At 39.3% G+C, this 72,089-nt stretch overlaps 4 protein-coding genes and 1 pseudogene across 4 annotated transcripts; 1 reads left to right on the top strand and 4 right to left on the bottom strand.

The window, feature by feature from the left end:
• LOC100512520 (olfactory receptor 18-like) lies at positions 3,254-4,183 on the top strand. Its single transcript, XM_013990356.1, has one exon. The coding sequence runs from the start codon at positions 3,254-3,256 to the stop codon at positions 4,181-4,183; it is 930 nt and encodes a 309-aa protein (XP_013845810.1).
• Positions 12,621-13,103, bottom strand: LOC100512704 (annotated as a pseudogene).
• Positions 24,388-25,326, bottom strand: LOC102161660 (olfactory receptor 7D2-like). Its single transcript, XM_005652846.2, has one exon. The coding sequence runs from the start codon at positions 25,324-25,326 to the stop codon at positions 24,388-24,390; it is 939 nt and encodes a 312-aa protein (XP_005652903.2).
• On the bottom strand, positions 41,654-42,621 carry LOC100513070 (olfactory receptor 7D2-like). The gene is given in 2 exon segments (XM_003123293.3): positions 41,654-41,811; positions 41,814-42,621. Coding segments are annotated over 2 exon segments (966 nt in total).
• Positions 50,531-51,468, bottom strand: LOC100516898 (olfactory receptor 7D2). Its single transcript, XM_005652845.3, is given in 2 exon segments — positions 50,531-50,760; positions 50,763-51,468. Coding segments are annotated over 2 exon segments (936 nt in total).

The following is a 72,089-nucleotide window of genomic DNA, read 5'->3' as shown; positions in this document are numbered from 1 at the left end:
GATTTCCCTTGTGGCTCAGGGTTTAAAGGATCTGACATTGTCACTGCAGTGGCTCTGGTGGCTTCTGTGAAGGGTGTTCTATTCCTGGCCCAGGAACTTCCATATGCCACAAGTTCAGAAGAAGAAAAAAAGATTTCTAAAGGAAGTATTATTAAATATGTACATTTAATATGGTAAATATGGTATTTATAAAATATAACATTAATGCGACATTTATATTGTCTGGAAATGGTTCTCTACCTTGGCTCTATGTTAGTGTGCCCAAAGGACTTAATGGATATAGATTCTGTTTGAATTTGTTCTGGGCTGTGCCCAGTCCATAGTTAAAATTTAAAAGTCACAAAGGCAATTATGATGATCAACTAGTGCTGATAGCCACTCTTTTAGTAATTTATATTTAAATTAATTTCTTATAGCAACTGTGTAAGGTCAGCCCAGTTAATGTACCCACTGAATCAATGAGCAAATTACCCAGGAGTTCATAATATTTGTCTGTGGTTCTTTTCTCTTTTGATTTTTCCCAAATTATATCATTTAGACCCATCAGGAGAAAAGAAGACCTGAGTTGCCTTCATCAGGAAGGTGAATGTAGGAGGAATGTGATCCTTCAATAAGGAATTATGACTTTAAAAAGCCCTGAGGAAAAAAAATAAAAAATAAAAAGCCCTGAGTCTGGCATGAGAAGGCCAAGTGAGAGTTTGAGACTTATCTTCGGTCTTACATATCTTGTAAGTTCATGAGGTGGTAGGATTTGTGAGAAACCAACCTTTCACAAATGTTTAAGATTGGAGACATGTTTAAGAAGTTTTACCTAGCAACTACAAACAAAAAGAGCAAAAAGCAAACTCAGCCTCATACCTTTCTCTTAGAATGTGTAGCACTGTTAGGAAAATACTCTGCAAAAAGGAAAAATACATTCAGAGTACTTAATAAAATTTAATTACTATTTAATCATTATGTCATATATTAGTGCTATCTTTAGGATCAGCAATGCTGCAAGAGTTTGTACTTCTGTCAAAAATATATTTATCATTAGTTCTCAATGTGGCTTATTGGATTAAGAACTCAATATAGAGTCTGTGAGGATGCAGGTTTGATCCCTGGCTTCACTCAGTGGGTTAAGAATCCCTTGTTAGCACAAGCTGCAGCGTAGGTCACAGATTTGGCTCAGATCTGGCATTGCTGTGGCTTTGGCATAGGCTGAAGCTGAAGCTTCATTTCAACCCATAGCCCAGGAAATTCTATATGCCACAGGTATGTCCATAAAAAGAAAAAGAAAAACTATATATCAAAATATCAAAACATGAAAGCCGCCAAGGCCAAATACTTATATTCGACTTATTTTTGGAAAAAATTGACCAAAACACCAACATGTTTGAGTGAGCACTTAATGTCCATGGAAGATGGATATCACAAAACCAAGTAAGGATGAAAAATCCTTAAAGATAATTGGCATATACAGTAGACACATGAAAAGATGTTCAACATCACTTATTTTTAGAGAAATGTAAATCTAAACTACAATGAAGTACTACCTCACACAAGCTGAGGGGTCATCAATAACAAGTCTACCAATAACAAATGCTGTAGAGGATGTAGAGAAAAGGGAATCCTCACTGCTGGTGGGAATGTAAATTGGTACAACCAGTATGAAGAAGACTATAAAGTTACATCAGAAAGCTAAAAGCAGAATTATCATATGATCCAGCAATCCTACTCCTGGGCATATATCCAGACAAAACTATAATTCAAAAAGATACATGCACCACTGTGTTCCTTGCAGCACTATTCACAACAGCCAAGACAGGAAAACAACCTGGTTGTCCATCAACAGAGGAATGAGTTAAAAAAGAAATGGTACATATATACAATGGAATACTACTCAGCCATAAAAAAGAACAAAATAATGCCATTTGCGGCAACATGGATGCAACTAGAGATTCTCATACTAAGTGAAGTGCATCAGAAAAAATCCAAATATCCTACAATATCACTTATATGTGGAATCTAAAATATGGCACAAATGAACCTATCTACAAAACAGAAACTGACTCACATATGTAGAGAACAGACTTGTCACTGCAGGGAGGAGGGAGTGGGAGGGACTAGGAGTTTGGGTTAGTAGATGCTGACAATTATATTTAGAATGGATAAGCAATGAGGTCCTGTTGTATAGCACAGGGAACTGTATCTAATATCCTGGGCTAGATCATGATGGAAAATAACTTGAAAAAGAATGTATATATATCTATGATTGGGTCACTTGGCTGTACAGCAGAAATTGGCACAACATTGTAAATATACTATAATTTCATTTAAAGAGTTATTTGGCATATTAAAAAAAAACTATCTGATTATAAACAGTAGATTTTAATTTATACCCCTCTGAGTCTGGTTTTAGCTTTTTAGAACTACATTGCAAATTATAGGAATTTCAGATACTGTATTTGCTGAAGATAGAGTATATTTCAGTGCTTTTTTGTGTCCTTTAATTAGAAAAATATTTTTAAAGTGAGAAGAATACTTTTATCCCATATTTTTCATTCAAAAGTGGGGACAGCTATTTTACTGTGTTCATGGATTTGTTATCTCAAAATGTCCTTATTTATCTAATTTCTTTGTCATCATGCCTCTAATTCGATGTACAAAGGAATAAGTTTAGGAGTCCCTATTGTGGCACAGCAGAAACGAACCCAACTAGGAACCATGAGGTTGTGCGTTCGATCCCTGACCTCGCTCAGTGGATCAAGGATCTGGCTTTGTCGTGAGCTCTGGTGTTGGTCACAGACATGGCTTGGATCTGGAATTGCTGTGGCTGTAGTGTAGGCCAGTGGCTACAGCTCCAATAATACCCTTAGCCTGGGAACCTCCATATGCCACAGGTGTGGCCCTAAAAAGCCAAAAAGACAGATAAATAAATAAAAGAAAGAAAGAAAGAAAGAAAGAAAGAAAGAAAGAAAGAAAGAAAGAAAGAAAGGAAGGAAGGAAGGAAGGAAGGAAGGAAGGAAGGAAGGAAGGAAGGAAGGAAGGAAGGAAGGAAGAAAAGAAAGTTAGTTTATATTCTTGGCATCAATGAAGAAGAGCCAAGAATTGAAAAATACTACTGAAGGAACTATGGTGTACAATTTTCAAGCATGAAAAAGTTATTTATGATTTGCTTCAAAAACCCAAAGTATGGATCTTATTTGGTGCCCCTACATCATTTTATTTATTCAACTCTTTCTTCTAACCCTTCAAAAGGTGACTCCTCCATATGGAACCACAGAATCATACACATTCCTCAGAATTCTTCCTCCTGAGCCTCTCAGATGATCCAGACCTACAACCCCTTCTCTTTGGGCTCCTCCTGTCCATGTACCTAGTGACCCTGCTTGGGAACCTGCTCATCATCCTGACTGTCAGCTCTGATTCCCACCTCCACACACCCATGTACTTCTTCCTTTCCAATTTGTCCTTGGCCGACATCAGTATCAGCACCACCACTGTCCCCAAGATGCTAGTGAACCTCCAGACACACAGCAAATCCATCATCTATGCAGGCTGCCTAACACAAGTGATGCTTTTTCCTCTTTTTGCCTGTTTGGAGAGTCTACTTCTGACAGTCATGGCCTATGACCGGTTGGTAGCCATTTGTCACCCCCTACACTACCTGGTTATCATGAACCCTCGCCTCTGTGGCTTGCTGGTCCTGGTATCATTTTCCGTCAGCCTTTTGGACTCCCAGTTGCACTACCTGATGATGTCACAGCTCACCTTCTGTGCAGATGTGGAAATCCCTCATTTCTTTTGTGAACTTTCTCAGCTCCTCAAACTTGCCTGTTCAGACATCTCCATCAATATTATATTAATGTACTTCAGTGGTGCCATCTTGGCTGGAATTCCACTCTCAGGGATCCTTTACTCTTATATTAGAATTCTTTCCTCCATTCTGAGAGTCTCATCATCAGGTGGAAGGTACAAAGCCTTCTCCACCTGTGGCTCTCACCTGTCCGTTGTTTGCTTGTTTTTTGGAACAGGCCTTGGTGTGTACCTCAGCTCAGCTGTCTCATCTTCCTCCAGGAAAGGGGCAGTGGTCTCCATGATGTACACTGTGGTCATACCTATGCTGAATCCCTTCATCTACAGCCTAAGGAACAGGGACATCAAGCACGCCCTATGGAGGATTATCACCAGAGTAGGGTAATCTCAACACATGAGTCATTTTGGGGTTCATAAGATTGGAAAAGGCAGGAATTCCTATTGTGACTCAGTGGTAATGAACCTGACTATTATCCATGAGGATGCAGGTTAAATCCCTAGCCCCACTCAGTGGGTTAAGGATCTCATGTTATAGGCCACAGATGTGGCTTGCCTCTGGCATTGCTGTGGCTATGGAGTAGGCTGGCAGCTGCAGCTCCAATTCAACCCCTAGCCTGGGAACTTCAATAAACTTGAATATGCCACAGGTGCAGCCCTAAAAATACCAAAAAAAAAAAAAAAACACTACTGAAAAAGGGAAGACTGAACTCAACTCTTTGGGAGTAGAAAGCAGGAAGGGTTTCAGTGCTGAGCAAACTAGTGTGAAAGAAGGGGAGGATGTTGGTGGGGAAGTCATCAATGGAATGCATCAAGCACATTACATTATTCCTCAGTTTGCAAAGTTTTTTCTCTATGATTAAGCAATCTGTGTTTGTTAATCAGTGCCCACTGAAATTAGATACCTACCCTCCCACAGACACTGGGAAAAAGGAGTGCTACCTTATTTCATATTTATATTTGAAGAGATGGGTCTAAAATTATTGAAAAAGGCATTTCCTGGTTTGTAAATCTGGAAAGAGTATGGGAGAAGATCTATATATATTTCAGAAGGCAGAGGAAAAGTTTACAGTTTCAAGTTTTCTAAAGGAAATGGTCTAAGAAAAGAGACATCATGGACCTATGGTCAGGAAGAAACCCATCTAAATTTTACTCCAGCTGAGAGGACATTAAGGCAGTCTTGGTCAGTATGTTAAAGAACAATACAACATGGGCCAATAATGCTTATCCCAGGAATTTTAAATATGTCTCAACTTTTAGGAAGTCCATTTACATTAATTTATTACATAAGTAGGTCAAAACAAAATGGCTAGGTTTATAGGAATCCAGATACATTTATTAATTTTTAACAGCCATTGCAGCAAATGGCAATGTGTTCATATGTGTATGTGGCGGGGGGGTGCAGACCCTCAAGCTATAAAAATAAAGATATATTTTGAAGATGATATATAGTTTTGATTTTTAATGAGGTAACATTCCACTGAATGTAGAAACATTAAGAAATGGCAATTAATGAACATGGAAAAAATTATTGCTGTTAAGTACAGTATTTAATATTTTTGGTAATTCGATCAAATGTATAAGATGAAAAAAGAAGGATTGTAAATGGGATGGTTTTTCTGATTTCACTTCATTGTCTTTCATTATAAGTATATAGAAATGCAATTGATTTCTGTGTATTAATTTTGTAGCCTGCAAATTTGCCAAATTCATTCTAATAGTTTTCTGGTGCTGTCTTTAAGGTTTTCTAAATATAATATCATGTCATCTGAAAATGGTGATAGTTTTACTTCTTCTTTTCCAATTTGAATTTTTTTATTTCTTTTTATTATCTGATTGTTGTGGCTAGGACTCCCAAAACTATGTTGAATAATACTGGTGAAAGTGGACAGCCTTGTCTTCTTCCTGATCTTAGTGGGAATGTTTTCAATTTTTCACCATTAGGATGATATTAGGGAGTTCCCGTTGTGGCGCAGTGGTTAACAAATCTGACTAGGAACCATGAGGTTGCAGGTTTGATCCCTGGCCTTGCTCAGTGGGTTAAGGATCCAGCCCTGCCATGAGCTGCAGTGTAGGTTGCAGACGCAGCTCAGATCCCGCATTGCTGTGGCTCTGGCATAGGCCGGAGGCTACAGCTCTGATTCAGCCCTTAGCCTGGGAACCTCCATATGCCATGGGAGCGGCCCTAGAAAAGGCAAAAAAAAAAGAATGATATTAGCTCTGGGTTTTTCATATTGCATCAAAAAGAATAAAATACAATGCAATCCCTATCAGATTACCCATGACATTGTTCACAGAACTAGAACAAACAATCCAAACATTTATATGGAACCACAAAAGACCCAGAATCGCCAAAGCAATCCTGAGAAACAAAAACCAAGCAGGAGGCATAACTCTCCCAGACTTCAAGAAATACTACAAAGCCACAGTCATCAAAACAGTGTGGTACTGGTACCAAGACAGACAGACAGACCAATGGAACAGAATAGAGAATCCGGAAATAAACCCTGACACCTATGGTCAGTTAATCTTTGACAAGGGAGGCAAGAACATCAAATGGGAAAAAGAAAGTCTATTCAGCAAGCATTGCTGGGAAACCTGGACAGCTGCATGCAAAGCAATGAAACTAGAACACACCCTCACACCATGCACAAAAATAAACTCCAAATGGCTGAAAGACTTAAATATACGACAGGACACCATCAAACTCCTAGACGAAAACATAGGCAAAACACTCTCTGACATCAACATCATGAATATTTTCTCAGGTCAGTCTCCCAAAGCAATAGAAATTAGAGCAAAAAGAAACCCATGGGACCTCATCAAACTGAAAAGCTTTTGCACAGCAAAGGAAACCCAAAAGAAAACAAAAAGACAACTTACAGAATGGGAGAAAATAGTTTCAAATGATGCAACTGACAAGGGCTTAATCTCTAGAATATATAAGCAACTTATACAATCCAACAGCAAAAAAGCCAATCACCCAATGGAAAAATGGGCAAAAGACCTGAATAGACATTTCTCCAAGGAAGATATACAGATGGCCAACAAACACATGAAAAAATGCTCAACATCGCTGATTATAAGAGAAATGCAAATCAAAACTACCATGAGATACCACCTCACACCAGTCAGAATGGCCATCATTCATAAATCCACAAATAACAAGTGCTGGAGGGGCTGTGGAGAAAAGGGAACCCTCCTGCACTGTTGGTGGGAATGTAAACTGGTACAGCCACTATGGAGAACAGTTTGGAGATACCTTAGAAATCTATACATAGAACTTCCATATGACCCCACAATCCCAATCTTGGGCATCTATCCGGACAAAACTCTACTTAAGAGAGACACATGCACCCGCATGTTTATTGCAGCACTATTCACAATAGCCAGGACATGGAAACTACCCAAATGTCCATCGACAGAGGATTGGATTTGGAAGATGTGGTATATATACACAATGGAATACTACTCAGCCATAAAAAAGGATGACATAATGCCATTTGCAGCAATATGGATGGAACTATAGAATCTCATCCTGAGTGAAATGAGCCAGAAAGACAAAGACAAATACCATATGATCTCACTTATAACTGGAATCTAATATCCAGCACAAATGAATATCTCCTCAGAAAAGAAAATCATGGACTTGGAGAAAAGACTTGTGGCTGCCTGATGGGAGGGGGAGGGAGTGGAAGGGATCGGGAGCTTGGTCTTATCAGACACAACTTAGAATAGATTTACAAGGAGATCCTGCTGAATAGCATTGAGAACTTTGTCTAGATACTCATGTTGCAACAGAACAAAGGGTGGGGGAAAAAATGTAATTGTAATGTATACATGTAAGGATAACCTGACCCCCTTGCTGTACAGTGGGAAAATAAAAAAAAATTATAAAAAAAAGAATAAAATATCTTGGAATCAACATACTAAAGAGGCAAAAGAACTATACTCTGAAAACTACAAAGCATTGATGAAAGAAATCAAAGATGACACAAATGGATGGAAAGATACATCATATTCTTGAGTAGGAAGAATTAATATTATCAAAATGACTATATTATCCAAAGCAATCTACAGATTCAGTGCAATCCCTATCAAATTACCAAATACATTCTTCACATGACTAGAACAGAATATTTTAAAATTGGTATGGAAACACAAAAGACCCTGAATAGCCAAAGCAATGCTGAAAAAGCAAAATGAAAATGGAGGAATCAAGCATCCTGACTTTAGACAATTCTACAAAGCTACAGTCATCAAAATGATATGGTACTGGCACAAAATAGACAGGATAGAAAGCCCAGATATAAACCCATGTAACTATGGGCAACTAATCTATTACAAAGGAAGACAGAACATACAGTTGAAGAAAGATAGCCTCTTCAATAAGCAGTGCTTGGAAAACTGGAAAGCTACATGTAAAAGAATGAAGGTAAAACACTATTTAACACCTCAAAACTTATTAAATACCTAAATGTAGGGCCAGACAATATAAAAGTCCTAGAGGAAAACATAGCCAGAACACTCTTTGAGATGAATCACAGCAATACCTTATTTGATCCACCTCCTAAAATAATGACAGTAAAGACCCGAATAAACCAATAGGAACTAATCAAACCTAAAAGCTTTTTCGGAGCAAGGAAACCATTAAAAAAGAAAAGAAAAAAAAACCCACAGAATGAGAGAAAATCTTTGCTAATGATGCAACATACAAAGGCCTACTCTCCAAAATATACAAACAACCCATGCAACTCAACAAAAACAATGACAACAACCAAAAAAACAACCTAATTGAAAAATGAGCAGAAGACCTAAATAGACATTTCTCCAGGGGCATACGGATGGCCAATAAGCATATGAAAAAATGCTCATTGTCACTAATTGTTAGAGAAATGCAAATCAAAACTACAGTTAGGTACCACCTCACAATGGTCAGGATCTCCATCATTAATAATTCAACAAATAACAAACGCTGGAGAGGGTGTGGGGAAAAAGGTACCCTCATCCACTGTTGGTGGGAATGTAAACTGGTACAACCACTATGGAAAACAGTATGAATGTACCTCAGGAAACTAAATACAGAGCTACCATATTATCCAGCAACTCATCTGCTGGGCACATATCCAGACAAAATTTTCATTGAAAAAGATACATGCACCCCTATGTTCATAGCAGCACTATTTACAATAGCCAAAATATGAAAACAACCTAAATGTACATAAACACATGAGTGGATTAAGAAGTTGTAGTACCATACATACATTGGAATATGATTCAGCTATAAAAAAACAAACACCATTTGCAGCAACACGGATGGATCTAAAGACTCTTGTACTTAGTGAAGCAAAGCAGAAAGAAAGACAAATATCATATGATATCACTTATTTGTGAAATCTAAAATATGAAACTGATGAAGCTATCAAAAAATAACAAACAAACAACAGAAACAGATGATGGCCAAGAAGAGCAGACTTGGGGTTCCCAAGGGAGAAAGGAGAGGGAGTGGGATGGATGGATATTTGGGGGGTTTTTTGGAGGCAAATGCTCATATTTGGAATAGATAGGCAATGGGATCCTGCCAAAAAGCACAGGGAAATGTGTGAGATTGGGTCACTTTTTTGTACAACAGAACTTGATGAAACATTGTAAATATAAAAGACTTTAATAATAATAATAAATGTAATATCAAAAAAGTAAAAAAAAATGAAAGGGCTATTGTAAAATAATGAACAAATGTATCATCATTTGTAGATCAGATTTTGGAAGGGGAAAACTCTCAGATCTCTGAAGAGGCAGCCCTGTGAGGATCCTTCATCATTCATTTCAACAAATCCCCTCAGACAAATGTTTTCAAATTGGAGCCACACAGAAAGTCCACCTGAATGGTTTATTAAACACAGATGGCTGGTCCTACCCTGGAGTTTCTGATGTGGTAGATCTGGGATGAAGGCCAAAAACATGCTTGTCTAACAAGCTCCCTGGTGGTGCTGATTAAAGAAATCCCTCTGTTGTCACCCTACGCTTTAAACAATTAAGCTCCCTTAGGTAAAAGGAAGATAATAGAAAAGAAACTTTCTGCCACTGCTGTTGCCCTGAGGATAGCTGGGAAGAGAGGCAGAATTCTTTCCTGCAATTTTTCCTTCTTTAGCTGGCCTTCTCAAACATGTACAGTTAAGATCATTCCCCTGGATATTAAAAAGGTTTCTTTATGAAGAAGTCTCCCAGTGCTCCTTAAGATACTGCCCTAATTCTTACTCCCCCTTCACAGAATTTAATTTCAAAGTTAGAAGTTTATCCCTGAGGGATATGTTCATGTTACAATTTGTGCAGTGAACTTGATTCTAGTCATCCCTTTGTAAAAAAATAAAATAAAATGTTTGAGAAAGGCCCCTATTTATGGTGGTAATGGAATTTGGTATAACCACTATGGAAAAAAAATATGGAGGTTCCTCAAAAACTAAATATAGAATTACCATACAATCCAGCAATCCCACTCTTGGGCGTATATCTGCACAAAATTTTCATTCAAAAATATGTGCATCCCTATGCTCATAGCAGCACAATTCACAATAGCCAAGATATAGAAATGACCTACATGAAAGTCGGCAGATGAATGGATTAAGAAGATGTGGTACATATACACAATGGTATACTACTCAGACCTAAAAAAAACAAAATAATGACATTTGCAGCAACATGGATGCAACTAAAGATTCTCATACTAAGAGATGTTAAGTCAGAAAGAGTAAGACAAATACCATATGTTATCACTTATTTGTAGAATCTAAAATATGGCACAGATGAACTTATCTATAGAACAGAAATAGCCAAGACATGGTGATTGGATTAGGGAATTTGGTGTATATACACAATGGAATACTATTCAGCCATAAAAAAGAACAAAAATAATGCCATTTGCAGCAACATGGATGAAACTAGAGACTCTCATCCTGAGTGAAGTAAGTCAGAAACAGAAAGAAAAATACTATATGATATCACTCATATCTGGTATCTAATATATAGAACAGCACAAAGGAAATTTTCTACAGAAAAGAAACTCATGGACTTGGAGAATAGACTTGTGGTTGCCAAGGGGGAAGGGGAGGGAGTGGGAGGGACCAGGAGCTTGGGGCAAATAGATGCAGAATGTTGCCTTCGTGATGAATTAGCAATTGGATCCTGCTGTGTAGTACTGGGAACTCTGTCTAGTCATTTATGATGGGACACGTAATGTGAGAAAAAAAGAATGTATACATATATGTGTAACTGGGTCACCATGCTGTACAGTAGAAAAAATACATATATAAATAAATGATTTTTAAAAAGAATATAAGGAGTTCCCATCATGGCGCAGTGGAAACAAATCTGACTAGGAACCATGAGTTTGCAGGTTCGATCCCTGGCCTCGCTGAGTGGGTTAAGGACCTAGTGTTGCCCTGAGCTGTGGTGTAGGTCGCAGACGTGGCTCCAATCTGGCATTGCTGTGGCTGTGGTATAGGCCAGAAGCTGTAGCTCCAATTCCATCCCTATCCTGGGAACTTCCATATGCTGCATCTGTAGCCCTAAAAAAATAAATAAATAAATAATGAAAATAATTTTTAAAAATACCTGGGATCAGTAAGGTGACAATATACTTCTTAGTCTGGGGTCAGTGAGCTGGGAGCACAGGAACACACAAGGAGCATTTATCTTTTCAGGGGCATCCAGGGTTGAAGTTTCAAAGTGCCTAATTAAATAAATGTTCCTAGTGTGATTCTATTTCTAAAGTTTTGCCATTGGAAAGAAAGAATCGTAATAAAAATGGAAAATTTGCCTGACAGTTCTATTCTCACTTGGGAAATTTGGGGACAGTCATTATTTTCACATTTGGGAGTTTTCCTCTCCTTAGGAATGAGGAGAAAATAATCCAATCACATTAGGAATAGACAATATCTGGTGCATAATAAATCTCCAGTGAGTGGTTCATGAATAATTGATTGGGCACAAGAAAAAGCATAGGAGCCTGTAATTCATGGGAAAGAGGAGAGAAAAGGTAGAGAGTCTCTGGAAAAGTAATTCTTATTAGAGAGAAGCTCCATATTCCAAGAAGAAAGAAAAGGAAACAGCAGGAGCTGGAGAAAACTTGTTTCAGTGGACATTAAGGCAGCTTCAAAGTACAGAGACTTCATGGCCATAGAATAAATAAATACGGGACTGTTACATAACATTATTCTAGAAGAAAAACCCAGTTCCCACTTTCTCCCTTCTTTTCTCTCTTACTCCCCCACCCCTTCCTGGAACCCTCTCTCTGAAACTTATCACTGCAGCCTTCTGTTCTCCAGGGTCTGTCCTTGGAAAGGCAAATACTGTTTGCACTTGGCTGGGCTCAGAGAATTATAGGAAAGGGGTGTCAGAGACATGTTTCAAGTTTCCAGCATCTCAGGGGATAGATTCTCAGAGCTGCTCATTAACTAAGGTATTCCATTATCTTGCCACTCTCCAAACAATGCTGCTCCCTGGATACAGAGAGAAAATTTTTTTCAGAGGGAAAAAAGAGAGTGAAAATTTTTTCATCCAAGATGGTATCTATGCAAGCAGCCTTGGAGGGACATGAATTTACTTCTTCTCACGAAAGATTCTTCTTTCTTTGGATTGGCTTTTAAATGACAAAATATCCCCCAGAGAAAGCTGAATTTCTCCAAGAACCAGACCCATGACCCAACCTTCTGTAATACTCTTTTGGGGTACAGAGATAAGAGAATGGAATATTTTCTTCTTTCTTTCTTCCTTCCTTTCTTTCATTCTTTCATATCAGGCCAGGTCTTTTATTTTCTTTACACTTATCACACCATGGATTCATAGGAAATGGGTTCCAACAGCTCAGGCTCCTTTCCACTGGGTCTCACAAAGAATGCTTCTCTGGGTGGAAAGAGGCTGGAGTTTCTACTGAAATCAAGACCTTTCTCTTTGGCTTCCTTTTTCTTCTTGTTTTCCTTTACATGTTTCGGGAAGGTGCCTGGGTTCTTAGAGTGCTTAATATGTTTCATAAGCACATTCATTCTCTTGGTAAGAATCTTGCCATTAACTTCTTTGTTTATAGCAATGCCAACAGCATGCTGGGTTACACTGTAGACTCTTCCAGGATTGCCATGGTAACATTAGTGGGACATGCCTTTATGAACATTGCCTATTCTGTTGATGTCTACAGCATCACTTTTCTTGTAGATTCCCATGTATGAGGACAAAGGAACAATTCTATGTTTTCTAAAAGGACTAGAGGACATGTACAATATGCCCCTCTTCTTTCCCTTTGTGTTGGTCATTTTGGCAAATTACTGGAAGACGATGGTGCCCTCTGAAAGGTGAGAATGGAAAGTTTTCAACAACTGTTATGTCCATGCAAGTAGCAGTGGTTGGAGATGAGTTTATTTCCTGCAACTGCCATTAAGACAGAACACCTGAACAATATATTCCATTGATGAATGGAAATTACTGTTATTATTAATTATTATTGGCCATACCTGAGCCATGTAGCAGTTCTTGAGCCAGGTATTGAACCTGTGTCACAACAGCAACCTAAGCCACAGCAGTGACAACACTTGATCCTTCACCGGCTGTACCACCAGGAAACTCCAGCAAGTGGAAATTATTAGTGGTGTGATTACAAGAACATCAAATTGAACCTTTCCAAGAACAAACTCAATACTTTCTTTCCTTCTTCCTTTTTTTATTTTTCCCTTCTTTAAGAAGGATGAAATAGATGGTCTATTCTTTCAAAACTTTTGAATTTGGACACTGAAGGTATTCATGAGACAACTTTTTTATGGCTGCACCCATGGCACATGGAAGTTCCAAGCCAGGGATTGAGTCTGAGCTGCAGCTGTGACCTCACCACAAATACAGCAATGCCAGATATTTAACCCACTACACCAAGCTGGGGATAGTGCCCACACCTCCTCAACAGCCTAAGCTGCTCAGCCAGATTCTTTTTTTATATACAGTTGATTTACAATGTTCTGTCAATTTCTGCTATATAGTGAAGTGACCCAGTTGTACATATACATTCATTTTCACATATTATCTTCTGTGATGTTCTAACACAAGTGATTGGATATAGTTCCCTGTGCTATACAGCAGAACCTCATTACTTATCCATTCTAAAAGTAATAGTTTCCATTTAATAACCCCAAACTCCCAGTCCATCCCACCCCATTCTCTCTATACCTTGGTAATTGTAATCTGTTCTTTCTGTTTGAGACTATTTCTCTCCTGTAGATTGGTTCATCTAAGGCAGAAATTCTTAATATCACAAAACCATTATAGAGAAAAACTGGATTTGAAGCAATTTATGAAGAAAAATATGGAAACCATATTTATAATTATTTTGAAGAATAGGAAACTTGACAAATCATTATGTATAGAGAAAATATTGATAATTTGGGAAATTGTATCATGTAATGGATGAGTTACAAAAGTCTTCCATTTATTTAAAGAAAAGAGTACTCAGTCACTTTGGACAGCTGTAACTAAACACCATAAGATAAGGGGCTTATAAACAATAAAAATGTATTTCTCACAGTTCTTAAAGCTGGAAGTCCAAGATCAGGAGGCCAGGAAGATCAAGTTCTGGTGAAGATTCTCTTCTAGGTTTTACACTGTCCACTTCTCACTGTGTCCTCACAGGGCAGAAAACAGAGAGAAAAAACAAGTTCTCTCCTTCTGTCACAAGGGTACTAATCCCAACATGAGGGTCCATCCCCATGACTCATCAAGTCTTAGTTACCTCCCAAAAGTACCACATCTAAAACCATCACACTGGGGGGTTGGGTTTTAACAAAATCGTGGGAGACACAAACTTTCAGTCCACAACAAGTATGAATGATGAAATGAGAGCGTCTATGAAGGATGGGAAGGGCTGCTGCAACGATCAATGGTACATTTGTTTCCAGAGAGACCTACAATACAGAAGAAGTTCTATAAGGCACTCACAGAGTAGATTCATCTTTATTTCCCAAAATGGTGCTTGGCATCAATGTATCCATTCCTGAAATTCACTCTTCCTCAAGGAAACCCATCCTCTCATTAAAAAAAAAAAAAAAAAAAAAAAACTAATGAATTTGGTTTCAAAATCTTTCAGTCTGTTTCTGTCTGTAAGTTCTTTTGTATCAGTCTTTGTTATATTCTACATACTAGCGATATAATATGATATTTGCCTTTCTCTGAGTTACTCAGTGTGACAATTTCTAGGTCCACCATGATTTTGCAAATGGCATTATTTCATTCTTTTTATGGCTTAATAATATTCCACTGTGTTAACAAAGGAGAAACATCAGGGGAAGGAGTAAATTTGGTTGGCACTGACATATACACACTAATACATATAAAATAGGCAGGTAACAATGACCTACTTCATAGCATATGGTAATCTACCCAATACTGTGTAATAAACTATATAGGAAAAGAATCTGAAAAGTAAGGGATATGTATAGATGTATAACTGATTTACTTTGCAGTGCACTTGAAACTAACACAACTTTCTAAGTCAACTATACCCCCAATAAAATTTATTTTTTAAAAATCTAATGAGGTTACATGAATGACACAAGGGACATTTCCAGTTCTAAGATAGCATGATTAAAAACCTGTTAGTCCAAATTTATTTCCAGAAGATAGCTTAGATATGATTTTGTTCATTTAGCAAATAATCAAGAGCATACACTGTGGTATACTTTTGCTACACACGGTCAACAAAAGTTGGCAATACAGGTCTTTGTTCCCAGGGAGCAAACAATCGAGACTTCAGCAATGGGAAGAGAAGAGTGTGAGTTAGTGAGGAACAGGACTAGAACAAATCTAAATATGAAGATTTAGATAGTTCAAATCAACTTATCAAAAGTATTTAGGCAAGTGAGTTAACAAGTTTTCCACCCTGAGAATTGTATATGCTTTATTTTTTAATTTATTTTATTCTTTGTCTTTTTAGGGCCACAGCCACAGCATATGGAAGTTCCCAGGCTATGGGTCAAATCCAAGCTCTGCTGGCCTGTGACATGGCAATGCCAGATCTGAGCCACATCTGTGACCTATGCCACAGCTCATGGCAACACTGGATCCTTAACCCACTGAGCGAGGCCAGGGATTGAAACTACATCCTCATGGATACTTAGGTGGGTTTGTTACCACCGAACCATGAAGATGACTCCCTTTTATTTTTTTTTAATTTTATGGCACTGTGGAATATGGAAGTTAATGGACCAGAGATTGAATCTGAGTCACAGCTGTAACCTATACCACAGATGCTATAATGTCAGATCCTTTAACCCACTGCACTCAGCTGGTGAATCCGAACCTCTGTAGCAATCTGAACCACTGCAGTCATATTCTTAACCCACTGTGCCATAGCAGGAACTTCACTATTCAGTCAAGACTTCGTCTGTCAAAAAAACCCACATTTTGAAGGACATATATTAATTTTTTAAGAGAAAGTGTTCTGTGAATGCCATGACACTACTTTATGTGATTGCCAGTATTCCTTTTTTTTTTTATTGAACCATGACATAATGCAATGACATGGGAAAATCTTTAAAGCATGAAAACATTTTAATGATGTATATACTCATGGATCTACTTACATAGATAGAGATATAAAACATTTTCATCACCCAGGATATGTTATTTTGACCTTTCCCAGTCAATACATCCACACACCTAGGTGCCCACTATCCTGATTCCTACCCTTCAGTTGGCTTTACCTAGTCTTAGATTTCATCAAAAGTAAGATCATATAACATATACACTTTCACATCATTCAAAATTATACAAGTCTTAGGGTTTGTCCATGCTGTTGTGCATAGCAATTTTTTTTTTCATATTGGTATGGTGTTTTTTATTTCATTATGCTATAGTTTATTCATCCCTTCAACTACTGATGGGCATTTAAATTATTTCCAGTTTTGTGATATCATGAAAACCACTGATATCAACATTTTAGACATGTTTGGTGGATATAAGCATTCATTTCTCTCAGGTATATACTCAAGGTAGAAGAGCTATGCTGTAGCATAGGAGTATGTTTAGACATAGTAGAAGTGCCAAAGTAACTGCACCAATTTATACTCTTAAGTATACTACTATACTATTAGTGAGTGAAACTTCCCATCAATTCCTTGCTAGTTCTTGGAATTTTCAATCATTTGAAATTTTGCAATTCTGGTGGATGACTTGATAACTATCTTGATATATCTAATGATAATCCAGAGGATACAAAAGACAAATATTTCTTCACAGGAAAGGGAGAATAAAGGTTACTAAAGGAATTTTGTGGGATGCAGTTGCTCATGGATGTGTAAACTCAGAGGAAACTCAAGAGATGGTGTTTCAAAAAAAGAGGGACACAGAATACCCACAATGAAGGTGAAGATTTGGAATTTCTGACAGCCAGATGTTGATCTCTGTTCATCACGGCAACACTACACTCACAGATCCATGGCCATTCACAGGGAGAAGAAAGACCTGCTGAAAAGCTTCCTCAGGGCCCCTTCATGTCCTGTTCCTCAGGCTGTAGATGAAGGGGTTCAGCATGGGGGTGACCACAGTGTACATCACTGAGCCACTGCCCCTTTGAGGAGGAGGAGAGAAGGCAGAACTGAGGTACACGCCTAACCCTGTCCCATAGAACAAGGAAATGACATTAGGTGAGACCACAGGTGGAAAATGCTTTGTCTCCCCTCCACTGAGGACATTTTCAATATGGAGGAAATAATCTTAGAGTAAGAGAAAAGAATCCAGGTCACTGGAATAATACCCATCAGGACATCCCCAGAAAAGATCAAAATGTAATTGCTGAGAGTGTCAGAACAGGCAGACTTGAGCACCTCAGCCAACTCACAGAAGAAGTGTGGAATTTCCGTGTGTCTGCTGAATGAGAGATGCAGCACCATCAGACTGTGGAGGAGGGGGACTAGGAAACCAACAGACCAAGAGACTAGAACCAGCAGGTCACAGAGTTGAGGGTTCATCAGGATCCTGTAGCGCAGGGGGTGCAGATGGCCACGAAGCGGTCATAGGCCATTACAGTCAGGAGAAGGTTATCTAAACACAAAAAACTAAGCAAAAATACATCTGGGTGAGCAGCCTGAATAGGTGATGGCTTTGCTCACTGTCCGGATGTTCACCAGCATCTTGGGAACGATGGTGGAATTGAAACAAATATCAGAAAAGGACAGGTGGGAGAGGAAAAAGTACATGGGGGTGTGGAGATGGGAGTCAGAGTTAATAGCCAGGATGATGAGTAAGTTCCCAAGCACAGAGATCAGGTACATGGACAAGAACAGCCCAAAGAGGAGCGGCTGCCATTCTGCATCCTCTGAGAGGCCCAAGAGGAGGAATTCCAAGACACCTGTTTGGTTTCCTACATCCATGGAGCTGATAATTCTGCCAGGTAACAAGGCAATGCTAATTAAAACAAACAGGATTCCACAAATTTGAAAATATTTTTATCGTATTAGTGACACACACACAAAATCCCCCCCACCAAAAAAAAAAAAGAATAAAACATATATTTTGGCTAACAACTTAGTTTTCATTCACTGGGAGTGAATACAAGTGTCACTATCTTATACATGGATCTTTTTCAGGGTTAATCTAGTCCCTCCTTCCAATCTTTATCACAAATTACTTTGCATTTAAAATTTGTCTCAAGAAACAATCCGTCTCTGTGGAGTCCAGCTGAGCCTTAACCCCTTTCTGATTAAACACATCAATGATTTGAATATTCTTCCTTTGGAGGTGCTGAAATTTAATTCTTGGATGATTCTGCCTTTCCCCACATTTACTTAGCACTCCATCAGATCCATGTGTGACGGTGGTTCTCTGACCCCACTGCCCCCTGACAACAACGAATTTGATAAGAGAGTGGTGTCTGGCTCAAAATGCTTCCCTGGAAGACTTTCATATAAAACTCATATCTTAGTTAATAATCTGAGTGAGTAGACTTGATGGGACACATTAACCAAGGATCAGGGATTAGGGCTGGCCATCACTAGGCTAGCAAAGAAGGTAGGCTATGCTTCAGAGCCAGTGTACTGAACTGCTAAACTAGGTGTGGCAGGAAGGTTCACATCAAAAGATGGATCTTAGCGCCTTACTGCACTGCCATGAAGCCTGACTCTACCCCTCATTGATCCTGACCAAGCTCTCCGATTTCTCAGCATCTTGGTTACCTGCCTGGTGAATTATTATTAACAGTATTATTAATAATAACTCCAGAGGATTGTTGAGAGGAATAAATGAGTTGATGTTTTAAAGACCAGTGCCTGCAACACTATGGAAACCTATAGAAATCATGGCTTGGTACATTTTAGAAGTTGGGAAATATAGTCTATGGAGCTGAAGGCATTGAGGAAAGTACTTAGAGACAATGGGATATCAGAGATCACACGGAATAAAAGAATAAGGAAAGAAGCGAGAAACAGAAAGAGATGGAGTTGATGACCTTGGTTGTGAGGATTTCCAGGTTGGGGAGTGGCCCTTCAAGAATCCTGGTCACCTTCTAACCCTGCATTCTGTTTAAATATGCTTGCGTTTTATGTTAATCTTCCTGTTTATATGGATACTGGTTTCACCAGGTTTCTATAACTTGCATACCAGAAAGTATTCACTAGATTATTTCCTTTTTTAAAAAAAGGAAGCATCAAAAATTCATTTGACTGAAATTAAATACATCGCTCATAAGGAAAAATGACCAGACTGACAAAATGATTTCTTTGAGTTCTCATGGCCTTCAAAAATTCTTCTAAGCATAGTAAAACTTTTCTAGGTATCACTTTTATGATGTTACATTATAGTAATACAAACAGCTGCCAAAGATAGTACAAAAAAAGAAAATCTAAATGAATTCAGTGCAACCAGGAAGTATTTATCCTCATAGTTGAAGATTGCTTAAAATTAAGGAATATATAGTAGATAATACATAGATACCTCACACAAATACATACTCTGGAACTGATGGCAGAACCATTTTACCAAAATTGAAAATCATTTGAAAATTTAAAAGTGCTCCCAGGAGGTCCCTGCTGGCTCAGAGGATTAAAGATCTGGCACTGCCATTGCTATGGCTTGGGTACAATCCCTGGCCCAGGAATTTCCACATGCTGCAGGTACAGACAAAAAACAAATAAAATAAAATAAAATAAAATAAAATGAAATAAAATAAAAATGCTTCCAAAGGGCAGGGTGTTATAACACAAAATGTGTGGTTGGAGGGTCACTTGCGGCACATAAAGAAAGAGAAACTATTTCCCTAAATGAAAAGAAAACCTAGCTAAAATGAACAGGCAACATCATACTAAGTATCAAAATGGCAAGCAGATTACCATGGAAGTTATCGGTAAGAAAAGTATACCTAGTCTCATCATCAGCATCATTTAATTCACTGTAGAATCTGGAGTCTTCTTAGGAGCCACGAACCTAAAATTTTTAAGAATATTTTACTGGATGCTCATGACCCTGTGCCTAGAGTTATTTGCTGCTCACAAAAGCCTCTTCCATGTGCACTTAGACACACTCCTCTTTCTGAAAGCACTTACTAAGCCCAAATAGATCACGCAGATGACAGCAGGAATAGAAGAACCTGGTTGCACTGATGGATGGAAGAATGGATGGTGAGAGATCTCCAAAAAGGAAGTTGGTATGAGATCCAGATACACCTGGGATCAGCAAGGGAACAATATTCTTCTTGGTGTGGGGTCAGTGAGCTGGGAGTACAGGGACAGACAAGGAACATTTATCCTTTCAGGGGCATCCAGAGTTGAATTCTCAAAGCTCCTAATTAAATAAATGTGCCTAGTGTGACTCGATTTCTAAATAGCTTTGCCCTTGGGAAAGAAAGAACCATAATAAAAATGGAAAGTATCTTGACAATTCTATTCCCACATGGGAAATTTGGGGGCAGTTCTGTTTTTCTTCATATTGGGAGTTCTCCTCTCCTTAGGCATGATGTCAAACTCTGCTCAAGATTCTCTCTAAAAAAACGTCCCATTAGAATCTGAACTACTTATTTTTGCAGGACAATGTCCTGTAAAAGCATTGGTTTAGGGCCACCTAAGACCCAGACATAACCCTGAATCAAAGACATGCTCTATCAGATGTGAATATCTGAATGTATTATTCAGAGTATATGAATATATATATCAGAATATAAGAATATATCATTATTCATATTAATATATATGAATAACGCATAACACTGTTGCTTCTCTACTGTTACTCATCCCCAAAATAGAGAAAATAGCCCTTAGTTCAGAGTTATCATTAAATGAGTGAACAATAATAAAGAGTGTGGTGTTCACTGTTAATAAAACTTATTAACAAAAATAATGAGTGAATACCACACTTTATAATTTATTTATTTAACAATTACCCTGACCTAAGGGTTATTATCTCTATTTTAGGAATGAAGAATAGTAGAAAAGATGATAATTTCCTGCAATCATATGCTCAAAATAGCAGAGCTGGAACTGGACCAGATGCCTGACTTCAAAATATATAGATAATTGTGTATGGGAATTTGAACATAAAAGGGCCCTTTTGGAGTTGCCATTGTGGTGCAGTGGGTTAAGGGTCTGACTGCAGTGGCTTGGATTGCAGGTTTGATCCCTGGGTTTGATCCCAGGCTGGGTGCAGAGGGATGAAGTATCGGGCGTTACCACCACTCTGGTGTAGGTTGCAGCTGAGGCTCAGATTCAGTCTCTGGCCTGGGAATTTCCATATGCCACAGGTGAGACCAATAAAGTGAAATAAAATAAAATACATTTATAAGATAATGAGGGGGAAAGACTAGTGTAGAATTAGAACGAATTGGTTTTCACATAGTAAAAATAGATCTCTACATCCCACTGAACAAAATAAATCATCAGTGAAAAGTGTCCAAGATGGCAAAGTAGGAAGACCTGAGCTCACTTTCTCCCATGGGAACACTGGGTCTCTGGGTCAGAGAGCCATGAAAATGAAGTGCTAGAGCTGCTTGGGGCCTTAAGTCTATAACATCCTTATATCATCCATAGGTAACAGCTGTCCAGTGAGTTTTTCAGGTATGTAAAACAGACAGCTCTAAACGGTTTGAATGTGATTGTTTGGGCTATTTGTAAAAACTGGAAATTCAAAAAGTTAAGTTTGGAGCTGTCAAGCTTTTGCAATAGAGTCATAACCCACAAGGAAGCTACAAACATCCTTGGGGCTAATACACAGAGGCCATCTTTGGCTCATTTATGTAACAAGAGCAAAACATTTCCAAGGGAAGTGAAATCTAACATTCTCTGTTTTTATTTCATATACTTTTTGCTGTCTTGGGAGGCTAGGGCTCTCAAAAGAGCACAAGAAATCCAGGAAAATTTTATTTCCCAACAATTGGTAGAAAAATGCTCTCCGATAGAACTTTTTGTGATAATGAAAATGTTTTATATACACACTGCCCAAATAGGGATCTATTTCAAGGGCTCACTCACACACATGGGTGAGTGAGCCCTTGAAATGTGGTGAATAGTCATGTGTAGCTGGAGGTTACCATCATGGACTGCACAGAGACAGGCTATGACACAGCTAGAGATGATAGGCAGCTGACTAAGATGAGGATATTGGTCCTAGGCATATTTCCAGACAAAACTTTCATTCAAAAATATACATGCACACCTAAATTCATTGCAGCACTATTCACAATAACCAAGACATGAAAACAACCTAAATGTCCATTGTCAAGATGAATGGTTTTAGAAGATGTTGCACATATATGCATGGAATACTATTGAGCCATCAAAAAAGGACAAAATGATGCCGTTTCAGCAACATGGATGCAACTAGAGATTCCCATATTAAGTGAAGTAAATCATAAAGAGAGACAAATACCATATGATATGACATATATGTGGAATCTAAATACTGTACAAAAGATCCTATCTATAGAAGAAACAGATCAGGGACATGGAGAGCAGATTTGTGTTTGCTTGTTGAAGGGGGAGAGAATGGGATGAACTAGGAGTTTGGGATTGGTAGATGCACATTATTACATTTAGAATGGATAGGTGATGAGGTCCTTCTATACAGCACAGGGAACTCTGCCCAATCTCTTGGGTTAGAACATGATGGAAGATAGTATGAAATAAAGACGGTATGTATATGTATGACTGGGTCAGTTTTCTGTACCGGAGAAATTGAAGGAACATTGTAAATCAACTATAATTTAATTAAAATTTTAAACAAAAAAGAAAATAGGGAAATCGGCATGAGAATAGGCCTAAGAAGAGGATAAGCCCACTGTCACGTGAAGTGTGGGTGACACCTCCTTGTCTCTATTCTTCCAGTTCACTCATGGTAATAATTCTCTGGAAACCATAAAGTAAGTTAAATACCCATGGAGTGTCCGTTGTGGCTTAGCGGGTTACACTTTCACCATTTCAACATCTATCACCCATATAGTTCCATGAGATTCTATTCCCATCACCAAACCATCATTAGCCCCTGAAAATGTTCCACCACGCTCCCAGGCATGCTCATACTATAAGAAATGCCATCCTTTATCTTCATCCACTGAAATCCTCCTCACTCTTGAACACACTGAGAAGGAAGAGCTCAGAGGCATGTTGGTAGCTCAAGCTGAAACTGAGTATATAGACATACAGATATAAACATGGATATACTATCAATTGTACTAGGATAAATCTATTGACATCCATCTCGTGAATATTAGTTTTTTTCTTTAAGCAAAGAAACCTGGTGACAATCCGATCTTTGTCACTGAATACAGCACAATTTATTGGCTGATATGTACAGCCCTGAGATTTTGGCCATTTGATTGAACTATTCAAGTTGAACATAGAGAAGGGACCATGTTTTTGAGATTCTGAGCACTACAAAGAATAAATAAGAAAGAAAATCTAGTAATATTATGGGAAAATTGAGGAGCCATTGGCTATCCTGGATATATCTTCTAATCTCATCCTGCTTAGGACGATCATTACATGTCACAGACAGCAAATATCACAGGTTTTTAGTTGTTCTGGGGGATGATTCATTGACCGTCTTGATATGTCTAATAATAATACAGAGGAGACCAAGGATAAATATTTCTACAGAGGAAAAGAGGGCATAAATCAAAGGAAGTTTCTGGAAAGCAGTTACTCATGGATGTGTAAACTCAGAAGAAACTCAAGTTATGATATTTCAGAAAGAGAAGAACAAGGCAAGGCATACCCCTCAATGAAGACAAAAATTTGCTTTTTTTTTTTTTTTTTTTTTTTTTTTTTTGCTTTTTAGGGCTGCGCCCACAGCATATGAAGATTCCCAGGCTAGGGGTCCAATTGGAGCTACAGCTGCCAGCCTACACCACAGCCACAGCAATGCAGGATCCAAGCCACATCTGCAACCTACACCACAGCTCACAGCAACACCAGATCCTCAACCCATGGAGTGAGGCCAAGGATCAAACCCGCAACCTCATAGTTCCTAGTCAGATTTGTTTTCACTGTGCCAGGGAACTCCAGATTTGCTATTTCTGACTGCCAGGGTATTGACCCTTGGTTATCACAGTAATGCCCCAGTCACAGCATCCATGACTCTTCATAGGAGGAAGAAAGACCTGCTGACAAATTTCTTCAGGGTCCCCTTCATGTCCCTGTTCCTCAGGCTGTAGATGAAGGGGTTCAGCATGGGGGTGACCACGGTGTACATCACTGAGGCCACTGCCCCCTTTGAGGAGGAGGAGAAGAAGGCAGAACTGAGGTACACACCTAACCCTGTCCCGTAGTATAAGGAAATGACCATTAGGTGAGACCCACAAGTGGAAAATGCTTTGTACTTCCCCTCCACTGAGGACATTTTCAATATGGAGGAAATAATCTTAGAGTAAGAGAAAAGGATCCCAGTCAAGGGAATAATAGTCAGCAGGCCAGTCATAGAATACAGGGCAAGGTAATTGATAAAAGCGTCAGAACAGGCAGACTTGAGCACCTCTGTCAATTCACAGAAGAAGTGTGGAATTTCCGTGTGTCTGCAGAATGAGAGATGCAGCACCATCAGACTGTGGAGGAGGGGGACTAGGAAACCAACAGACCAAGAGACTAGAACCAGCAGGTCACAGAGTTGAGGGTCCATCATGATCCTGTAGCGCAGGGGGTGACAAATGGCCACAAAGCGGTCATAGGCCATCACGGTCAGGAGGAGATTGTCTAAACACAAAAAAACTAAAGAAAAATACATCTGGGTGATGCAGCCGGCATAGGTAATGGCTTTGCTCGCTGTCCAGATGTTCACCAGCATTTTGGGAACGATGATGGAATTGAAACAAATATCAGAAAAGGACAGGTGGGAGAGGAAGAAGTACATGGGGGTGTGCAGGTGGGAATTTGAGGTAACGGCCAGGATGATGAGTAGGTTCCCCAGCACAGACACCAGGTACATGGATAAGAACAGCCAAAAGAGGAGAGGGTGCAGTTCTGAATCCTCTGAGAGGCCCAAGAGGAGGAATTCCAAGACACCTGTTTGGTTTCCTACATCCATGGAGCTGATAATTCTGCCAAGTAATGGACAAAGCAATGCTAATTCAAACAAACAAACAGGATTTCACAAATATAAAAATATTTTTATATTAGTGACACACACACACACACCAAAAAAAAAAAAAAAACAGATTAAAATGTACAGTTTGGCTAACAATTTACTTTTCATTCCCGGGGAGAGATAATAAATGTCAGTATCTTAAAAAAATAAAATAAAATAAATATCAGTATCTTCTACAGGTATCATTTTCAGGGTGAATCTATTCCTTCCTTCTGATCTTTACTACAAATTAGTCTTTTCCTTCAAAATCTGTCTCAAGAAACCATCAACCTCTGCTGTGTCCAGCTCAGCATCAGCCTCTTTCAGAGGGAGCACATCAATGGTTTGAAATTTGCCTCTTGAATGATTCTGCCTTTTCCCACATTTACTTAGCACTCCATCAGATCCACTTGTGTTGGTGGTGCTCTGGCCTCACTGCCCCCTGACAACTAATTTGATAAGGGAGTGGTGTCTGGCCCAACCTCGTCAAACAGTTTCACTAGAGAAATTGTCATATAAAATTCATATTTTAGTTAATAATCTGAGTGAGTAGAGTTGATGGGACACATCAACCAAAGATCAGGGGTTAGGGCTGGCCATCACTATGCTTGCAAAGAAAGTAGGCTATGCTTCAGAACCAGTGTCCCGAACTGCTAAGCTAGGTGTGGTATATCAGGTCAAATTAGGAATCCTAGAGTCTGACTGCTCAGCCATGAATCCTGGCTCTACACCTCATTGATCTTGGCCAAATTCTCTGATTTCTCAGTGCCACAGTTTCCTACTTGGTGAAATGTGATTTTTTTTTGTAATGTGATTATTAATGGTAGCTACTCCAGATGATTATTGAGAGGAATAAATGAGTGACATTTTAAAGAACAGTGCCTGAACACTATGGAAACCTAGAGAAATCACAGCTAAGTACATTTTAGATTTGGGGAAATATAGTCTGAGGAGCTGAAAGCAGTAAGGTGAGTGCTTAGAAAGAATGGGATATTGTAAATCACTTGGCATAAAGGAATATGGAAAGGAGAGAGAAATGGAAAAGGATGGAGTTGATGACCTTGATTATGAGGATTCCCAGGTTGGGGAGCAGCCCTTCAAGACTTCTGGTCACCTTCTTCCCCTGAATTCTGTTTAAATATGCTTGTGTTTTATGTTAATCTTCCTTTTCTATGGATATTAGTTTCACTGGGTTTCTATAACTTGCATTCAAGAAAGAATTCCCTAGATATTTTCTTTAAAAATTGGAAGTGTCAAAATTCATTCTGATAGAAATAAAATATAAAAATGAAGATGACAAATGAGTGGATTGACCAAATGATTTCTTTGGGTTGCTACGGCCTTCAAAAATTCCTCAGAGTATAGTAAAACTTTTCTAGGCATTGCTTTTAAGAGTTTAGATGGCAGTGATACAAACAGCTGCCAAAGATAGTACAAAAAAAGAAAACTTAAATGAATTCAAAGAGACCAGGGAGTGTTTATCCTCATAGTTGAAGACTGCTAAAAATTAAGAAATGTTTTGTAGGTTGATACATAGATACCTCATACAAATAGATACATTCTGAAAATGATGACACAACCATTTACCAAATCAAAAGTCATCTGAAAATTATAAAATATTTCCAGGAGTTCACCAGTGGCTCAGAGGAGTTAAAGTTCTGGCAGCATCATTGCAGTGACTGGGGTCGGTCCCTGGCCCAGGAACTTCTACATGCTGCAGGTATGAGCAAAAAACAAATTAAATAAATAATATGAAATAAAATAAGATCCTTCCAAGGGGTGGGAGGTTATAACACAAGATGTGTGTTTGGAGGGGCACTTATGGCACATAAGGAAAGAGAAGCTATTTCCCTAAATGATAAGGAAAATATAGATCAGATGAGTAGGCAATAACATACCAAACCCTGAAATGGCAGTCAGATTACCATGGAATTTATAAATTAGAGTCCCTAGTCTCATCATTACCATCTTTTAATTCACTCTAGAATCTTGTGTCCTCTTAGCAGCTAAAAACTTAAAATCCTTAAGAATTTTTTACTAACCACCACTCATGTCCCTGTCCTTGGAGTTACTTTACTGCTGAGAGATTCCTCCTCCATGTGCACGTATACACACTCCTCTTTCTGGAAGCTCTTACTAAGCCCAATGGATCATCCAGAAGACAGCGGGGAAGAAGAATCTGACTTCGCTGGTGGATGGAAGGATGGATGTTGAGAGATCTCCAAAAGTAGAATTGGTATAAGATCCAAATACACCTGGCATCAGCAAGGTGACGATATTCTTGGTCTGGGGTCAGTGAGCTGGAATCACAGGGACAGACAAGGAGAATTTATCCTTTCAGGGACATCCAGGGTTGAATTCTCAAAGTGCCTAATTAAATAAATGTTCCTAGTGTGACTATTTCTAAACAGCTTTGCCCTTTGGGAAAGGAAGAATCATAGTAAAAATGGAAATTGTGCTTGACAATTCTATTCCCACATGGGAAATTTGGGGACAGTCATTTTTTTTTCCCAGTTAGGATTTCTGCTCTCCTTACATATGATGTCATGCTCGGCTCAGGATTCTCTCTGAAAAATATCTCATTAGAATCTGAACTACTTATTATTTGCCATTAACATCCTTAAATAACAATTGTGCAGGGCGCCTAAGACCCTGACCTAACCCTAAATCAAAGAATTGATCTATCGGATATGACTTTCTGAATACATTATTCAGAATATATGAATATTTATTTATATGAATGAATACATATGAATAATACGCAACACTATTGCTTCTCTACTTTGCTACTTATCCCTAAAATAGACACAATGACTCTTAGGTCAGTGTTATTATTAAATGAATAAATAATAATAAAGAGAGTGGTGCTCATTGCTAATAAAAATCTTGATTAATTAATAATTTATTATTATTATTGTTGTTAAAAATAATGAGTGAATACATGATCTTTGTTATTATTCATTCCCTTATTAATAACCTGAACTAAAGGTTATTATCTCTATTTTAGTGATGAAAAATGTAGCAGAGAGGATGATCATTTTGCTGCAATCATATGCTATAATGGCAGAAATGGGACTGGACAAGATACTTGACTTTAGAATGAATTGAAAAATGTGATATGGGACTTTGAAAATAAAATGGTTCCTTTAGGAGTTCCTGCTGTGGAGAAGTGGGTTAAGGATCTTACTGCAGAGACTTAAGTCCATGCAGAGGCCAGGGTTCAATCCCTGGTGAGGTGCAGGTTGCAGCTGAGTCTGGGATTCAATCTCTGCCCCAGGAATTTCCCTGTGTTGCAGGTGTGTTTAAAAAGACAACCCACAGAATGGGAGAAAATCTTTGCAAATGAATCAATGACAAGGGATTAATCTCCAAAATTTATAAACACCTTCTGCAGCTCCATACCAAAAAAACAAACAACCCCACCAAAAAATGGGCAGAAGACCTAAACAGACAATTCTCCAAAGAAGACAAATGGATGGCAAAAAAAAACACTGAAAATATATACAACATCACTCATTATTATAGAAATGCAAATCAAAACCACTATGAGGTACCACCTTACACCAGCCAGAATGGCCATCATCAAAAAGTCTACAAACAGTAAGTCCTATAGAGGGTGTGGAGAAAAAGGAACCCTAGTACACTGTTGGGGGATTGTAAATTGGTGCAATCATTATGGAAAACAGTATGGAGATCCCTCAGAAAACTAAAAATAGAACTACCATTTGATCCAGTGTTCCCACTCCTGGGCATCTATCCAGAGAAAACCATGGCTCACAAAGACACATGTACTCCAATGTTCATTGCAGCACTATTTGCAGTAGCCAAGCCATGGAAACAACCTAAATGTCCATCGACAGAGGAGTGGATTAAGATGATGTGGTACACATACACAATGGAATATTACTCAGCCATTAAAAGGAATGAAATTCCAGCATTTTTAGCAACATGGATGCTCCTAGAAATTATAATGCTAAGTGAAGTCAGTCATACAATGAGACACCAACATCAAATGCTTTCACTGACATGTGTAATCTGAAAAAAAGGACACAATGAACTTCTTTACAGAACAGATACTGACTCACAGACTTCGAAAAACTTATGGTTTCCAAAGGAGACAGTTCAGGGGATTGGGGGATGCTTTGGGGTTGTGGGATGGAAATCCTATAAAATTGGATTGTGATGATCATTGTAAAAATATGAATGTAATAAATTCGTTGAGTAATAAAAAAAATTTTAATAAAAATAAGAAAAATAAAAACTGTATGTTTGAAAAGTTGTGCTTTGTGCTAACTGGCTTTTGCACTGAAGAGTCATACCCACAGGAGGCTATAAACATCCTGGGGGCCAATACACAGAGGACACATTAGACTCATTCATATAATAAGAGCAAGACATTTTCAATTTCAAGGGAGGTGAAATCTAATATTCTCTATCCTTATTTCCTATTCTTTCCATTCCAGGAAATATCTTTATTTCCTATACTTTCCAGTCTTGAAAGCTAGGGCTTTCAGTACAAAAGCACTGAGAAATCCAGGACAATGTTATTTCCCCACAATAGGATTTTTAAAATGCTCTCCAATAGAACTTTTTGTGATAATAAAAATTTTTTATATCTGCACTACCCAAATGTAGTACTAGGCACATGAGTTAGTGAGTACTTCAAATGTGGTGAATAGTCATGTGTAACTGGAGGTTACCATCTTGGACTGCACAGAGAGAGGCAATGAGACAGCTAGAGATGATGGGCAACTGACTAAGATGAGGATATTGGTCCTGGGCATATATCCAGACAAAACTTTCATTCAAAAAGATACATGTACCCTTATGTTCATTGCAGCACTATTCACAGTAAGCAAGACATTGAAATAACCTAAATGTCCACTGACAGATGAATGGATTGAGAAGATATGGTATATATACAATGAAATACTATTCAGCCATAAAGAGACAATCTAATTTGCATCAACATGGATGAAATTAGAAATTCTCATGCTAAGTGAAGTAAGTCAGAAAGGGAAAGACAAATACCATATTGTATCACTTATATGTGGGATCTAAATATGGCACAAATGATCCTATCTACAGAAGAAACAGATCAGGGACATGGAGAGCAGACTTGTGTTTGCTGGGGGGAAAGGGGAGAGATAGAGATGGACTGGGAGTTTGGGTTTGGTAGATGCAAACTATTACATTTAGAATGGATAAGCAATGAGCTCCTACTGGGCAGCACAGGGAACTTTGTCCAGTCTCTTTAGTTAGAACATGATGGAAGATAGCATGAAAAAAAGCATGTATTTCTATGTATAACTGGGTCACGTTGCCATAGAGCAGGAATTGAAGGAACATTGTAAATCAATTATACTACAATAAAAAAAATTTTTGAAAACAGTTCAGGTCATTGGCAAGAGCACAGGACTAGGGAGATGATAAGCCCACCATCATATGAACTGTGGGTAACACTTCCTTTCCTCTTTTCTTCTGGAATACTGGTGGGAACAATTCTCTGGAAATTTTTCAGTGAATTAAATATACATACCTACACAAAACTTTCCACTCTTTTAACATTTCCACATCATTCACCCATATATTTCCATATGATTCCTCTCCCATCACCAAACCATCTTTGGTCCTGAAAATGTTCCACTGTGCCCAATGGCCTGCCCACCTCTAAGAACACCCATCATCTTAATCCACTGAAATCCTCCTCATTCATGAAGACACTGAGAAGAAAGAGCTCAGAGTCATGTTGGTGGCTCAAACTGAAATCTAGTATATAGATATATTGATACAGACATGGACTTACACTCAATTGTACTAAGATGAAGCCAGATGGAAACCCTTCCTTGAAATTAAATTTTTCCTTTAAACAAAGTCGCTGGTGACAAACCAATCTTTGTCACTGAATACATCCCATTCATTGGCTAATAAGTACAGCCTTGAATTTGGGCTATTTGATTGAAATATTCAAGTTGGTAATGGGGAAGGGACCAACTTGTTTAGATGCTGAGAACTGCAAGGAATAGATAGGACAGAAAATCTAGTAAAGAATCTGGATAAACGGAGGAACAATGGGCACTCCTAGAAATATTCTTCTCATCTAATCCTTGTTAAGATTATCTTTTAATATCACAGACAGCACATATCACACTGGGATGAAATTATGAATGTGACACTAACAGAATGAGATTTTTATATTTTAAAAATTCTGTTCAAGGAGTTCCTGTTATGGCTCAGTGGGGTCCAATTAGTATCCTTGAGGATGTGGTTTCAGTCGTTGGCCTTGCTCAGTGGGTTAAGGATCTGGTATTTCTGTGAGCTGTGGTATAGGTCAGAGGTGTGGCTAGGATCCTGTGTTTCCATGGCTGTGGCATAGGCTGGCAGCTGCAGCTCTGATTTGACCCTGGCCCTGATAAAGCAAAAAAAAAATTTTTAATTAAAAAATAATCCCATTCAAATTACCACTAGGAACTAAAACAAATTATTTTTATGGCCACAATCTGTGGCATATCAAAGTTCTTTGGTCGGGGGTTGAATCCAAACCCCAGCTGCTACAATGCCAGATCTTATTTTTTTATTTTTATTATGATTGATTTACAATGGTCTGTCAATTTTTGCTATACAGAAAAGTGACCCAGATATACACATATATATGTGTGTGTGTGTGTGTATATATATATATATATATATACTCACACACATTTTTCTCACATTATCCTTCATCATATTCCATCACAAGAGATTAGATATAGTTCCCTGTGCTATACAGCAGGATCTCATTGCTTATCCACTCCAAATGCAATAGTTTGCATCTACTAACCCCAGACCCCCAATCCATACCATTCCCTCCCCCTCCCCTGACAAACATGAGTCTTCCTGCATGTCCATGATCTTTTCTGTTTTGTAGATAGATCATTTGTGCTGTATTTCAGACTCCACATATAAGTGATATAATATAGTGTCTGTCTCTCTCTTTCTGATTTCACTCAGTGTAAGAATGTCTAGTTCATCCATGTTGCTGCAAATGGCATAGTTTTGTTCTTTTTTATGGCGGAGTGGTATTCCACTGTATATATGTACTACATCTTCCTGATCCATTCAACCATCAATGGGCATTTACATTTCCACATCTTAGGCATTGTGAATTGTGCTGCAGTGAACATACAGGTGCATGCATCTTTTTCAACAGAAGTTTTTTCTGGATATATGCCCAGGAGTGAGATTGTTGGGTCATATGGTAGCTCTATATTTAGTTTTCTGAGGTATTTCCATACTGTTTTCCATAGTGGTGTATATGTACCACATCTTCCGAATCCAATCATCTGTCCATGGACATTTGAGTTGTTTCCATGTCCTGGCTATTGTGAATAGGGCTGCAATGAACATGTGTGTGCATGTGTCTCCTTTAAGTAGAGTTTTGTCCGGATAGATGCCCAAGAGTGGGATTGCGGGGTCATATGGAAGTTCTATGTATAGATTTCTAAGGTATCTCCAAACTGTTCTCCATAGTGGCTGTACCAGTTTACATTCCCACCAACAGTGCAGGAGGGTTCCCTTTTCTCCACAACCCCTCCAGCACTTGTTATTTGTGGACTTATGAACGATGGCCATTCTGACTGGTATGAGGTGGTATCTCATAGTAGTTTGATTTGCATTTCTCTTATAATCAGCAATGTTGAGCATTTTTTCATGTGTTTGTTGGCCATCTGTATATCTTCTTTGGAGAAATGTCTATTCAGGTCCTTTGCCCATTTTTCCATTGGGTGATTGGCTTTTTTGCTGTTAAGTTGTATAAGTTGCTTATATATTCTGGAGATTAAGCCCTTGTCCATTGCATCATTTGAAACTATTTTCTCCCATTCTGAAGTTGTCTTTTTGTTTTCTTTTGGGTTTCCTTTGCTGTGCAAAACTTGTCAGTTTGATGAGGTCCCACTGGTTTCTTTTTGCTCTTATTTCTATTGCTCTGGGAGACTGACCTGAGAAAATATTCATGATGTTGATGTCAGAGAGTGTTTTGCCTATGTTCTCTTCCAGGAGTTTGATGGTGTCCTGTCGTATATTTAAGTCTTTCAGCCTTTTTGTGTTTATTTTTGTGCATGGTGTGAGGGTGTGTTCTAGTTTCATTGCTTTGCATGCAGCTGTCCAGGTTTCCCAGCAATGCTTGCCAAATAGACTTTCTTTTTCCCATTTCATGTTCTTGCCTCCTTTATCAAAGATTAATTGACCATAGGTGTCAGGTTTATTTCCGGTTCTCTATTCTGTTCCATTGGTCTGTCTGTCTGTTTTGATACCAGTACCACACTGTTTTGATGACTGTGGCTGAAAGCACAAATTCTTAATGTCACAAAAATCATTATAGGGAAAATCTGGATTGGAAAGAACTTATAAGGAAGAATGTGGGAACATTATTAATAATGATTTTTATGAATAGGAAACCTGACAAATCATTGTGTATAGACTGGTAATTTGAGAAATTGTATAATAAAAGGAAAGTTACAAAAAATCTTCCATTCATTTGACTAAAAGTGTAGTCACTTTGCACTGCCATAATACCAATAGCTAAGGGATTTATAAACAACAAAAATGTATTTCTAGCCATTCTGGAGGCTGGAAGTCTGAAATCACGAGGCCAGGATGATCAAGTTCTGATGAAGATTCTCTTCCACTTTTTGGACTGTCCACTTATCACTGTGTCCTCACAGGGCAGAAAACAGAGAAAAATGCAAGTTATCTCATTCTCTCACAAAGGTACCCATCCCACCATGGGGGCTCCACCCTATGGCCTCATCAAATCTTAGTTACCTCCCAAAAGTCCCTCATCTTAATACCATCACATCGGGGGTAGGGTTTCAAAATAAATGTTGGGGGGACACAAACATTCAGTCCAAAACAAGTGTGAATGGGGCAATGAGAGCTTCTATTAAGAGTTGGAGGGCTGCTACAAAGATCAATGGTACATTTGTTTCCAGAGAACCTACAGTACAGAATAAGCTGTGTAAGGCACTCAAAGAGTAGATTCATTTTTATTCCCCAAAACCATCTTAGTATTAATGGATCTATTCCTGGAAATTCACTCTTCCTCAAGAAAATCCATCCTCTCATTTAAAAAACTAAGTTCCCGTAGTGGCTCAGTGGAAACAAATCCAGTTAGTAACCATGAAGTTGCAGGTTCCAACCCAAGGCTCACTCAGTGGGTTAAGGATCTGGCGTTGCTGTGAGCTGTGGTGTAGATCACAGACATGACTCAGATTTTGTGTTGCTGTGGCTGTGGTGTAGGCTGGCAGCTGTAACTCTAATTTGACCCCTATCCTTGGAACTAAAAAAAAAAAAAAAAAAAAAAAACTAATGAATTTTGTTTCAAATTTTTTTTAGTCTGTTTCTGTTTTGTAAGTTTTTTGTATCATTTTTGTTAGATTACACATATTAGAGATCTTTTTTTCATTTTTTAAAAAAATTTATTGAAGTATAGTTGATTTACCAGGTTGTGATCATTTCTGCTGTACAACAAAGACATTCAGTTACACATGTACACACATCCATTCTCTTTCACAATCTTTTCCCACATAGATTATCACAGAATATTTTTTACAGAACAAAATACATATATTTAAACAGGCAGATTATTATATCATGGATCTTAAGAAGCAGATTAAGTGCTCCCTCTGGAGAAGTAGAATGGAAAATATGCTGAGACAAATAGGAAATTTATTCTATGCTTTATCCCATTTTGTATGGCTTTCATATTTACTATTTAGAATTATCTATTACATTTCAATTTTTCTTTAAAAATTAGCATTATATTAAAATTGCGTATATTATACAACTAAAATTTATAAAGAAGAAAGCCTTATATACCATTAAATATTTTATATAGCATAATAAAAAGAATAACAACTGGTAAGAATAACAAAAATAATACACCCTCTGAAAATAAGTAAAATATAAAATGCATAAATTGTTTAAAAAACAGTGTAACTATATAAATATATCCTCACAATTTGTTACATCTTATTTATTCTTCAGTATAGGCATTACACCATTCTAGGTGATGTGATAAACAAGACATTATAGACCTTACATTGTACCATGGAGAGAAATGGTTATTAATAATACAATTGTAGAACTGCATTATTTCATTGTACAGTTGCATTATTTAATTATAATTATCATAAATTCTTTGATGGAGAGGAAAACAGAATCAGATCTAAGAAGACTTCAGCATTCCAAGAATGATGTTAAATGATGGTGGATTATGCACATATTTACTATGAGATATATTTATTCTCCAGAGATTCCTTGTTTATGTGTCAATTGTAGATTTTTGATATGCAGTTATTCTGAAGTTTTGATATAAGATCTATATGTATATGAGATTGTTTTAAATTGTTGTTCTCTTGATTGCAAATTCATCTCCAGTGTCCTGCATTTGTACCCACCTCTTCTCATGATTTCTGATTTTGGTGGTATAATTGCGCATGGATGATTTTGTATCTTTACTGTATATAAACCTTTACTGGTGAACCTTGTCATTTGTGGAATTTTTGTTCCCTGTTGCGGCTTTTCTTTTCTGCCTAGAGAAGTTCCTTTGTATTTGTTGTAAGGCTGGTTTAGTGTTGCTGTATTCTCTCAAATTTTGCTTATCTGTGAAGGTTTTGATTTCTCCTTCAAATCTGAATGAGAGCCTTGCTGGGTAGAGTAATCTTGGTTGGAGGTTTTTTCCTTTCATCACGTTAAGTTTATCATGTCACTCCCTGCTGGCCTGCAGAGTTTCTGCTGAAAAATCTGCCAATAACCTTATTGGGGTTCCCTTGTATGTTACTTGTTTCTTTTCCCTAGCTGCTTTCAAGATTTTCTCTTTGTCTTTAATTTTGGTTAGTTTGATTAATATGTGTCTCAGTGTATTCCTCCTTGGGTTTATTTTATATGGTACTTGTTGTGCTTCCTGGATTTGAGTGAGTGGTTCCTTTCCCATGTGAGGGAAGTTTTCAACTATTACCTCTTGGAATATTTTTTCTGTCCCCTTCTCTCTCTCTTCTCCTTCTGGCACCCCTATAATACAGATGTTGCAGTTCACATTGTCCCAGAGTTCTCTGAGACTCTGTTCATTTCTTTTCAATCTTTTTTCTCTTTTCTGTTCTGCATCCATAATTTCCACTAACTGTCCTCCACCTCGCTTATTCATTCTTCTGCCTCCTGTATTCTGCTATTAGTTGCTTCTAGTGAATTTTTTATTTCAGTTATTGTATGTTGCATCTCTTCTTGTTTAAGTTTTATATCTTGTATCTCTTTGGTCAGTGTTTCCTGTAAGTTATCCATCTTTGCCTCCAGTTTATTTCCAATGTCTTGCATCATCTTCAGCATCAACATTCTAAAATCTTTTTCCTGTAGGCTGAGAATATCCTCATTGCTTAGCTGATTTTCTGGGATTTTTCCTTTCTCCCTCATCTGAGTTATAGTTCTCTGTCTTTTCATTTTTATAGGTTTTTGCTGTGGTGATGATACTGGAGTTGTAGCCTCTCTTACTTCTGGTGTCTGCCCCCCTGTGGCTGAAGTCAGTATGGGGGCTTGCTGTAGGCTTCCTGATGGGAGGAGCTGATGCCTGACCACTGGTAGGTGGAGCTGATTCCTATCCCTCTGGTGGGTGGGGCTTAGTCTCAGGATGGGATTAGAGGCAGCTGTGTGCCTGAGGGGTCTTTAGGTAGCCTGTTTACTGAGGGGTGGGGCTGTGATCCCACCCCTCACATTGGATTGTAGGTCCAATTTCTAGGTCCATCCATGTTATTACAAATGGATTGTTGTTTGCCCTGGGGCTTCTCAGCAGCTGACTGATGGGTGGGGCCAGATTTTCCCAAAATGGCCACCTCCAGAGAAAGGCAGCTGCTGAATAATCCTGAGAGCTTTGCCTTCAATGTCCCTCCCTCACAACAAGCCACATTCACCCCTGTTTTCCCAGGATGTCCTCCAAGAACTGCAATCAGGTTTGACCCAGATTCCTATGGAGACCTCACTCTGCCCTGGGACCCAGTGCATGTGAAAGTCCGTGTGTGCCTTTTAAGAGTGGGGTCTCCATTTCCCCCAGTCCCGTGGAGCTCCTGCACACAAGCCCCACTGGCTTTCAATGCCAGATGCTCCAGGAGCTCTTTCTCCCAGTGCCAGATCCCCACGCGTGAGAGTTTGATGTGGGGCTCAGAATTCTCACTCCTGTAGGTGAATCTCTGTGAACCAGTTAGTTTTCAGTCTGTGGAGCTTCCCACCCAGGAGGTATGGGGTTGTTTATATCATGAAATCGCCCCTCCTGCTTCTTAATGTGTCCTCCTCTTTTTCTTCTGGAGTAGGGAATCTTTTTTAAGAGTTCCAGTCCATTTGGGTGGAGATAGCTCAGCCTTTAGTTGTGAATTTTGTTGTTTTTAGGAGAGAAGTTGAGCTCCAGTCCTTCTCTTCCGCCATCTTAATCCTCTCCCCACATATATCTTATGTGATATTTGTTTTTCTCTGTCTTGCTTCACTTAGTGTGACAATTTCTAGGTCCATCCATGTTTCTAAAAAGGCATTATTTCATTCTCTTTTATGTCTGAGTAATAATCCATTGTGTTACGAAAGTGGAAACATCAAGGGGAGGGATAAATTTGGGGCTTGTGATTGACCTATACACAACAATATATATAAAATAGGTACATAAAAAGTCCTACTTTATAGCATAGGGTAATCTACATAATACTGTAGATAATGAATACAGGAAAAGCATCTGAACAGGAATGGATATATGTATACCTTTCATCTTTAAACTAGGAATTTAGGTTAATACAGACCAAGAGCCTTCAAAGCTCTAAGTAAGTACAAAGCATAGCAGATTTACTTTGCTGTACACTAACACAACTTTCTAAGTCAACTACATGCCAATAAAATTAATTTTTAAAAAACTAATGAAGTTACATGAATGACACAAAGGTCTTTTCCAGCTCTAAAATTCTACAATTAAAAACTAATTCCAGGGAGTTCCTGGCATGGCTCAGTAGGTTAAGAACCCAACTAGTATCCATGAGGACGCCGCTCAATCCCTGGCCTCCCTATCTGGGTTATAGGATCCAGCGTGGCTGTGAGTTGTGGTGTAGGTTGCAGACACAGCTGGGATTGGCATTGCTGTGGCTATGGAATAAGATGGAAGCTGCAGCTCTGTTTCAAAACCTAACCTAGGAATTTCCATATGCCACAGATGCAAACCCTAAAAAGCAAAAACCAAAAAAACAAACAAACAAAACTCTTAGTCCAAACTTCCTTCCAAAATATAGCTTAGATTTGGTTTCACTCATTTAAAAGATAATCAACATCCCACAGTGTGGTATAGACTTGCTACACACAGTCAAACCAAAGTTGCCAAATTCAGATCATGGCTCCCAGGAGATACAGTCGAGACTTTATCAAAGAGAAGGAAGAGAAAAAGACAAAAATAAAACAAAACCAAAAACCACAAAGGAGTTCCCATCGTGACTCAGTGGAAACAAATCTGACTAGCATCCATGAGAATGCAGGTTCAATCCCCGGTCTCGCTCAGTGGGTTGAGGATCCAGCGCTGCTGTGACTGTGGTGTAGGCCAGCAGCTACAGCTCTGATTCCAGCACTAGTCTGGAAACTCCATATGCTGCAGATATGGTCTTAAAAAGACAAAAGACAAAAACAAAACAAAAAGAGAAGGGAAGAGAGTGAGTCAGTGAGGAACAGGACTAGAAGAAATCTAAATAAGAAGTTTCAGATAGAGAGTTACCATTGTGGTGTGGCAGAAACAAATCTGACTGGTATCCATAAGGATGCGGGTTCAATCCCTGACCTCACTCAGTGGGTGGAGGATCTGGCGTTGTGGTATAGGTTGCAGATGAGGCTCGGATCCCACGTTGCTGGGGTGTAGGATGGCAGCTGTAGCTCAGATTCCACCCTAGCCTGGGAACTTCCATGTGCCTTGGGTGCAGCCCTAAAAAGAAAAAAAAGTTTCAGATAGTTTTTATCAATATAATCAAAGGTATTTAGGCAAATGAGTTAATATTTTTCTGGCCCTGAGAATTGTATACTCTTTATCTTTAATTTTATGACTGAACCTGCATCATATGGAAATTCTTGGGACAGGGATCAAATCCAAGCTGCAGCTGTGACCTTTACCACAGATATAGAAATGCTGGATCCTTTAACACACTGAACCAGGCTAGGGAGTCAACCCAAAGTGAGCTGAGTCACAGCAGTCAGATCTTTTTTTTTTCCTTAAGTCTGTAATTTTTTTTTTCTATTTTCCCACTGTACAGCAAGGGGATCAAGTTATCCTTACATGTATACATTACAATTACATTTTTCCCCCACCCTTTGTTCTGTTGCAACATGAGTATCTAGACAAAGTTCTCAATGCTATTCAGCAGGATCTCCTTGTAAATCTATTCTAAGTTGTGTCTGATAAGCCAAGCTCCCGATCCCTCCCACTCCCCCCCCTCCCATCAGGCAACCACAAGTCTCTTCTCCAAGTCCATGATTTTCTTTTCTGTGGAAATGTTCATTTGTGCTGGATATTAGATTCCAGTTATAAGTCATATCATATGGTATTTGTCTTTGTCTTTGTGGCTCATTTCACTCCGGATGAGATTCTCTAGTTCCATCCATGTTGCTGCAAATGCCATTATGTCATTCTTTTTGATGGCTGAGTAGTATTCCACTGTGTATATATACCACATCTTCCGAATCCAATCATCTGTCCATGGACATTTGAGTTGTTTCCATGTCCTGGCTATTGTGAATAGGGCTGCAATGAACATGCGGGTGCATGTGTCTCTTTTAAGGAGAGTTTTGTCCGGATAGATGCCCAAGAGTGGGATTGCGGGGTCATATGGAAGTTCTATGTATAGATTTCTAAGGTATCTCCAAACTGTTCTCCATAGTGGCTGTATCAGTTTACATTCCCACCAACAGTGCAGGAGGGTTCCCTTTTCTCCACAACCCCTCCAGCACTTGTTATTTGTGGACTTATGAATGATGGCCATTCTGAGCAGTCAGATCTTAACACACTGCAACACAGTGAGAACTCCACTCTTTCCTTTATTTGGTCAACTTCATCTAGGAAATAAAAGCTACATTGTGAATGACATACATATAATTTTTGAAGAGGCAAAAAGAATGTGTGTGTGTGTATATATATATATATATATAGAGAGAGAGAGAAAGAGAGAGAGAGAGCTGGGGACATTGCTGTACTACAGAAATTGACACTACATTATAAATCACATATGATCAAAAAAATTTTTTAATTTTTTTGAAGAGGAAGTTTTCTGTGAACACAATGCCACTGCTTTAGATGATTGGCAGTATCCTTTCTCTTTTTTTATTTGAGGTGTGACATAACACAGTAACATGCACAAATATGTAATGCATAGAAAACTTTGAATGATGTATACACTCATGTAGCTACTTACCTACATTGAGATATAAAACACTTTCATTGCCCAGAATGTGTCTTTGTGAACTTTCCCAGGTAATACCTCCCCTACCCAAAATGCCCACCATCCTGACTCCTATCTCCATCAGTTAGCTTTGCCTGCTCTTAGATTTCATCACCATGAGATCAAATAAAATATTTGCTTTCATGCAATTCAAATTTTGTCTTTGAGGCTTGTCCATGCTGTTGTGCATAGCAGTAATTTGTTATTTTTATAGTGGTGTAGAGTTTTCTGCATATTGGTATGCCATAGTTTATTTATAGGTTCTACCACTGATGGACCTTTGAATTATTTCCAGGTTGGTGCTATCATGAAAACCACTGCTATAAACATTTTTTGACATGCTTTGTGGACACAAGCACTCATTTCTGTCAGGTACATGCCTGGGGGGGGAGAGCTATGCAGTAGAGAGGGAATATGTTTGGAATAAGTAGCAGTGCCAAAGTATTGCACTGATTGATATTCTAATATAAATATAGTAGTCAACCTATTGACTGTGACGGTTCCCATTGCTCCAAGCTCTGCTAGTTCTTGGTGTTTTCAATCTTTTCAGTTTTAGCCATTTTGAGGGGTGAATTATTAACTATCTTGATATGTGTAATAGTAATGCAGAGGAGACCAAGGAAAAGCATTTCTTCACAGGAAACAGGGCATAAATATCACTAAAGGAAGTTTCTGGAAAGCAGTTGCTCATGGAGGTGTAAATGCAGAAGAAACCCAAGTGATGGTATTTCAGAAAAAGAAGGACAAGTCATACCCACAATGAGGTCAAAGATTTGGTATTTCTGACAGCCACGGAATTGATCTTGGTTACCATATTAACTCCCCAGTCGCAGCATCCATAGCCATTCACAGGGGAAGAAAGACCTGCTGACAAATTTCCTCAGGGCCCCCTGCATGTCCCTGTTCCTCAGGCTGTAGATGAAGGGGTTCAGCATGGGGATGACCACGGTGTACATCACTGAGGCCACTGCCCCTTTGAGGAGGAGGAGGAGAAGGCAGAACTGAGGCACACGCCTAATCCTGTCCCATAGAATAAGGAAATGACTGTTAGGTGAGACCCACAGGTGGAAAATGCTTTGTACCTCCCCTCCACTGAGGACATTTTCAATATGGAGGAAATAATCCTAGAGTAAGAGAAAAGGATCCCAGTCAGCGGAGGAATACCCAGCAGGCCAGCTGCAGAGTATAAGGCAATGTAATTGGTGAGAGCATCAGAGCAGGCAGACTTAAGCAACTCAGCCAATTCACAAAAGAAGTGCAGAATTTCTGTGTGTGTGCAGAATGAGAGATGCAGCAGCATCAGACTCTGGAGGAGGGCGACAAGGACACTGAGGGACCAAGAGAATAGAGCCAGCAAGTCACAGAGGTGCGGGTTCATCATGCTCCTGTAGTGCAGCGGATGACAGATGGCCACAAAGCGGTCATAAGCCATCACAGTCAGGAGGAGATTGTCCAAACATGAAAAAACTGAAGAAAAATACATCTGGGTGATGCAGCCTGCATAGGTGATGGCTTTGCTCACTGTCTGGATGTTTACCAGCATTTTGGGAACTATGGTGCAGTTGACACAAATAACAGAAAAAGACAGGTGGGACAGGAAAAAGTACATGGGGGTGTGGAGATAGGAGTCAGAGGTAATAGCCAGGATGATGAGTAGGTTCCCAACCATAGAGATAAAGTACATCGACAAGAACAGCCCAAATAGGAGGGGCTGCAGCTCTGGATCTTCCGAGAGGCCCAAGAGGAGGAATTCCAGGACACTTGTTTGGTTTCCTGTATCCATGGAGCTGATAATTCTGCCAGGTAACTGAGAAAGCAATGCTGATTAAAACAAACAAACAAGAGTCCCCAAATATAAAAATATTTTTATCATATTAGGAACCCCCCAAGAGAGGGTATGCTTTGGCTAACAATTTAGTATTCATTTACTGGGAGCAATTACAAATGTCATTATTTTATACAGCTATCATTTTCAGCGATAATCTATTCCCTCTTTCTTAAATTTATCACAAACTAGTCTTTGCCTTTGAAATCTGTCTCAAGATTCCATCAGCCTCAGTGGTGACCAACGCAGCATCAGCCTCTTTCGGAAGGAGCACATCAACGGTTTGAACATTCTTCTTTTGGAGGTGCTTAAATTTGCCTCTTGGATGATTCTGCCTTTTCCACATTTCTTTAGTACTCTGGCAGATCCTTGTGTGTTGGTGGTGCTATGGCTCCACTGCCCCTGACAACAACTAATTGGATAAGAGAGTGGTATGTGGCCAAATCTGGCCAAACAGTTTCACTGGAGAAACTTACAAATAAAACTCCTATTTTACTTACTAATCTGAGGGGGTGGACTTTATGTGACACATCAACCAAGGATCTGGGGTTAGGGCTGGCCATCACTAGGCTAGCATAGAAGGCAGCCTATGCTTCAGAACCAGCATACTGAACCTAAGCTAGTTGTGGCAATAAGTATCACGTCAAAAGATGGGTCCTAGTGTCTGATGGATTGCTCCACCAGGAATCCTAGCTATACCCTTCGTTTATTTTGGCCAGGTTTTCTGATTTCTCAGTGCCTCGGTACCTACTTGGTGAAATGGGATTATTAATGATACCTACTCTGTAGGATTGTTGGGAGGAATAAATGAGTTGATGTTTTAAGAAAAGTGCCTGGAACGCTATGGAAACCTAGAGAAATCATGGCACGATACATTTTAGAAGTTGGGAAATGTGATCTGTGGACCCCAAGGCAGTGAGGCAAGTCCTTAGGGAGAATGGGATATTGTAGATCACTTGGCATAAGTAATATGGGAAGGAGAGAGAAATGGAAAGAGATGGAGAGGATGACCTTGGTTCTGAGGTTTCCAGGTTGGTGAGTAGCCCTTCAAAACTTCTGGTCACCTCCTACCCTTCATTCTATTTAAATATGCTTGTGTTTTCTGTTAATCTTCCCTTTTCGATGGAAACTGGCTTCACTGGGTTTCTATAACTTCCATTCAAGAAATCATTCATTAGATTATTTTCTTTAAAAATAGGAAGCATCAAAATTCATTCTGATAAGAAATACAATATACCAATGAAGAGCAAAAATGAGAGGAGTGACACAATGATTTCTTTGGGCCTTCAAAAATTCTTCCAAACATAGGGAAATTTTTCTTGCCATTCCTTTTATGATGTTAATCGACAGTAATACAAACAGCTGCCAAAGATAATACAAAAGAGAAAATGAAAATGAATTCAACTTGATCAAAAAGCATTTATCCTCATAGTTTAAAACTGCTTAAAATTAAGAAATTTAGTATAGATTAATACACATACACCTAACACATAGAGATACATTCTGAAAACAATGATGCAACCATTTACCAAAATTGAAAGTCATTCATAAATTTAAAAGTGCATCCAACTAAATTTTTGGTGGCCCAGTGTGTTAAGGTCCAGAGCTGTCTCTGCTGTAACTCAGGTTCCATCCTTGGCCCAGGAACTTGCAGGTACATCCAAAAATAAATAAATGAGTAAAAGTGCTTCCAAAGAGCAGGGGGTAAAAGATGTGTTGTTGGAGGGGCACTTACAGCACATAAGGAAAGAAACACTCTCTTCCTAAATGATAAGGAAAATCTAGCTCAATCAAACAGGCAAGTATCATACCACATATTGTAATGGCATTCAGATTACCATGGAAGTTATCAATAAGATAATTGTGACTAGTCTCATCATCACCATCATTTAATTCACTCCAGAGTCTTGAGTCCTCTATGAAACCACAAAAAAATCTTTAGGAATTTGGAACTAGCCACTACTCATGTCCATGTCCCTGGAGTTACTTTACTGCTCACAAAACCTCCTCCATGTGCACAAATACACATTCCTCTTTATGAAAGCTCTTACGAAACCCAAATTGGTCATCCAGGTGATAGCGGGGAAGAAGAATCTGACTTCACTGATGGATGGAAAGGTGGATGCTGAGAGATCTTCAAAAATAGAATTGGTATGAGATCCAAATAGACCTGGCATCAGCAAGGTGACAATATTCTTCTCGGTCTGGGGTCAGTGAGTTGGGAAGCACAGGGATAGACATGGAACATTTATCCTTTCAGGGGCATCCAGGGTTGAGTTCTCAAAATACCTAATTAACATTCCTAGTATGATTCTATTTCTAAACAGCTTTGCCTCTTGAGAAAAAACCATAATAAAATGGAAACTGCATGACAGTTCTATTCCCACAAGGGAAATTTGGGGATAGTCTTTTTTTTTTTTTTTTTTTTTTTTCCACATTGGGAGTTCTCCTCTCCTTAGCTATGATGTCACATGCTGCTCTGGATTCTCTCTGAAAAACTTCCCATTAAAATATGAACTACTTGGAGTTCCCATTGTGGCTCAGTGGAAACAAAGATGACTATTAACCATGAAGTTGCAAGTTCTATCCCTGGCCTCACTCAGTGGGTTAAGGATTTGGGGCTGCCTTGAGCTGTGGCATAGGTAGCAATTGAGGCTCAGATCGTGCATAACTGTGGTTGTGGCATAGGCCAATGGCTGTAGCTCCAATTTGACCCCTGGCCTGAGAACCTCCATATGCCATAGGTAGGGCCCTAAAAAATTAAATTAAATTAAATTAAATTAAAAAGAATATGAACTATTTGTTCTTTTCCAGTCAAAATTTTTAAATAGCAATTGTATATGGCCATCTAAGACCCTGACATCACCCTAAATGAAAGACTTTTTCTATCAGATATGAAGATAATAATACATAACCCTGTGGCTTCTGTACTCTGTTATTAATACCTAAAATAGAGGCAATAACTCTTAGGTAAGTTTATTATTAAATGAGCAAATAATAATTGTATAGTGTTCACTATTAAGAAAACTTACTAACAAAATTAATAGCAGTGAGTACCACACTCTTTAATACTATTTGTTCATCTAATAACCCAGACCTAAGGGTTATTATCTCTATTTTATGTATGAATAACCTAGTAGAGAGGATTATCCATTTTCTTCAATCATATAATGTAAATGGCAGAGTTGGGATTGGACCAGATGCCTGACTTTAGAATTGAGAGAAAATTGTGGTATGGGAATTTCAGCAATGAGATCCTGCTCTGTAGCACAGGGAATTATATATTTAATCACTTGTAATGGAACATGATGGAGGATAATGTGAGAAAAAGAATGTATATACATGTATGACTGGGTCACTTTGCTGTACAACAGAAATTGACAGAACATTGTAAATCAATCCTAATAAAACATTTTTTTAAATTATTTTTAAAATTTTTAAATAAAAAAATAAAAATAAATTGCTGCCTTTAGGAGTTCCCCCTGTGTTGCATTGAGTTAAGAATCTAACTGTAGAGGCTTGGGTGGCTGCAGAGGCACAGGTTCGAGCCCCAGCTGGGTGCAGTGGGTGAAAAAATATGGCATTGCCACAGCTGAAGCATAGGTGGCATCTGTGGCTCAGATTCAATCCCTGGCTGCATCTATGCTGCAGGTGTGGCCTTAAAAATTAAATTATAATGCCTTTATAAGTCAATGAGGTTAAAAACTGCTATAGTGTTAAGGTAAATTGGTTTTCACATAGTTTAAAAAATAGATCTCTACCTCTCACGGAACAAAAAAAAAATCATAGGTGAAAAGTGTCCAAGACGGCAAAGTGGGAAGCCCTGAGCTTGCTTTCTACCACTGGGTCCCTAGGTCCCTGAATCAGAGAGCCATGGAAGGGCAGGGCTAGAACTGCTTGGGGCCTTAAAACTATGGGGTCCTTATCTTATCAATAGGTAATGGCTGTCCATGGAATTTTTCAGGGTATGCAAGTAGGCAGCTCTATATGGCTTCAAATATGATTGTTTGGGCTATTTTTAAAAACTAGAAGCTATAAACATCCTAGGGGCCAATACACAGAGACCATCTTTGGCTCATTCATATAATGAGAGCAAAACATTTCTGAGAGAAGCGAAATCAAACATTCTCTATCTTTATTTCCTGTATTTTCAGCTATGTGACAACCCTTTTTTTTTTTTTTAAGGGGCAGCCTATTTACTTATTTATTTATTTATTTGTCTTTTTAGGGCCACACCTGCAGCATATGGAAGTTCCCAGGCTAGGGGTCCAATTGGAGCTGTAGCTGGCGGCCTATGCCCCAGCAATGCAGGATCCAAGCAGCATCTGCCACCTACACTACAGCTCATGGCAATGCCGGATCCTTAACCCACTGAGCAAGGCCAGGGATCAAACCCACAACCTCATGGTACTAGTCGGGTTCATTAACCACTAAGCCACGATTGGGAACTCCACAATGTTTTCTTGAATTTAACTTTTCCTTTAAACAAAGTAATCTGGTAATAACCTGATCAGTCTTTGTCACTAAATACATCCCATTCATTGGCTGATAGGTACAGCCCTGACGCTTTTGGCTGTTTGAGTGAACTATTCAAGTTTGACATGGACCAACATGTTGAGATGTTGAGATCTACAACAAATAGATAGGATAGAAAATCTAGTAATATTCTGGGTAAATGGAGGAGCAATGGTCTGTCCTGGAAATGCCTTTCTCACCTCATCCTGATTAAGGGCAAACATGGCATATCACAGACAGCACATATCACATTGGAAGGAAATTGAGTATGGCACAAATAGAATGAGACTTTTATATTTTAAAAATCCTGTTCAAATTACCATTTTAGGAACTAAACCAATTTTTTTTAAGGGCCACACCAGAGGCATATCAAAGTTCCTGGGCCAGAAATTGAATCTGAGCTACAGCTGTAGCAACACCAGATCCTTTAATCCACTGCACCAGGATAGGGATCAAACCCACACCTCCAGAGCAACCCCAGCTTCTACAGTCTGATTCTTAACCCACTGTGCCACAGCAGGAACGCTTAAAGCAATATTCTTAAGGGGGTCTAGTTAAACATGTGATATCAGTGAGACCTCCTAAATTTCTACAAGTGGACAAAGTGAGTCTTAAGTTATACAGGACTCCATGTCTACTGTAGAAAGGATTACTACCTTAAAGGAGCGTACCACTCATTGAAGAGTGTTTGGGTACAATACATTAATTCTCTTTTAAGAATGTGGGCGGGGAGTTCCCGACGTGGCTCAGTGGTTGATGAATCCAACAAGGAACCATGAGGTTGCAGGGTCAATACCTGGTCTTGCTTAGTGGGTTGAGGATCCAGCATTGCCGTGAGCTGTGGTGCAGGTTGCAGACGTGGCTCAGATCCTGCCTTGCTGTGGCTCTGGCGTAGGCCAGTGGCTACAGCTCCAATTCAACCCCTAGCCTGGGAACCTCCATATGCTGCAGGAGTGGCCAAAGAAATGGCAAAAAGACAAAAAAAAAAAAAAAAAAAAAAAATGTGGGCCATGTAGGGGTTCCTACTGTGGTGCAATAGGATCTGCAGCATCTTGAGAGTGCTGGGATGCAGGTTCAATCCCTGGCCTGAAACAGTGAGTTAAGGGTGCAGAGTGGCTGCACCTGGGGCTTAGGTCACAACTGTGACTAAGATCTGATCCCTGTCCCAGGAAGTCCATATGCCCTGGGGCAGCCAAAAGAAAAAATAAAAACAGAAAAAAAAAAAGAATGGGGCTCATGTAGAGATTAACACATGTGTGTATATGTGCATATACACATGCATGTGTGTTTAAGTATTAACATGACATTGAATTTGAGTTCCCAAGAAAAATAATCATAAATATTTCAGAAGTACTATTGCCACAGTAGTAAAAATCATCATAGCAGATAAACTCTCGAATCTGATTTCCCACCTTGGGTTCTAACAGTTACATTAGTTAGTTCAGAGAGTCTATGTTGTAACAGAACTGAAATGTTACTGATTTAATTAAACTAAACCTTAATTCTCTTTTGTGAAAAGTATCTAATAACTCTGGCAACTATGCAGTGAAATTTTCCATGTATTCTACTTCCACGTAGACTTTTTTGGGGTTTTTTTTGGTTTTGGTTTTGGTTTTTTTTTTTTTTTGGTCTTTCTAGGGCTACTCCTGTGCCGTTTGGAGGTTCCCAGGCTAGAGATCCAATCAGAGCTATAGCCTCCAGCCTACACCACAGCCGCAGCAACTCAGGATCTGAGCTGAGTCTTCAACCTACACCACAGCTCACACCCAAGCCAGATCCTTAACCCACTGAGTGAGGCCGGGGATCGAACCCACAACCTCATTGTTCCTAGTTGGATTCATTAACCACTGAGCTGTGATGAGAACTCCTCTGCACTGTTTTGATCTTGGGATATCTTCATTCCACAATAACCATATCAAGGGAAGAGTGATTATGAAGAATAAGCTACTATTTATTTCTTCTTCTTCTTCTTTTTAGGGCCACACCTGTGGCATGTGGAATTTCCCAGGCTAGAGATCTAATCAGAGCTGCAGCTGCCACCTACACTACAGCCACAGCAATGCAGGATCCAAGTCGCATATTCGACTTACACTGCAGCTTGTGGCAAAGCCAGATCCTTAACTGAGCTAGGCCAGGGATCAGACCTACATCCTCGTGGATACTAGTTGGGTTCTTAACCTGCTGAGCTACAATGGGAGCTCCAAGAATAAGGTACCATTTCTTAAATAGGTTCACTGAGAAAGGACACATCACTTCCATTTGCATTTTATTAGACAGATCAAACATATTGATACCTTTAACTTCAAGGGAAAAAGGAAATCCAATCCTCTTGGGTATGCAATAGGAAATGATAACCTGAAATATTGTCAATCAGCTGTAAAACCCATCATAGAAATATATGCAATGTCAAAATCATGTGAAAAACTGTGCAGCTTAGTAGGTAAGAGTATGGGATCAGGGTCAGAGTTCTGGGTTTGAATTTGGTTCTGCCACTTGTCCCTCCATAATTCTGGGGCAGTGTTTTTTGTGTGTGGGGGTTTTTGTGTGTGTGTGTTGTTATTGTTGTTGTTACCTCTTAAAGTCTCAACTGTCTCACCTTGAAAATGGGGACTGGAGTTCCTGCTATGGTGCAACAGGATCAGTATTATCTTGGGAGCACTGGGACGCAGGTTCAATCCCCAGCCTGGCACAGTGGGTTAAGGGTCTGGCATTTCCCTAGCTGCAGCTTAGGTTGCAACTACAGTTTGGATCTTATCCCTGGCCCAGGAACTCCATGTGCCACATGGTGGCCAAAAAAAACAAAAGAAATTAAAATGGGGAGAGTACTCATTCCTATTGGGAAAATTACATGAAATAACAGTAGTTAGCGTAGGCTTACCATGTAATAAGCACTCAAACAACAACTATGTTTTTATATGTATTTTAATCATACTTTATCCAGCTTTTTAAAAAACACTGTTAATGATACACACACAAAAACAACAGAAGTCTACAATCAGACTCATAGAAAATATTAAAGTGAACAATCAAGAGTTTAAGGATGCTATGCCAATATTTGAGATAACAAAGTTAATTTCAAACTGATGTTTGGAACTCCCCAATGTGGAATTAAAAAAAAAAAAAGACCAAGTATATAACTTTTGGACATCAGATGGGGCAGGAAGTTCATCACAGAAATTACTAGGAGATTCTTTAAATACATGCTAAAAACTAGAAGAGGGCAAAATCGTAGATCTTTCAGGATTGGGTGGAAGAACAAGATGGTTTGAGAGATGCAGGAGTAAGAAATTCAGAATGAAATTTTTGCCAATGGTACCCACAAAACCTCTTAGTCCTGATGTCAATGGATCTATCACAGACAAGAGTCTACTCTGCCAAGGAGCCTCCCCAGGGCCCTCTTCACATCCTTGTTCCTCAGGCTGTAGATGAAGGGGTTTAACATAGGGGTGACCACAGTGTACATCACTGAGGCCACTGAAACTTTCTTGGGGGAGTGAGTCACTGCAGAAGTGAAGTAGACCCCTACACCTGTCCCATAAAATAAAGAAACGACTGAGAGATGAGACCCACAGGTGGAAAATGCTTCTGCCTTCCGCCAGATGAGGACATCTTCCTTATGGATGAAGCAATTTGTGAGTAGGAGAAAAGGATCCCAATGAGGGGGAAGACACCTAGCACACCAGTCATAAAATATATCAATGTGCTGTTCAGGAAGGTATCAGAGCAGGACAACCTGAGAATCTGTGTCAGTTCACAGAAGAAATGTGGAACTTCAAGATCTCTGCAGAAGGTCAGATGCATCATCAGCAAGATATGAAGGAGGGATGTCATGACCGCAATGAACCAAGTGATAAAAACCAGCAAGCCACAGAGGCGTGGATTCATGATGACCATGTAGTGCAGGGGGTGACAGATGGCCACAAAGCGGTCATAAGCCATCACAGTCAGGAGAAGAGTGTCCAGGATAGGAAAAAACATGGAAAAATAGACTTGAGTGAGGCAGTCCATGTAGGAGATGGATTTGTTCTCTGTATGGATGCTCATCAGCATCTTGGGGACTATGGCAGTGCTGAAAGAGATGTCAACCAAGGACAAGTTTGAGAGGAAGAAGTACATGGGGGTGTGGAGGTGGGAGTAAGAGGTAATAGCCAGGATGATGAGCAGGTTCCCAAGTACAGTCACCAGGTACATGGACAGAAAGAGCCCAAATATAAGGGGTTGCAATTCTGGGTCCTCAGAGATCCCTAGGAGGATGAACTCTAAAATTCCTGTTTGGTTTCCTGCTTCCATGTAGCTGATATAACTATGAAAGAAGAGACACGAATAGGAATTAGCAGCAAGCTGACATCCCCTACATACTAGAAACATTGACCATGCCTTCCACTCAAGTTATTTATGAAGTCATTCATTTTGTCTAGGAGTTGGATCTCCATTCACTCAAAAATAGATCCTAAAAAATAAAATGTTTTCTCCCAACCTCTCACCCTAAGTATACATTTTATGTCAATAAAACCAAAATGGAATCTTATATAATGGAGACTGGAATTCCCAACCACCCATCTTAAGTACCAATTTTATAACAACCCTTCAGATGGTTATGGAGCTTCCCAATGGGAAAAATTAACTTAATGCTTCTGTAGGATTGAAATCTTGTACATTTGGGATCTTGTCAAAAGTGCAAGACTTCAATCTAAAGACTGGGGAGATTCAGACAAACCCAAATTAAAGGACATTCTACACAATGTCTGACCTGCCCCTTTCAAAAATGTCAATGTTATCATATAGATTGCCAAAAAGCACATGAAAAATGCTCCACATCACTAATTATTAGAGAAATGCAAATCAAAACTGTGATGAGATATCACCTCACACCAGTCAGAATGGCCATCATCAAAAAGTCCAATCAATAAATGCTAGAGAAGGTACAGGGAAAAGGGAATCCTCACAGTGGAAAAGTAAATTGGTAAAACAACAGTGGAAAACAGAGGTTCCTCAAAAAAGTAAAAATAGAAATAGAACTACCCTATGGTCCAGCAATCCCACTTCTGGGCATATGCCTGGGGAAACCATAATTCAAAAACATACATGCACCCCAATGTTCATTGTAGCACTATTTACAATAGTCAAGATATGGAAACAACCTAAATGTCCATCAACAGAGGAATGGATAAAGAAGATGTGGGACATACAATGGAATACCACTCAGCCATTAAAAAAGGACAAAATAACACCATTTGAGCCATAAAAAAGAATGAAATCATGCTATTTGCAGCAACATGGATGGACATAGAGATTATCATACTAAGTGAAATAAGTCAGACAGGGAAAAACAAATATCATACAACATCACTTTTGTGTGGAATTTTTTAAATGATACAAATGAACTTAACAAAACAGAGACACACAGACTTTGAAAACAAACAGACTTTGAAAAGGAAGGGGGAGAAAGATGGTTTAGAATTAGCAAACGCACACTTTTTGTCTTTTTAGGGCAGCACTTGAAGCATACGGAATTTCTCAGGCTAGGGGTTGAAGCAGAGTTGCAGCTGCCAGCCTACACCATAGCCACAGCAATGCCAGATCTGAGCCACATCTGTCACCTACACCACAGATCATGGCATTGCCAGATCCTAAACCCACTGAGCGAGGCCAGAGATTGAACCTGCATCCTCACAAGTACTAGTTGGGTTCATTACCATTGAGCCACAATGGGAAATCTGCAAATGTATACCTTTGTATATGGAACAGATGATCAACAGGAACCTGCTGTATAGCACGGGAAATCTACTCAATGTTCTGTGAAAACCTATATGGGAATGGATGAGTATATGCATGGCTGAATCACTTTTCTGTATAGCAGAAATTAAAACAGCATTGTAGGAGTTCCCTTCTTGGCTCAGCAGTTAATGAACACAACTAGGACCCATAAGGATGCAGGTTCGATCCCTGGCCTCATTCAGTGGGTTGAGGATCAGGCATTGCCATGAGCTGTGGTGTAGGTCTTAGATGCAGCTCAGATCCTGTGTTGCTGTGGCTGTGGTGTAGGCTGGCAGCTGTAGCTCTGATTTGACCCCCAGCCTGGGAACCTCCATATGCTGCTGGTATGGCCCTAAAATAGAAAAAAAAAAAAAAAACAGCATTGTAATTCACTATATTTCAATACAATTAATCTTAACAATAAAAATTTTTAAATTTCAGTGTCATCAAATTCAAAGAAAGTCTAGGAATTGGTCTGGCTTAAAGGATGCTAAAGAGACATTATCAGCAAAATGTAATGCATTGGAGTTCCTCATGGCTTAGCAGTTAATGAACCCAACTTGCATCTATGACGGCATGGGTCTGATCCCTGGCCTTGCTCAATGGGTTAAGGATCTGGCATTGCCATGATCTGTGGTGTAGGTCCCAGATGCAGCTCAGATCCCACATTGCCGTGGCTCTGGCATAGGCCAGTGGCTACAGCTCCAACTGAACCCCTAGCCTGGGAACCCCTATATATGCCAGGTGCGGCCCTAAAAAAAGACAAAAAGACAGAAAAAATGTAAAGCACGACCTCAGGTGTTCTTTTGCTATAGATGAAATTATACGGTAATTGTTGAAATGCATGAGTTCTGTAAATTTGAAAACAATATATCAATATTAATTTCATGATTTAATAGTTGGAATATGTGCCCTTGTTTTTAGAGAATATTGAAGATTTAGAGGTAAAGAAAGCCTATGTGTGCAGAGCAACTTACTCTCAAATGGTTCCAAAGAATCTAAACACATACACATACATACACATACAGAAAGAAAAAAGGAGAGAGAAAAGTAGATAAAGAAAAAAGCAAAGATAGTAAAATGGTAAAATTTGGGAAATTTTGTAAAGGATGTTCAGAGAAACTATTTATATTGTTCTTTCAACTTTTCTATAAATCTGAAATGAAGTCAAAATTAAAAGTTAAAAAGAGAGTTCCTGTTGTGGCTCGACAGGTTACAAACCCAACTAGTATTCATGAGGATTTGGGTTTGATCCTTGGCCTCCCTCAGTGGGTTAATGTGCTGGTGTTGCCATGAGTTGTGTGTGGGGTTGCAGATGTGACTAGGATGCTGCATTGCTGTGGCTGTGGTTGTGGCATAGGCTAGCAACTGCAGCTCCATTTTGACCCTTAGCTGGGGAACTTCCATATGCCACAGGCGCAACCATAAAAAGCAAAAAAAAAAAAAAAAAAAAAGAAAAGTTAAATAGAATACATGCACTCTTATGTTCATTGTAGCCCTATTCACAACAGCCGAGGCATGGAAAAAACCTAAATGCCCATCAACAGATGAATGAACTAAGATGTGGTCCATATAGGCAATGGAATACTACTTAGCCATAAAAAGTACAAAAAAACACCATTTGCAGTGACATGGATGCAAATAGAGATCCTCATACTAAGTGAAGTCAGTCAGAAAGAGAAAGAAAAATACCATATGATATCGCTTATATGTGGAATATAAAATATGGCACAAATGAATCTATCTACAAAACAGAAACAGACTCACAGACATAGAGAATAGAAAATAGTTTTGGATGCCATAGGGAGAGGGGGAGGGAGTGGGATGGACTGGGAGTTTGGGGTTGGTAGATACAAACTATTACATTTAGAATGGATAAGCAATGAGGTCCTACTGTACAGCACAGGGAACTATATTCAATCTCTTGGAATAGAACATGATAGAAGATAGTATGAGAAGTGTTCCCATTTTGGTGCCATGGAAACAAATCTGACAACTATCCGTGAGGATTTGAGTTCAACCCCTGGCCTCACTCAGTAGGTCAGAGATCTGGCATTGCTATGAGCTGTAGTATATGTTGCAGTTTCCCGAGATGCTGTGGCTGTGGGGTAGGCCAGCAACTGTAGCTCCAATTTGACCCCTAGCCTGGGAATTTCCATATGCCACAAGTGCAGCCCTAAAAAGCCAAAAAAAAAAAAAAAAAAGAAGACAGTATGAGAAAAAGAATGTGTGTGTGTATATATATATATATATATATATGTATATATATACACACATACATACATGACACAGAAATTGACACAATACTGTAAATCAACTATAATAAAAATTAAATAATATTTTAAAAATATATACACGTATGTGTGTATAAGAAATTAACATGTCAACCAACTAAACTTCAATAAAATTTAAAAATTAAGCGTATGGCAAAAGGACAAAAAAGTCAGAAGTTAAAAAGTAGCACTTTCAGGAGTTCCCGTCGTGGCTTAGTGGTTAACGAATCCGACCAGACACTATGAAGTTACGGGTTGATGCCTGGCCTTGCTCAGTGGGCTAAGGATCCGGCGTTGCCATGAGCTGTGGTGTAGGTTGCAGATGCGGCTGTGGCTCTGGCGTAGGTTGGTGGCCACAGCTCCGATTCAACCCCTAGCTTGGAAACCTCCATATGCCAAGGGAATGGCCCAAGAAAAGGCAAAAAGACAAAAAAAAAATTTTTTAATTTTAAAAACAGCACTTTCACACGGTGCCTAATAGTAGAGGGTAGAAAAAAAGAAAGAAAACCCATCCATGTGATGTCGTTAGAAAAGAGTCAGACTTCAAAGAACACAGCAACCAAGATGACCACTTGGATTTGGAGCCCATATTTCATACTCACCTAGAAGCTTCAGCCGGAGGAATTTACTCTAAAGTGGTCCTGGATGAATAGTACTTGAGGGCCCAGGAAGAAGCAAGCACATCTTCTCTGGAAGATGCTTTCATCTGATTTTTGCCTCAATGTCCATAAGGGAGATTGTTCGGCAATTGTTTTGGGTTTTTTTAACACCCTTTCCATGCTTGCCTGTCCATCATATTTCTCTCAACCTCCCAGTCTATTAAACACCACATGAGAATTTCACTCTCAAAACTCCAATATGTTTGCCTTCTTCAGAGTCCTAAAAATGCTAGGATTCTTTTCTCAGGCATGCCTGTGCAAGTACTGCCTCCCTGCAGTCATCTTCCTCTGTGCTTGAGATCCCCTGATAACTCCTGTCCTTATGTCTCAATAGAAACATCACTTCCTTAGAAAAGCCTTCCCTGAACCCTCCCTGCACACCAAGTGCTGTCTCCCTGAGGTAGGAAGTAGCTGGGCCCCTGGGCTGAGAACAGCTGGAACTTACTCGGCTGAGTAAATGAGCCTTGTTTCTCTTTGATACCTCAAGGAGAAAGTTAATGGCAAGAGCTGAGCTCTGCTGGAATAAAAGATAAGATGACCACCTCAATCAATCCAGAGGTCAAGAAGACCTCAACAATTACACATGCGCAGAAAGACTCCTAGAGGTCAAAAAGGGTGGGGGAGGGCGCAAGGTCATAATAAGTCCCTATACTGTCTCATAACACTTTGCTCTGGAATCCACCTTGGCCAAAACATGTGCACACATATCAGTGAGGGCGCTGGGTCCAGTCCACTGTGAGAAATAAAACAAGATAACTGACCAAAGGAAAACAAAGACCCAGAAGAATTGTCCTGTATAAGTGATTTAAATCACCTCTCTGGAGTGAATTCAGGGGGACACCCATACACTCACTCCCTTGGGTGTGTGTTACTGCTTTGTTTCTGCCTTAGATAAATAAGCCACTTTTCTGTGTGTTCTCCCACATATTGTACTGTATCTCTAACAATAAACTTTGTACCTGTTTTTAGAGTCTTTGCCTCCATGAAACATTCTTGCTTTCAACATGGGGCAAGAATCAGGGAAATTCTTCTTTTAGCCTCTAGCTGGTCTAGTGACTAGAGTTCCTGATCTTCACCCATGCTGCCCAGGTTCAATTCCTGAACAGGGAACAAAGGTCTTTTCCAAGCCATCATTCACTGCTGTCTCTTGGAGATCATCCCTAATCCATGCCTTTATAGCCCCCTATATTTTTCTTCATTGCACAAATCATTTTTATATGTTTGCATTTACTTATAGAATTAAATGATCTATCCCCCAACCACTAAATCATAACCACACGAGTGCAGATCACACATGATAAAATTTACTTATCTTCATATCCCCAGTGCTTTGTTCTCAAAGAACATAGAAATTTGAAAGAAGGTTGAAACCAATAATAATTATATATAACAGAAACAAGAAAATCTACAAGTTAATTTCACATTGACTATAGATAAACCAACCTGGAAAAAGAGTAGGATGAAGTCACCTGTTTGATAAAATAACCATTGATTAATGTCCGTCTGAAGAGCACAAAAAAAATATTTAATTTTAGAAGGTGACTAGGATGGACTATGCATTTGGAGTTAGTAGATGCAAACTGCTACTTTTAGAATGGATAAATGGGACTTCCCGTTGTGGCTCAGTGGTTAACAAACCTGACTGACATCCATGAGGACACGAGTTTGATCCCTCACTCAGGGGGTTAAGGATCTGGCATTGCCCTGAGCTGTGGTGTATGTTGCAGATGCGGCTCAGATCTGTCATTGCTGTGGCTCTAGCGTAGGTCAGCAGCTACAGCTCTGATTCAACCCCCAGCCTGGGAACCTCCATATGCATATGCCACAGGTGTGGCCCTAAAGAAACAAAAAGACACAAAAAATTTAAAAAAATAAAAAGAATGGATACACAATGAGGTCCTGCTCTATAGCACAGGAAATTACATGCAGTCTCTTGGGATAGACAATGATAGAAAATAATATAAGAAAAGGAATGTATATATATGTACTATGCTGTACAGCAGAAATTCACACATTGTAAATCAATTATACTTTAATTTAAAAACACATATGCCATAAATTTTTAAAAGAGAGATAACAAAGTATTTACATCAATAGATCAATGCAGAAAATAATGGTAGTTTCACCATAAACAAAAATGCATTTAATAGAATGTTAACAGTCATTAATGGGAAGGGAATAGAATAAAATTTCAGTCACATTACACAGAAGGATACTGCCAAAATGTGGTACAGAACAGCTATGTTAAAAACCAAGATTTATCGTTAAACCTTAAACAAAACAAAACAAAAGGCAGAAAGGGGAAATTATGCCTTCTGTGATAACTATTTAACATTGTTTATAATAATTCAAAAAAAAAACACCATAAGACCAGAAAAGTAAATGAGATATGATATTGGGAGATCAAAACCAAAAATGGTCACTTACCAGCTACATATGATGGCTGCTTGGAACATGAAAGAAGGTCAATTTAAATGTAATTGGGATTAATCAGTGTCATTAGCTTTCTTAGGTATATGCAAGCAATTTTTAGGAAAGATAAGAGGGAAAAAGTACATCCACAATTGCAATGATTACACAGACATCTCTGGCACAGAGGAGGTATTTACTATATGTGTTGAATCAAAGAGTGTGTACAACCTAATAGAAACCAAGGGGGTGGAGTGGAGAAGCAGGTACTTGGCTGAAGCAGATGTTGTCCCATTCACACCTGCATCAAAATCCCCTGAAGGGCTTGTTAAACCAGATTGCTAGGTCCCATCCCATGAGTTCCTGGCAGCATTAGTGGGCGGAGCCTGAGAATCTGCATTTCTAACAGGCTGTCAGAGATACTACTGCTGCTCCAGAAACTTCATTTGAGAACTATTACACCAGGAGAGAACAAGGGAGTGTTAACAGGTGGATAGGAAACACTTAAGATTGAGAGAGTGCCAATTCCTACTGATACAGAGAAAGTCACCAGATTCCAGAATGAGAAGCTGAAGATGACAGAAAACAGCTCTAATGGAATCTAAAAAGATATAAATAGCCAGGGAAATAAATTTCAGAAATTTAACAAAATTACCATGGATCATTATCAATTGTGTTACCTCTGTCCGGGAACCACCACCTTTTCAATCCTCTTTTTTATGTGTAGTACTCTCTAGGACAGTGTGACTCGCTCAGCTGGCATTGCTTCAAGAAATATTTGTGTAACCTCTCTCCTCTCTGACTCTTGGATGCTGAAGACAGATTTTCCCAGGGAATGACCAAGAGATGGAACCTGTCACAAAGCCATACCTGTGGGTGGCACCAGTATGGACTCCTCCTGGTCAAGCATCACTAAACTATAGATGAGGATTCTGGGGAAGAATTTACAGTTTTTCAAGCCTCAGAGGGATGGCTTCTCATTGCTCCTCATTAAATAAATTGTTCCTCTGATGCTCTGCTCTTCAAATCATTAAGCTCCCTTCGGATAGAAAGCAAATGGAAGAACGGAGCTGTATGTGCTAATTCTGTTTCCAGGAAGGGAGTTTGGGAGCCAGCTGGATCTCTCCCACCACAGCCCTCTTCCTTCTTGGAAGAGCTTTCGTCACCAATGATCTGGCTTTGAAGTAAAAAGGTTCCCCCTCAGGAATGTGTCTCTGATGCAAAGACCAATCTCCCACAGTGCTTAGGGTCTCAAAGTAACACAGAAGAAAACAGAACCACATCTGTCTCAGTGAATCCTTTGTGACTGGATAGGCTACAGTGTTGAACTTGATGTGTAGATAGGGTCATGTTTCAAGAGAGGGGAGTCAATCCTGTTAAACAACATTTACAAAGTCAAGTAATACAGTCTGAACACTGGCCCTTGGGTTTAGTGACATGGAAAACACTTTAGAAAGAACAATTTTGGTAGAGTGATGGAGGCACTCTATTTGTAGTGGGCTTTGGAGTGACATGACAGTGAGGAAACTGACCTCATGAGTAAAGAACTTTCTGTCAAGAACGTTGGTTGTGAAGAGAAAGAGAGAGAGAGGGTAGTACCTTTGAGCCAGGAGAGAGACGGGTTCCAGGATAGGCATTTACAACTAGCCTCTTATTTATACCTCTTGAGGCAGAAGATAGGTGGGATCCAGGATCAACAATTACAACCAACCATCTATCTATACTTCAGGATAGAAATAACAATAGGTACAAGGCACATAACTGGAATTTGTCTTCTGTGGGCTCATTAAATAATAGTAATGGCTAGAGCAGAGAGGGACTAACCCCTGCTTGGGCAAAAGATGAAGAAGTCACATACTTCCTAATTTCTCAGTCAAGGAGACCCTAACTCCACATGTCCAGAAAGACCCTTCTGGTTCAGAAAGAGAGGGGGTTCTGGGCCATAATAAGTCCTGATACCATCCCAAAACCCTTTGCTCTGGAATCCATCTTGGTCAAAAGATGCACACGAATATCAGGGAGGGTCCCAGGTCTGGTCAGGTGTGAGAAATAAAACAAGATAATTGGACAAAGGAAAAGCAAGTCTTGGAAGAACTGTCCTACATAAGTGATTTAATTATGGCTCATCCTCATTCAGGGGGACACCTCACCTGTTCTCCTCCCTTAGGAGTGTTATTACTGCTTTGCTTCTGCCTTAGATAAATAGACTACTTCTCTATGTGCTCTCTCACATGTTGTACTATGTCTCAATAATAAACTGCACCTGCCTTTTTTTTTTTTTCTTTGTCTTTTTTGCCTTTTCTAGGGCCGCTCCCTCGGCATATGGAGGTTCCCAGGCTAGGGGTCGAATTTTGGAGCTGTAGCCGCCGGCCTATGCCACAGCCACAGCAACGCCAAATCCAAGCCGCAGTCTGTGACACACACCACAGCTCACGGCCACGCCGGATCCTTAACCCACTGAGAGGCCAGGGATCGAACCCTCAACCTCCTGGTTCCTAGTTGGACTCGTTAACCACTGCGTCACGACGAGAACTCCAAACTGCACCTGCTTTTACAGTCTTTGCCTCCATGAAATATTCTTGTTTTCAATGGGGCCAATAATAAGAGCAATTCTGCTTTTAGCCACTAGAACTCCTGCTTTTCACCCAGGCTGCCCAAGTTCAATTCCTAAGCAGAGAATGAAGAGCTTGCTCCATCCAAGTCATCATTCACTGCTGTCTCTCTGAAAGCACCATTAAGTTTTTTTTTTTTTCACTTTGGACATGAGAAAATATTTAAATTGTGAAGGAATTGCCCCAGTTGGTTGTAGGAAATTAAATTGGTACTGTATGATTTACCATAAAAATTGGAGTTCTGCAATATGTTTTTAAATGAATAAATCAGTTATTATATAAATTATTTATTCTTAACTCTAAGTAAAATATATCCTCTTTAATTAGTTGAGTAGATTAGAACAAGAGCAGTAAAATCAAAGAAAGATGTGTTAACACTGTACATCAACTATATTCCAATATAAAATTTTAAAAAATTTAAAAAGTCCCCTGGGGGAAAAAAAGGCAAGTTATTAACACAAGTTCAGTAGGTAAAAGTAATTCCTATCACCGAGTACAACATCATTAAGTGAGCGGTTTTCTACCATATATATGTCACTTAGCAATGTATATAAACTCAATGGTATAATCCAACAGCCTCTGGAACTGTAAATACAACACTTAAAATACTATGTAGGGATTTCTTTATTCCTTTTAGTAAATAGTCTAAGCAACACCTCCATTATGGCAATATTCAAAAAATCTATACCATGAATTCATATTTTTAGGCTATGAGTTGAACACATTTCCTATTAAATTTGAAAAATTATTGCAACAAAGTGCAACAAAACATCCATTGGATAGGATTTTTTATACTGCCACCTTCCATTATAGCACAAGGATCTATATTAAATATCCAGTGATAAGCCATAATGGAGAAGAATGAGAAAAAGAATATATACATATAAATGAGTCACTTTGCTGCATAGCAGAAATTAACACAACATTGTAAATCAACTAAACTTTAATAAAAAGTAAAAAAAATAATGAAATTAAATAAAAGAGAGTACTTGTGCTTTTTTTTCTGGTTTATAGGGCTACACTCACAGCATATGGGAGTTTCCAGGCTAGAAGTCAAATCAGAGCTACAGATGCCTGCACACCACAGCCACAATGAAAACTCCAAACCATGTGTGCAACCTATACCACAGTTTGCAGCAATGTCAGATCCTTGACCCACTGAGCAAGTCCAGGGATCAAGCCTGCTTCCTCATGAATACTAGTCAGATTTGTTTCTGTTGTGGCATAGCGGGAACTCCCTACTTGTGTATTTTCAGGGTACGAATCAATTGTTCTCTGATATTATAAGAAAGATTTTTATTATATAGGCAATTGTTCAGTGGCTTAACTGAAGATCTTTCACATCTAAAAAAAGGTCCTTTTCAGTTTTTTTCCTGATAATCTCTGAATGAAATTTCCATAACTGAAAAAAATTGATTTATCACTGAATGAAAGTGTTATTCATAATTTTATGGGCAAGAATCCAAGTCATTTTAGAGCTGACCAAAGTTACAAATGAAAATCTGTTTGTTTTTTTTATAGGGCCGCAGGTGTGGCATATGGAAGTTCCCAGGCTAAGGACTGGATTGGAGCTGCTGGCTTAAGCCATAGCAATGGTGGAGGCCAGGGATTGAAACTGAATCCTCATGGATACTAGTCAGGTTCATTTCACCTGAGCCACAACAGGAACTCCTGAAAACTTGCTTTTAAAATGATGCTTTTAAAACTCCTCCTGGTGGTTGTACACTCATGTTAATAGCAACATTATTCACAAGACCCAAAAGGTGCAAGTAACTTGACTATCCGTCAATATATAAATGGATAAAAAGAATCTGTTATGTACACACAGTGGGATCCTATTCAGTCTTTAAAAGTCAGGAATTTCAACATGGAGACTAAACAATATGCTACTAAAAAACCAATGGGTCAATGAGCAAGTCAAAAAGGAAATTTAAAAATACTTCAAGAAAAATGGTAATGAAAACACAACCATTCAAAATCTATGGGATGACGCAAAAGCAGTACTTAGAGGGAAGTTCATAGCAATACAGGCCTTCCTCAGAAAAAAAGAAAAATCTCAAATCAACAACTTAACCTACCACCTAAAAGAATTAGAAAAAGAAGAACAAACAAAACCCAAAGTCAGAAGAAAGAAGGAAATCCTAAAGATCAGAGAGGAACTCAATAAAATAGAGATTCAAAATTAAAAAAAAAGAAAAACTCCAATAAAATCAAGAGCTGGTTGTTTTAAAGCATAAAAAAAAGTTGACAAACCTCTGGCCAGACTCACCAAGAAGAGTACAGAAAAAACCCAAATAAACTAAATAAGAAATGAAAAAAGAAAAATCTAAATGGATACCACAGAAATAGAAAAAAAAAATAAGAGGACACTATGAAAAATTATGTGCCAACAAATTTGACAACCTAGGAGAAATGGACAATTTTCTAGAAACATACAGCCCAGCAAAAAAGAATCAGAAGAAATAGATAAATTGAACAGGCCAATCCTTAGAAATGAAAGTGAATATGTAATAAAAACACTCCCAACAAACAAAAGTCCAGGACCAGATGGCTTCACAGGTAAATTCTACTAAACATACAAAGAAGAATTTATATCCATCCTCCTTAAACTCTTCCAAAATGTTGAAGAAGAAGGAACACTCCCAAAGACATTCTATGATGCTACCATCACCCTAATACCAAAATCAGACAAAGATACCACCAAAAAAGAAAATTATGGGGAGTTCCCATCGTGGCTCAGTGGCTAACGAATCTGACTGGAAATCATGAGGTTGCAGGTTCGATCCCTGTCCTTGCTCAGTGGGTTGAGGATCTGGCGTTGCTGTGAGCTGTGGCTGTGAGCCGTGGCGTAGGTTGCAGATGAGGCTCAGGTCCCGTGTTTCTGTGGCTCTGGTGTAGGCCAGCGGCTACAGCTCCAATTCAACCCCTAGCCTGGGAACCTCCATATGCCAAGAAAAATGGCAAAAAAAAAAAAAGACCAAAAAAAAATTATGGGCCAATATCTTTGATGAATATAGACACAAAAATTCTCAACAGAATTTTTTATCCAAATGAATCCAACAAAATATAAAAAGGATCTTACACTACGACCAAGTGGGAATCATCCCAGGTTCACAAGAATGGTTCAACATATGTAAATAAATCAATGTCATATACCACATTAACAAAAGAAAAGTCAAAAACCACATGATCATCTCATCAGATGCAGAAAAAGCATTTGACAAAGTCCAACATCCATTCATGATAAAAACTTCTACCAAAGTGGGTATAGGGGGAACATAGCTTAATATAATCAAGCCACTTATAACAAACCCATAGCAAATATAACACTCAATGGAGAAAAGCTAAAAGCCTTCCAGCTAAAATCTGGAACAAGACAAGGATGCCCACTCTCACCAGTTTCTTCAACATAATATTGGAAGTCCTAGCCACAGCAATCTAACAAACAAACAAACAAAAAGTATCCAAATTGTAAAAGAGGTAAAATTGTCACTGTATGTAGATGACATGATACTATATATAGAAAACCCTAAGGACTGCACACAAAAACTATCCAGCAACATAGCAGGATACAAGACTAACATTCAGAAATCAGTTTCACTTCTGTATACCAACAATGAAATATTAGAAAAGGAATATAAAAATATAAAACCTTCTAAAATTGTACCCCCAAAAATTAAACACTTAGGAATAAACCTGACCTATGAGCTGAAAGACTTATATGCTGAGAACTATAAAACATTAATCAAGGAAATTAAAGAGGATTCAAAGCAATGGAAAAATATTCCATGCTCCTGGATTGGAAGAATTAATATTGTTAAAATGGCCATGCTACCCAAAGCAGTCTACAGATTCAATGCAATCCCTATCAAATTACCCATGGCATTTTTCACAGAACTAGAACAAACAATGCAAAAATTTATGTGGGACATAAAAGACTCAGAATTGCCAAAGCAATCCTGAGGAACAAAAGCCAACCAGGAGGCATAATTCTCCCATACTTCAAACAATATTATAAAGCTACGGTAATCAAGACAGTGTGGTACTGGCACTAAAACAGACAGACAGACCAGAAATAAACACAGACACCTAGAGTCAATTAATCTTCAACAAAGTAGCCAAGAATATAAAATGGGAAAGACAGTCTTTTCAGCAAGTGGTTCTGGGAAAACTGGACAGTGGCATGAAAATCAATGAAACCAGAACACACCTTCACACTATGCACAAAATAAACTCAAAGTGGCTTAAAGATGTAAACCTAAGACAAGACACCATCAAACTCCTACAAGGGAACATAGGCAAAACATTCTCTGACATCAACCTTACAAAAGTTTTCTTAGTTCCATCTCTGAAGGCAACAGAAATAAAAGCAAAAATAAACCAATGGGACCTAATCAAACTGAAAAGCTTTTGCACAGCAAAGGAAACCATATAAAGTACAAAAAGACAACTTACAGAATGAGAGAAAATAGTTCAAAATTACGCCACTGACAAGGGCTTAATCTCTAAAATATACAAACAACTTCTAAAACTCAACAGGAAAAAACAAAGAGCCCAATTGAAAAAATGAGCAAAAGACCTGAATAGCCATTTCGCCAAAGATGATACACAGATGGTCAAAACAAGCACATGAAAAAATGCTCCACATCACTGATTATTAGAGAAATGCAAATCAAAAGTACTATGAGGTACCAGCTCACAGCAGTCAGAATGGCCATCATTAATAAGTCCACAAATAACAAATGCTGGAGAGGGTGTGGAGAAAATGGAACCTTCCTATGCTGTTGGTGGGAATACAAATTAGTACAACCACTATAGAAAACAGTATGAAGGGTACCTCAGAAAACTAAATACTAAATACCATATGGCCCAGCAATCCCACTCTTGGGCATATATCTGGACAAAACTTTCCTTGAAAAAGATAACATGCACCCATACATTCATTGCAGCACTATTCACAATAGCCAAGACATGGGAACAACCTAAATGTCCATCAACAGATGAATGGATTAAGAAGATGTGGTATAGGAGTTCCGGTCGTGGTACAGTGGGAACGAATCCAACTAGGAACCATTAGGTTGTGGGTTCGATCCCTGGCCTTGCTCAGTGAGTTAAGGATCCAGTGAGTTAAGGATCCATAAGGAACCTCCATATGCTGCAAGTGTGTCCCTAAAAAGAAAAAAAAAAAAAAAAAGATGTGGTATATATACACAATGGAATACTACTCATCCATAAAAAAAGAACAAAATAATGCCATGTGCAGCAACATGGATGGAACTAGAGACTCTCATACTAAGTGAAGTAAGTCAAAAACAGAAAGACAAATACCATATGATATCACTTAAATCTGGAATCTAATATACGGCACAAATGAACCTTTCCACAGAAAACAAAGTCATGGACTTGGAGAACAAACTTTTGGTTGCCAAGGGGCAGTGGTAGGGAGTGGGATAGACTGGGTGTTTGGGGTTAGTAGATGGAAACTATTGCATTTGGAGTGGATAAGCAAGAGATCCAGCTGTATAGCATAGAGAACTATATCTAGTCACTTGTGATGGAATATGATGGAGGATAATGTGAGAAAAAGAATGTATAGATGCATGTGTGACTGGGTACTCTGTTGTACAGTAGAAATTGACAGAACACTGTAAATCAACTATAAAGAAAAAATTAAAATCTTTTTTTTTAAAAAAAGGTTTTTCCATACCCATAAAAAAAGGTTGAATTTTGACACTTGCTTCAACATGGATGAACTTTGAAGACATTATGTGAAGAATATATTTTTTTTGTCTTTTTGCCATTTCTTGGGCCACTCCCATGGCACATGGAGTTCCCAGGCTAGGGGTCAAACCGGAGCTGTAGCCACCGGCCTACACCAGAGCCACAGCAACAAGGGATCCGAGCCACGTCTGCAACCTACACCACAGCTCATGGCAACGCTGGATCCCTAACCCACTGAGCAAGGGCAGGGATCGAACCCGCAACCTATGGTTCCTAGTCTGATTCGTTAACCACTGTGCCATGATGGGAACTCCATGAAGAATATTTTTTAAGGAATGTGTATTTATATATATATATATATATATATATATATATATATATATGCGCATATATGTATATAAAACTGAATCATTTTGCTGTACAATGGAAATTGACACATTATAAATAAACTATACTTCAATTAAAAAAAAACACTTCAGGGGTTCCCATTGTGGTACACTGGAAACAAATCCAACTAGGAACCACAAGGTTGTGGGTTCGATCCCTGGCCTTGCTCAGTGGGTTAAGGATCCGGCGTGGCCGTGAGCTGTGGTGTAGGTCACAGATGTGTCTCGGATCTGGCCTTATTGTGGCTGTGGTGTTGGCCAGCAGCTGTAGCTCCGATTACACCCCTAGCCTGGGAACCTCCATATGCTGCAGGAGTGGCCCTGAAAAGACAAAAGCCAAAAAAAAAAAAAAAAAAAAAAACACAACATTCAAACTAAATGAAACCATTGTACTAACTAGATGATCTGCAAGACACACTACAATACAACCCACTATAAAAGTGAAATGGAATCACAAGAAAATAAAATTTTACTTTGTGTGTGTGTGCGCACGCACCTGTGTCTGCGTCTGTGTGTGTGGAAGCACTGGACAATTTTTTTGCTGTGGTAAGTAAAATACACATAACACAAAACCTAACCATCTCACCCTATTTTCCATATTGGCTTCTGAAACACAGTCCTGTGACTCAAACACATCAGATCAGTTTCTGCCTCAGGGACTTTGCAGGTGTACTTTCCTCTCCCATGAGTGCCAGGGATGTTTTTTCCCCTAGCCTTCTTCCTGCTTGGCCTTTTCTCTACATATCCATCTTAGCTCCAACTGAAAAGTCCCAAGGCTTGCTCCAGCACATAGTCCTATTTTATTTTAATTATACACGTCATTATCTATTTACCTGTTTATTTATCCTTTGTCTCCTGGCGTAACCTCACCCACAACTAGAAGGATAAGGGTGGGGTCCTCATCTGTCTTGTTTATCACTCTATTGAATGTGGAAGTTGCTTCAAAAAGGGTTTACAGGTTGAATGCTAAATGAATGATGGGGCATCAGCTAGGCTGACCGCAAAGCAGACTACAGGGCTCTGTGAAGGACCTGACACCCTGGTCATTCATTTACTCCTGACCTCAGATTCACTCTCTCAGACACATTAAGGTCAAGATATCTCATGCCTGTTTGGTCCTGGGCATGGTCAAGGTCATTGCCCTGTCACCCAGGGGACTCTTTGGAAAGCTTGCCCTTCTCTTCACACCTTTGATTATTTGTTCCAAAGTGTGGTCCATCAGTGTCCCCAGGGATCTTTGGCCAAAGATGTTTTTTTAATCTTGTTTTTTTTTTTTTTTTTTTTTTGTCTTTTTGTCTTTTTGCCATTTCTTGGGCTGCTCCCACCGCATATGGAGGTTCCCAGGCTAGGGGTCTAATTGGAGCTGTAGCCACCAGCCTACGCCAGAGCCACAGCAATGCCAGATCTGAGCCATGTCTGGGACACACACCACAGCTCACGGCAACACCGAATCGTTTAACCCACTGAGAAAGGCCAGGGATCGAACCCGAAACCTCATGGTTCCTAGTAGGATTGGTTAACCACTGCGCCACAACAGGAACTCCTGTTTTTTAAATTTAGACTTGTAAAGAAACTGGAGAAGGGAGTTTCCATTGTAGCTCAGTGGGTTAAGGACCCAATGTAGTCTCCGTCAGGATGCAGGTTCAATCCCTGGCCTCGCTCAGTGGGTTAAGGATCCAGCAGTACTGCAAAATGCTGCAAAGTTTGCAGATGTAGCTCAGATCTGGTGTTGCTGTGGTTATGACGTAGGCCTGCAGCTCTGAATCAACCCTTGGCTGGAAACTTCCATATTCCACAGGAGCAGCCATAAAAAGAGAAGAGAAAAAAAAAAGGAACTGGTGATGGACAATAGCCAGGACATGGAAACAATCCAAATGTCCATCGACAGATGATTGGATTCGGAAGATGTGGTATATATACACAATGGAATACTACTCAGCCATAAAAAAGAATGACATAATGCCATTTGCAGCAACATGGATGGAACTAGAGAATCTCATCCTGAGTGAAATGAGCCAGAAAGACAAAGACAAATACCATATGATATGACTTATAACTGGAATCTAATATCCAGCACAAATGAACATCTCCTCAGAAAAGAAAATCATGGACTTGGAGAAGAGACTTGTGGTTGCCTGATGGGAGGGGGAGGGAGTGGGAGGGATCGGGAGCTTGGGCTTATCAGACACAACCTAGATTAGATTTACAAGGAGATCCTGCTGAATAGCATTGAGAACTATGTCTAGATACTCATGTTGCAACAGAAGAAAGGGTGGGGGAAAAAACTGTAATTGCAATGTATACATCTAAGGATAACCTGACCCCCTTGCTGTACAGTGGGAAAATAAAATAAAAATAAATAAATAAATAAATAAATAAGGAACTGGTGATGGAGTGAGATGTTCCCTAAGGGAGGTGGGTACCCTGGAGGTCACACCTAAGAAGAGAATTGCTTTAGGAAGGAAAAAGGCCCAATGAGGACAGAGGCATGGAGCTGGAGGATGTGGGGATCAGGGGAGGGCAAATCCTACACGTGGTCCCAACTCTGTTCCCAGTAGGTAAATGTGGCAGAGCAGGTCTCTTCCCTGAACCTCAGGGGGGGAATTCTCCAGAAATAGACAGTTAAAGCAACAGTTTATTTAATGAGAAGCAAATGGATTCAGACCTCAATAACCCCATCACATCCTTGGCCTCTGGTTCATCTATCCCAGGCCAGGAGTAAATGCCCTTTGGCCCTGAGTTCTGACCTTAGCTCTTTGTTTCTTCACCTCTGTCCTTATTTGTCTTTCATTAGGAGAAGCAAAGATCACAGAGCCCGGACTTTCAGAAATTCCACTGTGACCCCTAGCATTGCTCAGAAACTGCTGTGGCAAAGAGGTAAGAAGAAGCCAAAGCTTTTCCTTGAATGCTTTCCTGGCCCATAGGTGTGGATATAGGGGAAAGAAAAGCCCACCAAATTCAAGCGGCTGTAAAAGCAGAAACTGATGCAACACTGTAAATCAACTATACTTGAATAAAAATAAAATTTTTTTTAAAAATCAAGGGGGTCTAGACACAGCTGTCCAAATGCTGCTACACCCTACGTTCTCTTACTTCTAAGTCTACTTTCCTTTCACTGAACCTCCCATCATGACCCACTCTACACTCACTTGAATATCCTTCCCATTTTGTTTTCTTTTTTTTTTTCCTTCTTTTTTTCTTTTTATAGCCATACCTGCAGCATATGGAAGTTCCCAAGCCAAGGGTCAAATCAGAGCTGTACCTGCAGGCCACAGCCACAGGAATGCTGGATCCAAGCCACACCTCAACCTATGCTGCAGCCTGCAACAACATGAGATCCTTAACCCACTGAGAAAGACCAGGGATCAAACCTGCATCCTCATGGAAATTATGTCAGGTTCTTAACCCACTGAGCCACAATGGGAACTCCCCTCCTCCCCATTTTTTTTTCCCAAGAGGACATTTCTACACCTACAGAGCCTCTCCCCTATGCCTAACACTGAGCTAGGGTACTGCACATAAAGAGATAACACATTAGTTGCTCTCCTGGGAGCATGCCAAACCCAGAAATGAACACAGGCATGTAATGTGTGATAGCTTGCCCCAAGTGTGTCCAGTTTCCACAAGGTCCAGAGTAGGTCCAAAGAGAGTGTGCTCATCACTGCCTGGAGATGCCAATGAAGATTTCCAGACAGAGGAGTTCCTATTGTGGCTCAGTGGAAATGAACCAGACTAGTATCCATGAGGATTCCAGTTTGATCCCTCACCCCACTCAGTGGGATAAGGATCTGGCTTTGCTGAAAGCTGTGGTGTAGGTTGCAGACACAGCTCAGATCCGGTGCTGCTGTGGCTGTGGGCCAGCAGCTGCAGCTCCATAGGCTGGCAGCTGCAGCTCCAATTTGACCCCTAGCCTGGGAACTTCCATATGCTGCACCTTAAGCCCAAAAAGGGGGGGGGGGAGATTTCCAGACAGAGTATAGAAGGGTGGATGGAGCTTTTCCTGGTGAGAGAGGACTCCCAATGGCAGGGCTGGTACATGTGAAGGTCCAGACCTATGAAATTTCGTAGAATGTTTCCAGAAGTGTAAAACGTTGAGGGTCTAATGTCAAAGCATTATTTTCCAATAGAACACCTCTCTCATATAATATAGAGTGAGCATGTGTCAAAGATTCATTTATTAATGAGGGAACCAGGAGAGTAAAGCTAGTTTGCAAAGCATTTGAGAAACAAATGTTTAGGTGCAGTGAAACTGTGGCGCAGTGGTTATGAACCCAATCAGTACCCGTAAGGATGCGGGTTCAATCCCTGGCCTCGCACAGTGAGTGGGGGATCTGTCATTGCCATGAGCTGCAGTGCAAGTTCCAGAGGCAGCTTGGATCCTGTGTTGTTGTGGCTGTGGCTGTGGCATAGGCTGGCAGCTATAGCTCTGGTTTGCCCCCTAGCCTGGGAACTTCCATATGCTGCAGGTACAGCTCTAAAAAGCAAAAAAAAAAAAGAGAGAGAGAGAGATAAACAGGGATTTATATCATCAAGAAAGGAATGATGGGGTGTTCCCTTGTGATGCAGTAGTTTTAAGGATCCAGAGTTGTCACAGCAGTGGTTTGGATTTGATCCTTGGCCTGGAATTTCATATGCCACAGATATGGCCAAAAAAAAGAAAATCCACTTCATAAACAGTATATTCTAACAGCAATATTCCAAACATTATACAGATGATCCCTGACTTAGGATATATTGACTTAGATTTTTTGACTTTACAAGGGAATGAAAGTGATATCCATTCAGTGTAAACTGTATATAAATTTTGACTCGATCTTTTCTCAGACTAGTGATATTCAGTAGGACTGTCTCTCATGATTCTGGGCAGCAGCAGCAGCAAGCTGAAGGTACCCGTCAGCCAAGCAATCACGAGGGTAAACTATTGATACTCTAACAACCATTCTGTTCCCAGACAACCATTCTGTTTTTCACTTCTGGTGCAGTATTCCATAAATTGCATGAGATAGTCAACATTTTATTCTAAAATAGGCCTTGTGGCCAAACAAAAACAAAAACTTGTTACGTACTCCCCCCAATCTATCAGCTTCTTTCTAG

The sequence above is a fragment of the Sus scrofa genome, chromosome 2 (assembly GCF_000003025.6).
Source record: "Sus scrofa isolate TJ Tabasco breed Duroc chromosome 2, Sscrofa11.1, whole genome shotgun sequence".
NCBI lineage: Eukaryota > Metazoa > Chordata > Mammalia > Artiodactyla > Suidae > Sus > Sus scrofa.
This window is presented reverse-complemented; position numbering and strand designations above follow the sequence as displayed.

Coding starts and splice junctions, on each gene's coding strand:
- LOC100512520 (XM_013990356.1), top strand. CDS start 3,254: ATGGAACCACAGAATCATACACATTCCTCAGAATTCTTCCTCCTGAGC.
- LOC102161660 (XM_005652846.2), bottom strand. CDS start 25,326: ATGGATGTAGGAAACCAAACAGGTGTCTTGGAATTCCTCCTCTTGGGC.